The sequence below is a fragment of the Lactuca virosa genome, chromosome 3 (assembly GCF_052849685.1).
Source record: "Lactuca virosa cultivar CGN04683 chromosome 3, Lactuca_virosa_CGN04683_v6, whole genome shotgun sequence".
NCBI lineage: Eukaryota > Viridiplantae > Streptophyta > Magnoliopsida > Asterales > Asteraceae > Lactuca > Lactuca virosa.
Window position 1 is genome coordinate 364,861,587 of NC_136428.1, and position 63,863 is coordinate 364,925,449.

The 63,863-nt window shown below is 38.3% G+C and overlaps 1 pseudogene; it reads left to right on the forward strand.

Annotated features, from left to right (window-relative positions):
* The first annotated feature begins 9,686 nt into the window (after positions 1–9,686).
* LOC145164918 (1-aminocyclopropane-1-carboxylate oxidase homolog 1 pseudogene) lies at positions 9,687–37,148 on the forward strand (annotated as a pseudogene).
* Positions 37,149–63,863: the final 26,715 nt, after the last annotated feature.

Consider the following 63,863-nt stretch of genomic DNA (forward strand, 5'->3'; position numbering starts at 1 on the left):
TGATTGTGTAAATCATTCATTCTTATATATGTGGGCTTGTGATCCAAGATTCCTTATGTTGGACTAAGTCCATGGGGTGACCCATGGATACTCCATGGAGGTTAAAATCCATGGAGCATAAGGAATGGGTAAAGTTATGAGTTACATGGTGTAACCCTAATAGCCACCATATAAAAGAATCCCATGGCTCAAGAAATCGTGCACTAATGTGTGAGTGTGAGGGCTAGACGATTTCAAGGAGTGTTCAAGTTTCTCTCAAGTTATTCCAAGTGTATTTGGTGTTGTGTGAACCATTTGAGGTGTCACACTTGGGGCACTAGGCACTCAAGCTTCATGAAGACATTCTACATCAAAGAGGTATGTATTCTATCTTGTTATATTTATTATTTTGTATGCTAGATTAGGATAATACCTTGGATGTTCATAATTGTATGTATAATACAGAAAACATAGATCCAAGGTATTTAGGGTTGCATGTACACTTAGGAGTGTTAGAATGCTCATAACCCAACACCATATACACGGACCACAAGATTTTGAAGTATTTGATGGATCAGCCCAACTTGAATATGCGCCAGAGAAGATGGTTGGATGTGGTGAAGGATTACGATTGTGAGATCCTATACCACCCGAGCAAAGCTAATGTTGTAGATGATGCTCTGAGCCGAAGGGCAGAGAGTGCCCCGATTCGAGACACTTGTATGCGATTGACGATGATGACTCCGATGTTGGACACCATTCGGGAGGCCCAAGCAGAGGCTGTGAGATCGGAGAACCGCAAGAGAGAGCGGGTGATCGGGCAGGTGTCTGAGTTCGTTAGCGATAGCCGAGGGCTAATGACCTTTCAAGGTCGGATTTGGGTGTCGTATGCAGGCGGGGCACATACCATTTTGATGGAGGAGGCGCATAGATCTAGGTTCTCGATCCATCCCGGAGCCACTAAGATGTATTTGGATTTGAAGAAAGACTATTGGTGGCCCTGTATGAAGAGGGATGTTGCGTGGTTCGTTGAGAGGTGTTTGACCTGTCGTCGGGTTAAGGCCGAGCACCAGCGTCCGGATGGCAAGTTGCAGCCACTTGAGGTTCCCCAGTGGAAGTGGGAGCAGATTTCCATGGATTTTATCACCAAATTGCCAAGGACGGCGAGGGGTGTCGATGCAATTTGGGTGATTGTTGATCGGCTGACGAAGAGCGCTCACTTCCTTGCTATCAATGAGAGCTCTTCCGTAGAGAGGTTGGCCGAGTTGTATGTGAGAGAGGTGGTATCGCGTCATGGAGTACCGATCTCGATTGTGTCAGATCGAGATGTACGTTTCACTTCCAGGTTCTGGAAGAAGTTCCATGAGGAGTTGGGTACGAGGTTGCATTTCAGTACCGCCTACCACCCACAGACTGACGGGCAGAGTGAGCGGACGATTCAGATGCTCGAGGACATGCTTCGAGCATGTGTGTTGGACTTCAGAGGAAGTTGGGACACGTACTTGTCGTTGGTTGAGTTTTCCTATAACAACAGCCACCATTCGAGTATTGGTATGCCTCCCTTCGAGTTGTTGTATGGTAGGAGATGTCGGACTCCCATTTGTTGGGGAGAGGTAAGACAGCGCGTGATGGGTAGCACTGAGATAGTGCTTCAGACGATTGAGCAGATACAGCAGGTCAGGCAGAGGTTGTTGACAGCTCAGAGTCGCCAGAAGAGTTATGCGGATAGGCGACGATCCGAGCTTGAGTTTCAGGTGGGAGACTTCGTACTCCTGAAGGTGTCTCCTTGGAAAGGAGTGATCTGATTCAGGAAGAGGGGCAAGCTGGGGCCCCGGTACATCGGTCCGTTCAGAGTGACTGCGAGGGTGGGCAGGGTAGCGTATCGTTTGCAGCTACCTGCGTAGTTGAGCCAGATTCATGATACCTTCCACGTGTCTCAGTTGAGGAAGTGTATAGCCGACGAGTCGGCGGTAGTGTCGCTGGAGGATGTTCAGGTGGATGCGAGATTGAATTACGTTGAGATACCGATCGCGATCCTAGATCGGAAGATCAAGGTTCTGAGGAACAAGGAGGTGCCCCTGTTTCAAGTCCAGTGGCAGCATAGGAGAAGTCCGAGCTGACTTGGGAGCCGGAGTTAGAGATGAGGGAGCAGCATCCAGAGTTGTTTGCTAAGCGAGAGTTCGAGGGCGAAGTCTGATTCTAGTGGGGGAGAATTGTAACATCCGGATTCCCAGGTATTCTACGTTATTCATTTATTTTGAGTTTTGAGGAGGGACTCGACGAGTTGACGCCTAGACTCGTCGAGTAGGATCGCGTTTTTGCTGACTGGATTAATGAAGGGACTCGACGAGTCGATGGGTGGACTCGACGAGTCCGCGCTGTGGACGAAAACCCTAAATCTCGGGGTCTGTGCCCTATTTAAAGGCCTTTATGGCCTTCATTTGCGGCCACTACTCCCCTGAGAAACCCTAGAGAGCAGAGAGAAGCTTGTAGTGCAAGAGGAAGTCTAATCCATCATTCTTGAGTGTGTTTTAGCAAAGGGAAGGAAGGATTTCGAGCTAGGCTGACTTGTGGGACTCAAATCTTCCATCATTTCGTTCAGAGCTGCTGTGAGAGGTAAGGATTCATGTCCATCTTCGTTTGAGTAATAGATTTCATGAATCTAGGGTTTCTTCTCTTCTCTTTCGGTAGAGATCTAGTGTGTATGATGTCCCCTTGTGACAATATTATCAGATCTGGACCTTGAGAGGTCCAGAGAGTCCCTATTCTCCAACTTTATGCAGTCCTTTATGAGTTTGGGGCTTAGGTTATCATATTAAGGGTTATTTTGGCATATAGAGGTGATAGTGTGATGCATGGACCTAAAGTTCGAACCTTTACGTGATTATCGTGTTTGGGAAGGTCAGATCTATAGGTTAGAGGAGCAGATCTGACCTTAGAAGGTCATTTCAGTGTTGCCATGGAAGGAACTCGTCGATTCCATTAGTGTACTCGACGAGTCGAGTCGGGGTTGCCCCGCGATTCGTGACAGGTGTAACCCGTCGAGTGGAGGGATGAATCGACGTGCCAAGTGAGACTAGAAGGATTCAGAAGACCCGCTTGGACTCGCTGAGTCGCCCATGTGCACTCGACGAGTCGGGTCAAAGTTTGACCGTTGACTTCAGTTCACCTTAGGGTTTTGGTCAAGCTGATTCAGGGGAATTCAAGGAGGGGTAGAATGGCCTTCTACCCAATATTTAGAGATGGGTCTAAGAGAGGGTATTAATCAGGAATGTTATTATGTTAATAGGAGGAGGCTAGGTCGGGTTATCGAGCATGAGAGGTTATCCGACATCGTACGAGGTGAGTCTTCTCACTATACTGTACCTAGAGTGGTACCTATGTGTGACCGGAAGGTCTTATATGCTATGAGATGTATGTGATGTATACTGTTATATGATATTGATGTGTTATGTATGCTAAGGACTGGAAGGTCATTATGATATGGACCGGAAGGTCAAGATGATATGGACCGGAAGGTCATTACGGGTAGGACCGGAAGGTCTACCAGAGTCGTGGGACGGAAGTCCTCTGAGACACAGTGACCGGAAGGTCTTATAGCCTTGAGTGGCGTATGTGCGTATGTGGTATTTGGAGAACTCACTAAGCATTTATGCTTACAGTTGTTGTGATATGTGTTTCAGGTACTAGCGAGGATCGCGGGAAGGCGCCGGCGTGATCCGTACACACTCATGGAGTTTATGTCTTGAGATTCTGGGATATGTTTTGATATGTTTTGATATGATAACATTGGATACATTATGTTTTGATATCTTCTTTTGAATAAAAGTATGTTTTGAAAATGAAAAATTGTTTTGGAAATTTACGTCGTTACAGTTACGAAAGTTGCAGGGACTAATTTCGACAATTCTGCTCACATCTTCAAATTTTCGAAAGTATACCCCAAAATTCGAATTTGGGTATGAGCTGCCAAAATGTCGAAATTTCAGGGGTCAAATACGAAAATTCTGCCCACTTGTTCAAAACATACGAAATTTTTCCTATTCATACGAAATTTTGGAAAAGATGTCAAATTGTCGAAATTTCAAGGGCCATTTACGAAACTTTGAGTTTCTTCCCCAATTCGTACGAATCCAACACCATATGAACGAAAATTCTGCTCTTCATCAAAACATACGAAACTTCAACTTCCCAATTTCCTTTCAACGTACAAAACTTTTTCTCTCTCCCATTCGTACGAAATCATTTCACCATTTTCTCTCTCCTCTTCGTTCAATCAGAGCACCAAATTAACGAAATTTTTCAGTCCATTTTAACGAAAACGAAGGCATTCGAAGCCTCTGAATCTCATCTGAATCATTCACATTTATCCACTGAATCGACATTTCGTTCCAGTTCTTCCCAAAATCATCTTTCGTTAGTCATCAAATACCAAATTTTCGACCTGTAACCATTCGACTGTAAACACGATTCTCATATGAACCAAATCGTGAGCTCAAATCGATCAGATAGCGAAGCCATTGACAACAAAACAAACCATCAAAGCGAACATCTTTGAGTTCGTGATTCTCAGCTCGTTCCCAAATTATCGATATCAAAACCAAAACCAAAACAAAGTTGACTTTGCGATTCCAAATCAATCTTCAATCGTTCACACCTCCGATTTCACAACCTTCGAAACACATTAATCAACATACACCTTCCCAAACGATCTTAAATCGACCCTTGATTCCTAAGATTCGAAATCAATCCTTTCAATTCGATTTTGACTTTTGCAGTTGACTTTCAGTTCTTCAGTCGACAAACAACAAATCGAAAACTTTTCAAAGCAAATTCAGATCAAACTCGCTATTTGAACAGTTCTTCATTGTTGTTCATAATGTTCTTGATCAAGATTTATAAAAGCTTAAAGTTAATTTCTGATTTCAATGTTTAGATACGAACAAATCCGATTTCATCACATATACATCATTTGAAATCGATATCTAAATATAGATTAACAATCAATAACAACTGATTATTAGAGATGAAAGAATGAAATCGGAACTCAAGAATAATCGACAAATGAACAATCTGTGAAAGAGCACCAACGAAAAACGGAAATAGACTTTAGATCAAATTTACAACTCATTTAAGCGTATCAAAAAAACGGGTGATCAACGAACAATACAACTTGAACCGATTTAATCGGATTGTTAGGCTCAATTCTTGATTTATGGGCTCAAATTTCCGATTAATGAACAGTGACGAATTCAACAATTGGGCTCACTCATGATGATGAACAGTAACAGAAAACTAGATATCCAATCTTAGACAATACGAATTTTGGGCTCAAGATACAAATTCAATTCACTTTTGGGCTTGATTTAGATTAGATTGATCAATAGGAAATTGATAATTGAAGCAAACAAATGAAAATAAGATTGAATTGGGCTCGATCAATGAAAAAATTATTGGATCACAACAAATGGGTTTTTCAAGAAAAAATTTGATCCAACGAGTCAAATGATCACAAATCAAAAACGCAACGCACGATTCAATGAAATTAAGAGAGATCATAGAGAGAGACTCACCAAAAATGCTCCAATTGTGACAAAAGTTGCCAAACCGATAATCGTTCTTCAAAAATCATGTTGATCTTGAAGACCCGCTCTGATACCAATTGTAGAGACTTAAGAACATGGTTTGGCATGCGGAATTAAAGATTGCACAATGAACATGGTGATTTGGGTGTTCAAGAGATGTATTGAATATGTATTGTGTTACAAAAAAGGACATAGATCTAGTCTACATAAATAACACACACTTACACACTCCACTTTTACACCTCTCAAGCACACCTCTACAAGTGGTATGAACCCACCTTATATAGAGGTGTTTACATGTCTCTCTCTCACTCTCTATCTCATGCCACAAGGCTAATGCACCATATGCAAGTGGGTTTTACAAAAGTAAAACATTACAAAGTCATTCATGGAAAACTTTGTACCCCAACAGTCTTTCATCATTAAAAATATATATGATAAACTATAATAGGTATAGTTTATGGTACATTAATACTACAAACATACTAAGGAAGGTTTCATTCATAATACAAAGAGGGTTTTCATTCACACTAACACGTAAACTCTTTGAATCAAATTTATGAGACATTACTTCATTGTACTCTTTAGAGTACTGGTTAAAGTCCTGTATTATAACTATAGTCTCTTTTAGGGAGAGCGTGATACTTGTGTATAGATCTATATTGGGACTAACAATCGCGCACCTAAGCTGCTTGCAACAGCTAGACCGGCAGGTCTGGGGTGACAAATGTCAAAACATTCCGACGCCCGAAGTACGTCGTAACAGGCTTACTATGTCAATTACACGGTTATAATAACTCACATAAGGAAACAACGACACATATAGTTTACGGGAATTCTTACATGCATAAGGGTTTTTTTTATTTAAAACTGCACTTACTATCATAAGTATGGAAAATACTTGTACATTTTGGTCTTTGAGTCTTAAGACTACAAATCATTTTATAAGGAAAATATTGGATTTTTCTTGAGCACACACTACATTTACAAAGAAAAGATTTTAACTCTACATACAAAAACTTATGCACTCACCAACTTAATTGTTGACACTCTTTCAAAATTACTTGTATTCTCAGGTAATCAATAAAAACAGGTAACTACCAGCTTTTGAGGATGGAACACTACGACGTCAGACAAAACATTTTATCATTATATTGTAATCGATTTTGAAACATGTAACTTACGAAACCATATAACTTTCTCGATTGTATTTATGATGGTTGTATTTACTTTGATCACTATTATACTCGTTGTTATGATACTATACATGAAGTCCTCTACCCCCGGACGTTTCCGCCATCCTTGGTTTTGGGGTGTGACAGTATACTATTTTCGAAATTCATATAAAACTAGGGTTAGCTTACATACCTTAATTTTTATATTGTAATAAATATGAATCCCTTGTAGATCTTGAAGCTTGAGAACTTAGTGTCATAAGTGTAACACCTCTAATGGCTCACAAACACACAATACAAGAGAATGATATGAGAGAGGAGGAGGTGAAATTTTCGGCTCTAGCTTCTTCCAAAGAGTGGCCGAAAATCATAGCCCTAAGGGTTATTTATATAGTGCACTAAGGATGTTATGGATTAACCCTAATTTCAAATATGGTAATTATCCACCTCCTTTAATCAACTATAATAAATAAAGATCCATTTTGCCACATGTCAATCTCTCATGAGTTCATTTAAAAGAAAAATTAAGTATGAAATTCTAAACATTTAAAATTTTGAATTTATAAGAAAATTAGAAAAATATTGAATTATTAAAATTAATGTGTTTTTTTATTTTCTAAATTTACACAAATAATTTAGATAAACAAAGGAAACTAATGAGGTTTTAATTTACAAATTTTAAAATTAAAAGAAAAGTCAATTAATGAAATTGATATGCATTTATTATAATTATTACATTTAAATATTATGTGGAATTTGCTAAAAAGAAAAAACCACAAAATACCATGTGGAAAAAATTTAATTGAAAATAACCACAAAATGACATGTGGCCAAATCAATGAGAGTGTGACATGTGGCAAAATGATTTTCATTTATTAGAGTAGATATTTATACATGCAAAGTGTTAAATGTAATAAATATGATAGTAATTGTAATTTATGTTTTTTTTTCCTTATTTCAAAATTTTATTTAAAAAAAATATTTAATGTTTACATGTTAATATTTAATTTTTTTAATCAACCCGTGTAATACACGGGTTTTACACCTAGTTATTCATATATGATAAGATACTCTAGAAACTCTAGAACAATCTTACATTTACCATCATAAAACCGTCCACCCTTCCCTAGGAAGGTTCTGGACCCGTTTGCTCAACTATTGAACAATTGCACTTTTAGTCCCTACACTATTAATTAATTCATTTAATCCCAAAATCAATTCCAAATTAATTTCTGATTAAATATTAACTAATAATATGATTACTGATTAATATATTATTTCCATAACATATTAATAAATCATTAATTCCAGTTTATCAATAAAATTAATAAACTTTTCATCTTCCCCAAGTAATCATACTCTCTAGTTGCACGTGTGAAGGCAGCCCAAAAGGACCATGCCACTATCAATTCAAGTACATATTTATTATAGTTATGAGCTTAGACACCTAATCCATCAGTTTTTGCACGTTGCAGGTCCAAAAATGGTGAATTACCCTCCCCTGTATGCGTACAAGGTAACAACGAAGAAGACAATAACTTTTCGGTTTGGGCAGTTTTGGTCCCTCAAGTTCCACATTTTTATGAGTTTAATCCTTAGCCAAACTTATCTTACAAATCTGATTTCCAAAAAAGTACCAATTGGACCCTGGACTTCTATAATCTTTTTTTTTAATAAGTATTATTGTTATTATTACTATTATTATTATTATTAAAATAACATGTTTTATTAGTTTATATTTATTTTATATATATATATATATATATATATATATTTAACAAACAAAAAAACTAATGATTACATGGAGTGTTATAACTGGTTGCTCATTTCCTTCATTTGGTTTTATAACACAATATTGACATGACATATTATATGTTAATTTTTTGGTGTGATAACTACACCCACTAATCTTAGGTAAATGGTGAGATCAATGGTGGATGAAGCCCATTAAGTGGAGTGCATGGACCCCACTTAGAATTGAGTCCCATCATATTTATTACCAATAAACTCTTCAAAAATGATATTTTTACTAAAAAAACCATCCTTAACACCAATTTCTACATAAAATTGTCCCAATTGACATTTCTTTTTACAAAAAATCCAAAACTTTTAGAATTTTATGTTTCTATATTTTTATTAAAATGGACCCATTGCATTTAGTTCTAGATCCGCCTGAGAGTACCTTTGAGAAGAATAAAACTTTTGGAGTGATGGAATGCTACACTTTCAATATCTTGAAATAACTTCTTGTTTATACATATTAAATAATAGGAAAATAATGTGTTTATTTATGATGAAGTGTTGAAATATTTTATACATTAAATTGTTTAAAAATTGCAATAATTTCTTTTTCGGCTAGTAATCATTTAAAATGAAAACATCTATTATTCTTTACAAAATTTATTTATTAAGTTTTAGTTAAGAAAGATAATTGAACAATAACATACTAATTTTATAAGATTAAATGGAAAACTAGCTTTGGTAACTTTTTGTAAGATAAAAAGAACAGCTTGCCATTCAATATATAATAATAATAATAATAATAATAAAATAATATACGTCGTCATATACCAAAGAATGGATTAGAAAAACATAAACGTAATCTCGAACTCCATTTTATGAACTCATCCAAAAATTGCAATATTTTCTTTTTTCGGCTAGTAATTGGTTTAAAATGAAAACTTCTATTAATGTTTACAATTTTTGTTAAGTAGGTTTTAGTAAAGAAAGACGCTTAAACGATTAACATACTAATTTCATTAGATTAAATGGAAAACTAATTTTTGTAATTCTTTTTTAAGATAAAAATAATAACTTAATAACTTACCCTTTGAATATATGAAAACAAAATCTCGACTACAAATCAGAATAAAACATAAACATAAACGCAATCTCGAACTCTATTTTATGAACTCGTATCATACATGCATCTCATATTCAAATCAGAATGAAACAAACATCGCTTCAGAATTATGATCGGAAATCAGAGCTCACAGCGTTCGATGAAACAAAATCCGGCGTCAAAGGGCTTGTAGACGCCGGAATCACCACCCTTCCTCGTATATTCATCGTACCTTCATGTGAAAGCCCAAACTCCGGCGAGCCACCTTCTCCGGAGCTAAATCTCCCGATCATCGATCTGTACGGAATTAACGAAGATCCAGTCCGGCGAAAGGAGGTGATCGAGCAAGTGAAGAATGCTTTGGGGAGTTGGGGGTTTTTCCAGATGGTGAATCATGGAATCCCTGATAGCATGTTGGAGGAGATGAAGAAAGGTGTTTTAGGGTTTTTTGAACAGGATAATGAGGTGAAGAAGGAGTGGTACAGAAGAAGGGATGGCAGTGGGAAGCCTAAGTTCCTTTACAACAGTAATTTCGACTTGTACTCTGCATCTGTGACAAATTGGAGAGACACTTTTTATTGCCCCATGGCTCCGAATCCTCCTCAGCCACATGAACTGCCTTCTGCTTGCAGGTTTGCTTCCATCTTCATCTCTCTAAAACGAGTAAAAAGTGTTGTTTGTTTTTATTTTCGAGTAATAAAGTGTTTTTCAGAAAACTATATATACTTGAGAAGATTATGTAAGGTTATGAAAACACTGTATGACTATTGCATGAGACAAGTCTTATTTTAATTCTTCTAGAGTAAATTACACGAATGGCGTTAGCATTAATTTGTCTGTTTTCACCGTTTAAACCTCTCACGTGCCTTGCACACAAGGGTAGTTTTGTCCTTCCCAACTAAACTCTCTGAAGCGATCATATACGAATTCCCCGTTATCCATTTTACCTTTCTCATTCGTTAGATGAATACCGACTACAAAACCCTATTATCAAGTACTTCAACATCTTTTTCTTCGGTACCTTCAACTAACGTTTCTGTTGCATGGCTCTCTAAGGGAGGAGGGAGTCATTCCTTCCCAACCCACTAAACCACTGCCACATCACTTTTTCTCTTTTGTTTTTCTTCATCGGCGGTACCACTCCCGCTTCAACGAGTGGGTTGATTGGTTTCACTAACCCACTTCATCATCTCTCTCTACTTTCTCTTTCTTATTTTCTCTTGTACCATGTGTTTTAAAACTTGTACATTAGTTGTTTTGTATTTTTTTTTAATTGAGTGGATTGAGTGAGTTTAAAAAGATAGGATTTCCGTGTGTTGTGGATTCGAAAAGATGAAGAAAAATAAAAGAGAAAAATTGATGTGACAATGGGTTTGGTGGGTTGGGAGGGAACGACTCCCTCCTTCCTAACCCACTCAACATTCTTGTTAATGTTCAAGTGGAAGTCTTTCATGTTTGCAACTTTAGGTCAACTTTATCTAAGAGGTTTTCCTCATCGTTATTGTTACTATCATCTCCATGAAGTTCATTGTCAAAATTGTTTTCTATTTCAAGAAGGGTTTCATAAAAAAAACCCCTCCACTTTAAAAAAAAACCAACTGATCACCTTTATATCATTTCATCTAGTCAAGTTATAATCATTAGTTTTTTTTAGGGATGAGCAAAAGGACCGAACCGGACCCGACCCGGGAACCGGCTTCGGCCAAAATCAAGAACCGAACCGGCCCGGCGGTTCTACCGGTTCCCGGTTCCTATCGGTTCTTGTCGTGTCTTCAAATGTTGGAACCGGTCCTCGAAAAATAGCATCATACGGTTCTGGTTTTTGCCGGTTCTACCGGTTCCGGTTATATCGGTTCCGGTTCCTACCGGTTCCCGGTTCCAAAAATCCACAAAAATAACGTCCCGGTCCCGGCCCGACCGGTTCCATCGGGTTCCGGTTCCAGTTCCGGCCGGTTCCCCGGTCCATATGCTCATCCCTAGTTTTTTGTTTAGCCTTTTTTTTCTTTATTTTAATAGAAATTAGATTATAATTGTTATTATTTGTTATTATCCAAATGTGAGACCTATGTATTATATGAGTTAATTTAAAAAAATTAAATATAAATGTCAAAATATTTAAGAAAATTAAATTTATAAGAAAATAAAAAAATAATCAATTATTATAATGAAAATGTTTTTTATCTTTTAAATTTAAACAAATAATTTAAATAAAGAAATGAAACTAATGAGCTTTAATTTTAGGAATTTTGAAATTAAAAGGTAAGTTTATTAATGAAATTAATATTCATTTATTACTACATTTATTGTAATTATTATATTAAAATATTATGTGAAATTTAATAAAATAGAAAAATTCATAAAATGACATGTGGAAAAAAAATTAATTCAAAATAACCATAAAATGATACTTGGCAAATTGAACGAGAGTGTGACAAGTGGCAAAAAAAACTTTCATTTATTAGAGAGGATTTTATTTCATTTATTAATTTTTATATATTTGTTATTTAAAAATTTTCTGTTTTGATAAATTTATATAAATATATTATATAATATTCTTTTTGTTTATTTAACATTTTGTTCGAATGATTATTTTTTAATTTTTTGATATCTTGTTCGAATACATTTTCTTAATGTTTTTTTTTTTGACGTTTGTTAAAAATTTTATCGCCACTGTAATTGTAACACGTAATCTAATTCAAATATTTAACAATATAACACACATAAACAATTGGTAGTTCATCAGTGATCTAATATAACTTGATCATGGTTACAATCACTACTAAAATGGCTCATGTACATACTCATTGTCTTTCGTATGGTGTAGCTCATTCAGATGCATGATCATACTTGAAATAATTCAACATAGGGGTAATCGGAGGCATCGGGTACCCTTCCTTTAATGTAAGTTTTACCCGATGGCCACCATTGACAAATCCAATTGCAATATGCGTGTGTTGATTCTAGGGTGGCGGATATGACCGAAGCGGTAAGGATGAAAAAACTTTTGAAATTGATCAATGTATGGAAGTGATTTATTCTTGAAATGGGTACTATGTCGTATTGGTTCTTTGTAGCCAAAAACCTGTGGATCGAAAAATTTAGCTGCGTTTGAACAACTTCGTCTAAGTGGTTGTTGGGGAGGCTGATCAACGATGGTTTTATCGAACCGCTTATCCTTTAGAGAGGGGCGCCCACGATTAGACTTGTGAATAGCAGGTTCAAAAATTGGGGTTGTTGATGGTGAAAAAAACTCCTTAAACTTCTTATAAAGAGTGTGTTTTCCAGATTTTGACTGTTTTTGATATGTTTGATTAACCTTTTGGAGTTCGTCTGTAAAATCAATATCTTCATCTTTGATAAGAAAACATGGCAAGATCTCAAGTTTTCACCAAAATATATCAATCGAACTAAGTGGAATAAGTTGACTGTCACTAGAATATTGTAATTGCTCATGTGCACATGGTAACCCATAAAAATTACGCGCGTGGCAACCACAATTTCCAGAGAACAAGCAAACAAATTTAGATGCAAAAATAAATAAATAAGACTGTAATCACCCCCAACATTCTTAAAAAAAAAAAAAAAAACCTTTCACATCATGAAACATCCTAAAAATACTAGCAAAAAATTTCGTTTTCAAAATCATTTAACAAACATAAATATCATCGCCATAGTATAAAATCATGAAACATGTATCTCAAAATCTCATAAAAACTGTTATCATATCACAATCTCATGTAATAATATCAGAGTAAACTCCCAGGCTAAGAAAAACTGTGGTGTGTGCTATGCCATCATCCCGAGCTCTTCCCCTTGCTAGATGAACTACCTGAAACCAAAACTGAAACTGTAAGCACGAAGCTTAGTGAGCTCCCCCAAACTACCACATACCATACAATAACACATATAACAGATACTAGGCCTTGCCCACTGCATCGGGCCCCGCCCGGCATCGGACCGAAGTCCAGCATAAATTGGGACCCGCCCACTGCATCGGGCCCCGCCCGGCATCAGACCGAAGTCCGACATAAATTGGGCCCCGCCCACTGCATCGAGCCCCGTCCGACATCGGACCGAAGTTCGAAATAAACTAAACATAACATAAGCATAAACATATAACATAATCACATATACTGCATCGGGCTTACCCGACAACGGACCGAAGTCCGGAACATATAACACATAACATAAACATGCATGAATCACAAAGACATCAAGCATACATAGCTACTTCTCGGGACCACTCCGGCATCGGATCGAAGTCTGGAACTACTATCTTCTAAACGGGCCGGCATTGTGGCCGTAGACCCGTTCCTACTGGAAGGAAACTCACCTCTCAACTGACTGCTGAAAAACTCGTGCAAAGGTGACACCGTCTGCTGCTCCAACTACTCCCCGGCTATAATGACCAAATAAACATTTAGTCAAAACTGATAACTCTCCCATAGGTAAAATGACCATTTTACCCCTCTGATCTATTTTGGGCCATGACCTAGGCCCAATCCTTTCTAATCCTCACTAAGACCCATTAAGTCCCCAAATGGCCCAATTTTCTGAATTGGGCCCAACTCTTCAAATGGGCTTTCCTTCCAACCCCACAAATCCTTGGGCCCTTAACTGACTTCTAAAGGCCCATCACAGCCCATTACCACTATGTCCAAAACTTGGCCCAAACCAAAGCCCAATAACTAAAGTCCATTGACTGAGCGTACGCTGAACGTACTCTTCTGTACGTTGCGCGTACTGCTTGAATGGCTTGTACGTTGCGCGTACTGGCGTGTACGCCCAGCGTACTCTCCTGTTAAGCCATCCTTTCCAAAACGACTTAATCTCTTAAGACAGAACGTCCAAACTACAGATCTGAGTCCAATACTTCATCCTAGCCCATAAAGTCGATCACTTGGTGGCTTGCAAGCCACCAAATGAGCCCAACACTAAAAAGTGACAAAGAACCACCATGGAAGTGGCTAGATCTCTTGCATGGCTTCATAAAAGCCTCAAAGCTTGCAACTTTACAGCTATAGGAACATATTGAGTTTCAAGGGTGGCAACCCTAAGCTCAAAATCGAAGTTGCATGATCAAGATCCAATCTTTGGACCTAAAAAGGTCCAAATCTTCCCAAATCCTAGATCTATGATTCAAGAAGGAAAGATAGGAGCTTTATACCTCCCTTGAGTGCCCAAAGATGAACTTGTTCCAGATCCTTGAGCTCAAGATACTCAAGTGCTTCTTCCTTCAACCTTGCTTTACTTCTTCCAAACCCTTCTTCACCAAAATAAACTTCAAAAGGTCAAGCACACAAAGAAATGGAGTAAGGGGACGAACTAGGGTTTTCTGAGAGTGAGGGACAGGTGAGGAGGCCAAAGGGGTGGCTATAATGGGGTTTATATATGTCTTAAACCCTAAAAATTAGGGTTTGGCAGCTGTCCGCGTACGCTGGCCGTACCTCATGGTACGCTGCACGTACGCCCCCGAGTCTCGCGCATCCAATGTGGCTACTACGCTCCGCGTACGCCGGGCTACACCCCGCGTACGGCTTATGGGCTGCCCACTCCTAGGTCCAATCTTCTAAGGTCCATTCCAACAAGGGCCGTTGCCCAAACCTTAGTTCAAACCAACATTAATTTGCAATTAATCAATACCTCGAGAGACGGATGTTACAATTCACCCCCACTTGTATCAGACTTCGTCCTCGAAGTCTGCTGCTGCTGAATCTGAAAACAACTCCGGGTAGTGCTCCCTTATCTCCTCCTCGGACTCCCACGTCCACTCCGAACCCTTCTTGTGATGCCACTGAACCTTCACTAATTCGACTCTCTAATTTTCAGCTCCTTCGTCTTGCGATCCAGGATCGCCACTGGCTTCTCGATGTAGTTCAGGCTATCATCAACCTGAATGTCATCAATGGGTACCACTGCTAAATCATCCACTAAGCACTTCCGCAACTGAGAAACATGGAACGTGCTGTGGATCTGGATGAGCTCTGCTGGAAGGTCTAACTGATAGGCAACCCGACCCACTCGGGCCAAAACCCTAAATGGACCAATGAACATGGGGCCCAGCTTGCCCCGCTTCCGAAACTTGATAACACCCTTCCAGGGTGACACCTTCAGGGGGACCATATCGCCCACCTGAAACTCCAAGTCTGAACGCCGCTTTTCGGCGTAACTCTTCTGCCGACTCTGAGCAGTCTGAAGCCTGCTCCGGACTTGCTGAATCCGCTCCGTGGTCTTGAGTACTACCTCCATACTCCCCATGACTCTCTGACCGACCTCACCCCAACAAATTGGTGTCCTACACTTCCTCCCGTAGATCATCTCGAAGGGAGGTCGGTCTATACTGGAGTGATGGCTGTTGTTATACGAAAATTCCGCTAACGGAAGATACGTATCCCAACTGCCACCGAAGTCTAGCACACATGCCCGAAGCATGTCCTCGAGAGTCTGAATCGTCCTTTCGCTCTGTCCGTCCGTATGAGGGTGGAAAGCGGTGCTGAAATGGAGATGAGTACCCATCTCGTCGTGAAACCGCTTCCAAAACCTGGAAGAAAATCGGACATCTCGGTCTGACACCATCGAGACAGGCACTCCATGACGTGTCACTACCTCTCGCACATAAATCTCGGCCGAGATGCTCTCCTGGATTGGTATAAAATGGGCGCTCTTGGTCAACCGATCCACGATGACCCATATCGAATCAACCCAACGTGCGGTCCTGGGAAGCTTAGTAATGAAGTCCATCGTGATATCCTCCCATTTCCACACGGGAATGTCTAACGGCTGCATCTTGCCATGAGGTCTCTGGTGCTCTGCCTTAACCTTCCTACAGGCCAGGCACCTCTCCACGTACCAAGCTACGTCCCGCTTCATGCAGGGCCACCAGTAATCGGGTCGAAGATCCCTGTACATCTTCGTCGCCCCTGGATGGATGGAGAACCGAGACTTGTGGGCCTCATCCATCAACACCTGTCGTACTCCTCCCCAGTACAGTACCCAGACCCTCCCATGCAGGGTCAACAATCCTCGACTATCGTAATCAAACGAAGCCACTCGGCCAACTATCCTCTCGCATTCTGGCGCTCCTCTTTCAGGCCCTCAACCTGCGCCTCCCTAATCTTCTCCAACAATGGAGTAACTACCGTCATCCTCAGGCAGATATCTCGAATCGTGTCCACTACCACCTTGCGGCTCAGGGTGTCGGGCACTACGTTGGCCTTGCCCGGGTGGTAAAGGATCTCACAATCGTAATCTTGCACCACATCTAACCACCGACGCTGCCTCATGTTCAGATTCGGCTGATCCATGAGGTACCTCAAACTCATATGGTCCGTGTAAATGGTACACCGGACCCCATAAAGATAATGCCGCCAAATCTTGAGTGCGAACACCACGGCCCCCAGCTCCAAATCATGTGTCGGATAATTAGCCTCGTGAGGCTTCAGCTGTCTCGAAGAGTAAGCTATCACATGACCTCGCTGCATCAACACTGCTCCCATACCTGTGATCGAAGCGTCACAGTAGACTACAAAGTCATCTACTCCCTCTGGCAGGGTGAGAATCGGCGTCTCGCACAGTCGCTGCCTAAGCATCTCAAAGGTTGTCTGCTGCTCAGGAGCCCAACGGAACACCACCGACTTCTTGGTCAGTCGGGTCAGCGGAACTGCTATCTTGGAGAAATCCTGGATGAATCTCCTGTAGTACCCTGCCAATCCCAGGAAGCTCCGAATCTCGGATGGAGACCTCGGGACCTCCCACTGCATCACGGCCTCAATCTTGGCCGGGTCTACTAATATACCCTTCTGGTTGACAAGGTGCCCCAGAAACTGCACCTCGCACAACCAGAAATCACACTTGGAGAACTTTGCGAAAAGTCTCTCCCTCCTCAAGGTCTCAAGCACCTCCCTCAGGTGTTCCTCGTGCTGCTCCTCAGTCTTGGAATAAACCAAGATATCATCAATGAATACTATCACAGACTGATCCAGCATCGGTCTGCACACGCGGTTCATGAGATCCATGAACGCGGCTGGAGCATTGGTGAGCCCAAACGACATCACCACAAACTCGTAATGACCATAGCGGGTCCTAAAAGCGGCCTTCTGGACGTCATCATCTCTGACCCGCATCTGGTGATATCCGGACCGTAGATCAATCTTGGAAAACCAAGATGCTCCCTGAAGCTGGTCGAACAAATCGTCTATCCTCGGAAGTGGGTAACGGTTCTTCACCGTTACCTTATTCAGCTCCTGGTAATCGATGCACATACGGTGTGACCCGTCCTTCTTCTTCACAAACACGATCGGGGCTCCCCATGGTGAACTGCTCGGCCTGATAAAACCCTTGTCTAGCAGCTCCTGCAGCTGCGTAGACAACTCCTGCATCTCGGGAAGAGCCAATCGATATGGTGCCTTGGCTATCGGAGCCGCACCAGGAACCAGGTCAATCCGGAACTCAACCTGTCTCTCCGAAGGTATCCCAGGCAAATCCTCCGGGAATACGTCCGGGTACTCTCGCACTACTGGTACATCATCAACCGTTGCCTTACCCTTATCTCGGGTGTCCATGACGTAAGCAACATATCCCGTGCAACCCTGCTGAAAGTAATGTCTCACTCTCGCTGCCGAGCAGAGAATCGGTCCGCGTTATGGTCTCTCACCCTAAATCACTAACTCTCCCCCACTAGGAGTGAGAACCCTCACTAGCTGCAGCTCGCAATCAATCATCGCCCCATTGGGGCTCAACCAATCTATACCCACTATAACCTTATTCCCTCGTAGGGGAATAGGAACCAAGTCCACCGAAAACTGCTCATCAAATAACCGAAGTGTACATCCTCTATGAACTCTTGCGACCCTGACGATCCTATCATCTGCTATCTCAACATCTAGTGGACAATCCAGCTCCCCCGGAGGTCTGCTAACTCGCTTGCTAAGTGCAAGTGACACAAACGATCGGCTAGCCCCGGAATCAAACAACGCCATAGCTGAAATGTCGTTCACTAGGAACGACCCTATAAACAACACATAAACATGAGTAATAATTAAAAGTAATAAAGAGAAGATGGAGAAAAATACATACCAGCAACCACATCAGGAGTCGGTCGTGCCTCCTCTGCTGTCAACTGGAAGGCTCTGCTCTTCGCCACTGGCGCCTTAACACGACCCTGGCGGCCGTCGGTAATCCTCAAAGTAGCAGGGGAGGGTGTCGACACCTTCCCTGCTGCTGCTAAACTCGGACACTGGGACCTCTTATGGCCCCTCTGATTGCACTGAAAGCAAATCAGATCGGATGTTGTGGTGATAGTGGTAGTATATGTACAATCCCTACTCATATGCCATGTCCGACCGCACTTGAAGTAGTCGGAACTCCCCGCCTTGCACACACCATCGTGCAACCTGCCACACTTGCCACACCGACTGTGGCTCTGCTGTCCCCTAGACCTGTGATTAGACACCTTGGGCTTCTTGCCTGAACCTGTTGCGCCAGACGCCACCTCTGGCTTCCTCTTCCTCTCCATCTCTAGGTCAATCTCCCTCTCACGAGCCCTCGCAATCATGTCCTCCAGTGTCTTGCAGCTGGAGCGGCTCACAAACTGGCGGATATCACTCCGCAACATCTCATGATATCGGGCCTTCTTCATCTCCTTGTCTGCCACATACTGCGAAACGAGAAGGGCCCTCTCCCTAAACTTGGCGGTAATCTCCGCCACAGTCTCTGTCGTCTATTGGAGGTCCTGAAACTCCCTAGCAAGCTGTTGCACCTCAATGACAGGTGCAAACTCGGCCCTGAACCTAGTCGTGAAATCACTCCAGGTCATCGCGTCCAACACAATGTCGTCTCCAATGGCTCTCTCGACCTCCTCCCACCAATCTCGTGCCCTGTCCTTCAGAAGACAGGATGCTAGTCTGACCTTGTCCCCCTCGGGAAATCTGCTAGTGCGGAACGCGTTGGCGACATCCGCTAACCATCTGGTACTCGTAATGGGGTCCCGAGCCCCATGGTAGTCGGGAGCTCCACAAGCTCTGAACTCCCTGAAAGTCAATGTGCACGATCCCATCATGTCCTCTATCTCAGTACGGAACGCGCTCAGCTTCTCATCCAGAAGCTCTAAGATACCCTCCTTAACCGACCCGAAAATCACAGGAGTCTGGTCTAGTATGCTGCGTGTGGCCTCCGAGGAGATAAACTCACTGGTCTGCTCATCTAACTGCCCGGCTCCAGAGCCTGAGCCTGATCCCTCTCCTGCACCTGAGCTACCCACTGCTGGTCTAGAGCGCAAAAGCACCATTCTGAAACACATCATAACAAACATCAGAATACTAATATAACTGGAGGGATCACATATACTACAAGTTTCCTGGTCTTATCTCAGTCTTCCTTGATTCGAGTACGGATCCTCTGTTTTCAGTAGTACGGGCCCATACTACCTTCCACATATATCCGTACTTTCCTCAAGAACTGCCTCGACTCCACCAAGTCCCTTCTACCACTACTACTGCTGACTTCATACTAACTCTTCCTAGGCTTGCCCTAGGGTAATCACCAACCCACTCTCCGCCATCAGCTGTATTAGAAGTTCCTGCTTTCTTTCCCTAACTAGCTCGCGAATACTATTGCATATTACTCAGACTAGATAATTCTTCAAATGAGAGATCCTACTCTACAACGGTTGGACTTAGACAAGAGCTGCGAAATAGAGCTAGACTTAACCTTCTGAAATTATTTATTCCTTGCAATATGCAACGTAACATATTCGTTTACTACTTAGTAAAAGATAACTAAGACTCCCAAAATCACAAAGCAAGCAGCATTCGAGCATTGAGTACACATAATCAAGCATCTACTACTCTGGCTATCATACTGACTAATATGTACTAGCATGTAGTTCTCACAAAGCTGAACACATATAACAGGCACATAAGCCATCCTTCCTAGATCCTTAGTCCTAATCTAGCATGTTGTTCTAATAAAGCTGATAATCATTGATGGGTTTTGAGCACTACAACATTCCTATGGTGTACATGCAAACCCTAAAGCTTTGGATCTAGTTTGTCTAATGAACATGCAATAATCATCCAAAGCCATAAACCCTAGATCTAGCATGTGATAATCGATATTAACATATGAAAAGGGTTTAGATCTTACCTTTGATTTTTATGTAGGAATAACAATCTATTCCTTCTTGTAATTTACTTCTGAAAGCTTAGTGTCAAAAATGTCACACCTCTAATGGATCACAAACACCAAGAGCAAGAGGATGACTTAGGAGAAGAGAAGGAGGCACCAAAATTCGTCTAGAAACCCTAAGGAATCAGTTAGCCACGTTTTTGGTGCCCTAGGGGTCCTTAAATATGTGAGGCTATTAGGGTTTTGAACTAGGAAACCCTAATTTGACTGCTTCGGCCCTAAGCAGCCCATGGACTCCCTCTTTAGAGGCCTTGGACGAATTCTTATGGGTTTCCCCATAGATTTCGTCCACTCCATCCTCTATGAAGTCCATTAGCCCAATATCCAACTATCACACAATTGACAGTTCTAGTCCCATTTATTTAATTAATGTCTTTTAGCCACTAAATTAATTCTCATTAATTCTTGACTATTATTAATTAAATAATATGATTTCTCTCTTAATATATTATTCATATAATATATTAATAAATCATAATTATTCTCTTTTTTCCATAAATCATCCTATCAAGTTGCTTTGTTGAAGGCAACCCAAAAGGACCTTACTCGCAATTGGGTCAAGTACATACCAAAATAGTTATGGGCTTAGACACTAATCCAACAGTCTCCCACTTCGATAAGTCTAATAACTATTCTGCGTATGACGTCAGATCCTGATTAGCAATCGTAGCTTTCAAAAGCCGTTGTCAACTCTGATCTTATCAGATACGCGTCCTTTATATAAGTGATCATATATTCCTCCATTCTAGATATCGTATAGACGTGAGACATGGATTGAAATCATTCTCTCAGTCTATGTGTTGTTTCCCGATTTCCGATTTACGACGACTGACTAATTGAACAAATCAAATCAGTCCTGGCCCGGCTGAGCACTTTCGTTTGTCATCACTAAATCATCGAGGGGCCCACAGATATCGCTTTTATCCCACTTTGGGTAAAAGGAACGGATAAACTTCGACTCAATGCTCGCTTGTACTCACTCACCGAATCACACACAACAATACGTTTTATGACACCAAGTTACTGGTGCGTTTACATATTATCAATGTGTAACCGACTCGCAAGATACAACTCACACATCTCGGTTTCAAGAACATAAGATATTATCGTCTCACCAATCACTCGTGATAAAATCCGTGAAGCGATCCAAGTGAGCGTGGGTTTAATCCAATGCTCAAATCATATTCACAAGCACTCATGAACGTTGTAGCAAACCTTTGCTATGTCTAATACACTTTAGACAATCTACAAACCAATTCATGGCAATCTTCTTTCATACCTACTTCTAAAGTATGAACGACTGTGGACGGTTTGAATAATCTTATTATTCAGGAAGTCAAAACATGCAAAGTGAAACACAAGAATAATATTAATACTATATGGCCTCAAACCTTTGAGTATAAATAAAACACTTTTATTTAATCACCATATTGATTACTCATTATTTGTTGTTTCGGGTAATCAACTCATTACTTGAATTATAACAACAATTGTCCCATGCTCTTAGCATGCACACTATGTTTTCCTATGGTCCTTACTTTGTGAAATAGTATAATTGAATAACATTTTCAATCACACTCATTTCATAATTCCTAATCCTTACCATAAGTTTAAGAATACCAAATTCTAGCCACTTATAGAATATGTTAGATTCTAACATTTTATGCACTGATCCTTTCGTAATGTCGCAGCACCAAGGTCACAAAGACTATTGCCAATGAAATTACAAAGTCCTCTATTGGAGATTGTTGCAAGACAATTCCATAGACACGAAGTCTCACATTCAAAGTACATTCCTTTGAACATCTTTCTTGCATAAAAGTTTTCTAATCTAGACATATAGATTCTTAACGTCCAACTCCCAATATGGAAACACTTCTATATTTTCCATATGACAACTCATTATTAATAGATTCATATCTAATAATAATAATGTCAGTATGGTCCATTTGATACTATACTTCCAACTGCTCATAAGCGACCAATCCTTGGCAAACCTTAGATTGTCCTCTTGACAGTTGTTTAATTAATTTAGTCATGTCAGGTTCTAGTCCTTTTTCCCTCTTAATGCTCTAGGCATTTGGAAAATTTTAGAACGGTCGAATATTACAGCATATGCAATCGATCCTATACCCGAAGCGTATGGGATTCGATTCATAATGAAAAACGTGATACTTTACCAGTTTCTTGCTATAATATTGTCATAATACTTCTATTTGTCGTGTTCTCAAAATTCGAACTATGAAGAGGGATGCCGTAATCATAATCAACATTTGAGAATGCAAATAATAAATATATCCTTGACTAAATTCAATTAAACTTTCTCGATCTAAGCTTTTAGATTTGGAAACGAAATACAACATTCTCTCCCTTAATTATGGCAAAAACAACTTTTCAACCCCTGCAACTTTGCAAAGTGAAACTTTTGTTTTTCTATAATTAATATTTCCAACTTGCAATACTTAAAATAATAATAATCATGCTCCCACTAACATGATGATTATATCCATTTCAGCATAACATTTATACTCCCACTAGCTTTGACACGTATTCAGAAAACATTTGGACTTCTAAAAGACAATACTTATTGACTTCCAAAGTTCATATTTCCAATACGATGTGCTTCGATAAGCCTTTATCTAAGCTTCTCAAACTCACACACCTTTCCTTATACAGCTCACATGTGTGTCTAAACTAATTCAGAACTTATATTACTAAGTCCCAAATGTTCAGACTAATTGCCAAATCTCACAATTCGAACTATGAAGAGGGATGCCGTAATCATAATCGAATTCGAGAATGCAATTTACATAATCGCTATCTCCTTAAAATCTCTCTTAGTGAAAGCGTTTCCTCACAATCATTTTCATGAAGGAGAAAAACCTTATGACACTTAGATTTTATGGTGCATGTGTTCTATCCATGTGATTTTGTCATAACCACAATCATAAGATAATGTTTGTGACAAATCCAAACTCTTATGGATAGAACTAGTTCATTCTTAATTTCTTGCCATCAAGGGTCCCACCATTGCTTCCAAGTTATCTAGCAACTCACCTATGCCAGTCAATGTACTTTCATCGAACAAGGTGCTTGCCTTATGCAGTCTATTGAGAACTCGTAGAACTCATATGCATAATCACTCAACAGGATTGGCATAGAAATAGAATTTTGTCAACACGATAGGTTACAAACCTCAAGTCGTGTGCTAGTGTTTAATAGGTTTACTTCTTGATTTGTTCTTGAAACTTTTCAGGATCTTTAGACTCCCACTGACCTCTTGACATATTAGCTTCTCTTATCAAGAAACATTTCTTGACAAAACAAATATCCAAGAGTTAGTGTGTGTCTATATCAAGACAAAACTACGTGCAATTTGGTACTAGTTGCTCTATGTCTTATTCAAGACATCACAACTTACCAAAATATGCAAATGTAAGAACATTCCTACTTAAGATTATGTCACTCAAGTCACAATCTTGGAGTTTGACTCTAAGACTTGATTTTGGAACGAGGTACGATTCATCTTATTGTCTTAACCATTTTGACAATTCTCGACTCCTCTTCTTAGCCATACTAGTGCACTAAAATGTCCTTAGAGGATGAATTGTAATATGGTTCTTAAGACGATCATAAACATGATACAAAAGTACTCTCCTTTCTTCTTAGATTGGAGAAACTTTTATCTTTCTTGCCTAATTGATTCTTCTTATTCGTTCTGCCATTCATTGAAACTTTTCAATGATTCAGAATCATACTTAATCTTTTAAGTATAATCATATTTACTAATCTTTTAGCAAATCATGACGAACATTTTATCGTTCTTTGTGGTGGACTTGACTAGTGCACAACATTGTGTACCAGATCTCATTATCCTTCACTTGACTCACATACTTATGTGAACAAGGAATTAGTCTTAATTTTCCATATACGAAGGTTCTCATTTGTCACACAATACCAGTTGCATGATTCCAAGTTTCTGTCCAATTGAAACTTGGGCGATGAGAATCTTTCCTCATTTGGTAATTTTCTGTCATTACCACAAATAACATAACTAAGAATCGAATCCATTCACAATATTTCTAACAATAGAACCATTCAAACACCAATTTTCATAAAATCCATCGCAAGGAAACATAAATAAGATAAATCAAAATTTATTTTATTGCGGAAAAATATTGTCCTTACAATGCGATTACTAATGAAAACTATGTAAATATTACTTAGCAATCTATCCTAACTCTAAAGTAGTAGCTTAAATATCTGATCCTTGAATCATGCGATCGAAATCCATTTCTTCGCGATCAGACTCAACTTGCTCCTTCCTTTAAGCTTCCTTTCCTTTCTTCGATCCTTCAAAACATCGAAATGTAATCTTATCACATCATGTATTAAGAATCTCCAAATAGGAACTTAATAGAGTTAGATAATGGATTTTACCTGAACCAGAGTCATACATCTTGACTCTCCCATCTCTTAGATCTCTCAGGTAGTCAGGGCAGCTTCGTAACCAATGCCCCTTCTTTTGGCAATAGAAACCTATGGACTCTCTGGAATGGCACACGAGACTATCTCAGACTCAGCCTTTCTCTTGCGTAGAGAAAACTTTTCTGGACTTCCAATGTTACCATTGCCCATAGAGGGTTGGGATATTGATTTACCAGACAAATTTGCTGACCAGTGCGCCAAATCATTTCTGATTCAGCAACAATAAACAAATAAGTCAAATCAATAAGGGTCATGTCGTGGTCCATCATATAGTACTCTCTGACGAACTTACCATATGATTCAGGAAGTGACTGAAGAACCAAGTCAACAACCAACTTCCTTTAAACATCGACACCCAACAATCCCAATCTATTAATATGTAACCTTTTATCCAACATGAGCACATATAGACTTTCCATTTTCGTGTCTTTTGCCAATATGGCTTGAGTGACCTTGAACTTTTCAAGTCTTCGAACATGTGGGCCAGGGAGAATTATTGGAGGAGGTGGAGGAAATGAAGCATGATTTCCATTTCCACAATACAATCGTGGAACATCATCTTCACGTGGAAAACTTTTTCCAACGGATTTAGGAAGACCATAGTTGTCAGACTTTGACATCTATAAAACGGGAGAAAATTCAAGTTAGTTGATTGAGTCCTTAATAAAACACCCAAATGAGATATTAAGTCTAGGATCCAACACAATATTCTACAATTTGGAAGAGGGATGCCGTAATCCAAATTGCAGAACATTTGAAGGTAGGTAAATGACGATTTACCAATTTCCACCATGAAAAACGAAAATTGAAGGTTTAAGTTTTAAATGAATTGAAACTCCTAGATCTTTTGAGATTCATTGAACTTTTCAATGTCATGTTTAATCTCGATTATGCCCTTCATTTGTGACTGGGATACCGAGGATCACAAATAAGGTGTGAATAACCATGCGAATGTACATGGTGCCCTTAATGTTACAGTCACCTAATCGACGTGTCGGTTAACCACACACGCTCCATCGATCTATGACAAACATCGAGTCACCCTTTGCTACCAATGCCAAACCCAACTTAGTGTGTCGGTTAACCACACACGCTCCACTAATTGTCTCGACAAGGGTACAAAGTGTAATTCCATGGAATTGCATCGATTTCACTTTTTCCTAAAGTAACTAAGATTGGGAATTTTGTAAAAACATTTAGTTACTTTATTCATTATACTTTTAATGAGGATAGGGTTTGCCCTATCCTACCCGTTCGGCTAACAACCCTCCACCAATCAAGGAAGCGGTGGGTGAAAGTGGACACCCATTAAACGGCCATTTTATAGGCCATAACCATATACCCTCCTTATAGATTGACGTCGTGAATGAGGCCTACTAACGGTAAGACTAGCAGTTCAAGTTATACATATATAATATTAGACTTTTAATGTTATATATAGTATAGGGTGTAATTTACACTTTTAAAATATTAGGTGGTTTAATTTTATAAATTACACTTTTAATTAAATTAAATATAAACCATATCATTATGGATTTATTAACTCTCTTTTAATTATACCTTTAATTAACTTAATAAAACCATGAGGATGTAATTTGAACTTTTTCAAAACTAGGGTTTTAGAATTTAAAATTTCAAAAAATCAAACTTTTAATCAAAAATTTAAATTCCAAAACTTGAGGGCAAGTTTTGAAACATTTCAAAACATTCGGGTTTAGAATTTAAATATTTCAAAATTAAACTTTTAATCAAAAAAATTTTAATTCCAAAACTTGAGGGCAAGTTTTGAAACTTTTCAAAACTATCAAGATCAAATTACAAATAATTAAAATTAATCAAATAATTGGTAATTATCTAAATTAGACCTAATTTAATTTCTTACTAGATAATTCAAAAACAAAATTACAAATAATTAATATTTATCTTATAAAACAAGTAATTATCTTAATTTTGACAATTATCTATTATTTTGGTAAGGATAATCACCAAATATTGATAAAATTCGGATTTTATTAATGAAAAACGTTTTTGGTAATTATCCCACAACAAAATAGGTCAAAATCCCGAAATATCTCGAATCTGATACTCCGACTCGTCGAGCCAACATTGGACTCGTCGAGTTGCCTATGAACTCGGCGAGTTCACTTGTGGACTCGACGAGTCCAGCCTCCAGATCCAAGAAATTTCGATTTTTAGCTTTGGATAATCATCTATAGCATCAAATACATTAAACAAACAGCCTAGGCTCTGATACCACTGATGGGTTTTGAGCACTACAACATTCCTATGGTGTACATGCAAACCCTAAAGCTTTGGATCTAGTTTGTCTAATGAACATGCAATAATCATCCAAAGCCATAAACCGTAGATCTAGCATGTGATAATCGATATTAACATATGAAAAGGGTTTAGATCTTACCTTTGATTGTTATGTAGTAATAACAATCTATTCCTTCTTGTAATTTACTTCTGAAAGCTTAGTGTCACAAATGTCACACCTCTAATGGCTCACAAACACCAAGAGCAAGAGGATGACTTAGGAGAAGAGAAGGAGGCACCAAAATTTGTCTAAAAACCCTAAGGAATCAGTTAGCCACGTTTTTGGTGCCCTGTGGGTCCTTAAATATGTGAGGCTATTAGGGTTTTGAACTAGGAAACCCTAATTTGACTGCTTAGGCCCTAAGCAGCCCATAGACTCCCTCTTTAGAGGCCTTGGACGAATTCTTATGGGTTTCCCCATAGATTTCGTCCACTCCATCCTCTATGGAGTCCATTAGCCCAATATCCAACTATCACACAATTGACAGTTCTAGTCCCCTATATTTAATTAATGTCTTTTAGCCACAAAATTAATTCTCATTAATTCTTGACTATTATTAATTAAATAATATGATTTCTCTCTTAATATATTATTCATATAATATATTAATAAATCATAATTATTCTCATTTTTCCCTAAATCATCCTATCAAGTTGCTTTGGTGAAGGCAACCCAAAAGGACCATGCTCGCAATCGGGTCAAGTACATACCAAAATAGTTATGGGCTTAGACACTAATCCAACAATCATAACATAACATAAACTTGTATGGGTAATTTGGGAGTACTTACTTGAGCTCAGCTGATTGCATGCACCACACCCTTTTCTCTTTCAAAGTTCTTTTCTATTTTCAAAATCCTTTTTGTAAAAATGATTTCCTTTTGAAAATTTCATACCACTTCCTTAGTTTGAGTTCAAACACACCCAAAAGTGTGCCCGAATCCCTCAAACCAAGGCTCTGATACCAATTTGAAACATCCTAAAAATACTAGCCAAAAATTTCGTTTTCAAAATCATTTAACAAACATAAATATCATCGCCATAGTATAAAATCATGAAACATGTATCTCAAAATCTCATAAAAACTGTTATCATATCACAATCTCATGTAAAAATATCAGAGTAAACTCCCAGGCTAAGAAAAACTGTTGTGTGTGCCATGCCATCATCCCGAGCTCTTCCCCTTGCTAGCTGAAGTACCTGAAACCAAAACTGAAACTGTAAGCACGAAGCTTAGTGAGCTCCCCCAAACTACCACATACCATACAATAACACATATAACAGATACTGGGCATTGCCCACTGCATCGGGCCCCGCCCGACATCGGACCGAAGTCCGGCATAAATTGGGCCCTGCCCACTACATCGGGCCCCGCCCGACAGCAGACCGAAGTTCGACATAAATTGGGCCCCACCCGGCATCGGACCGAAGTCCGGAATAAACTAAACATAACATAAGCATAAACATATAACATAATCACATATACTGCATCGGGCTTACCCGACATCGGACCGAAGTCCGGAGTATATAACACATAACATAAACATGCATGAATCACAAAGACATCAAGCATACATAGCTACTTCTCGGGACCACCCCGACATCGGACCGAAGTCCGAAACTACTATCATCTAAACGGGTCGACATTGTGGCCGTAGACCCGTTCCTATTGGAAGGAAACTCACCTCTCAACTGACTGCTGAAAAACTCGTGCAAAGGTGACACCGTCTGCTGCTCCAACTACTCCCCGACTATAATGACCAAATAAACATTTAGTCAAAACTGATAACTCTCCCATAGGTAAAATGACCATTTTACCCCTCTGATCTATTTTGGGCCATGACTTAGGCCCAATCCTTTCTAATCCTCACTAAGGCCCATTAAGTCCCCAAACGGCCCAATTTTCTGAATTGGGCCCAACTCTTCAAATGGGCTTTCCTTCCAAGCCCACAAATCCTTGGGCCCTTAACTGACTTCTAAAGGCCCATCACAACCCATTACCACTATGTCCAAAACTTGGCCCAAACCAAAGCCCAATAACAAAAGTCCATTGACTGAGCGTACGCTGAGCGTACTCTTCTGTACGCTGCGCGTACTGCTTGAATGGCTTGTACGCTACGCGTACTGGCGTGTACGCCCAACATACTCTCCTGTTAAGCCATCCTTTCCAAAACGACTTAATCTCTTAAGACAAAACGTCCAAACTACATATCTGAGTCCAATACTTCATCCTAGCCCATAAAGTCGATCACTTGGTGGCTTGCAAGCCACCAAATGAGCCCAACACTAAAAAGTGACAAAGAACCACCATGGGAGTGGCTAGATCTATTGCATGGCTTCATAAAAGCCTCAAAGCTTGCAACTTTACAGCTAAAGGAACACATTGAGCTTCAAGGGTGGCAACCCTAAGCTCAAAATCGAAGTTGCATGATCAAGATCCAATCTTTGGACCTAAAAAGGTCCAAATCTTCCCAAAATCTAGATCTATGATTCAAGAAGGAAATATAGGAGCTTTATACCTCCTTAAGTGCCCAAAGGTGAACTTGTTCCAGAACCTTGAGCTCAAGATACTCAAGTGCTTCTTCCTTCAATTTTGCTTTACTTCTTCCAAACCCTTCTTCACCAAAATAAACTTCAAAAGGTCAAGCACACAAAGAAATGGAGTAAGGGGACGAACTAGGATTTTCTGAGAGTGAGGGACAGGTGAGGAGGCCAAAGGGGTGGCTATAATGGGGTTTATATATGTCTTAAACCCAAAAAATTAGGGTTTGACATCTGTTCGCGTACGCTGGGCGTACCTCATGGTACGCTGCGCGTACGCCCCCGAGTCCCGAGCATCTATAGTGGCTACTACGCCCCGTGTACGCCGGGTTACGCCCCGCGTACGCCGGGTTACGCCCCTCGTACAGCTTATGGGCTGCCCACTCCTAGGTCTAATCTTCTAGGGTCCATTCCAACAAGGGTCGTTGCCCAAAGCTTAGTCCAAACCAACATTAATTTGCATAATTAATCAATACCTCGAGATACGGATGTTACACATCACAGTTGAAGTCATGTTCGTATCGTAAAACAAATTGTTCGTTTAATAGGTAAACTTTCAATCCGTATCTGATACAAAAAACTGATAAAAACTTGTTCGAATTTAATCGAACTCTAATAGCCTAAAACCAATTTTATATTTATGTATATAAACTCATGATAAATAAAGCTAAAAATGGTTATCAAATAAACTCTTTTTTCTTGTTAAGTCTGAAAAATATAAAGATTTTACATTAAATCGAATTAGAATAAACAGTAAATAACGTTAGAAAAAAAATACTAAATTAATTATATAAAAACCGTCTTACATTTTCTATTAAAAGTAAGATAGAATAAATAGTAATGAAAAATAATATATATATATATATATATATATATATATATATATATATATATATATATATATATATATATATATATATAAAACAAAAAACTTTTAAAAAAACCCTAAAATTCATAAAAATGCATAAAAAAATACTTAGAGATCAAAAATCTTTGTTTTTTTGACTTTATATATACAAAAATGGCTACTTTTTCATTAAATTTGCTAAAAAAAATTTGAAAAAAATACAAAAAAAAAATAAAAAATCGATTTTTTATTTTTTTTCCAGTGAATTTGTAAAAGAACCTGCGATTTTTTGGTAAAAAAAGTCAAAAAAAAAAAAAAAAAGATTTGTGATCTCTAAGTATTTTTTTATGCATTTTTATGATTTTTAGGGTTTTTTGTTTTCCATATAACACTTTTATATATATATATATATATATATATATATATATATATATATATATATATAAAATACGGAGATAGAGGAAAAGGAGGAGAGAGAAAAATATTTTTTATTTTGTAGAAAACTATGCATTAGAAAACTCCCATTGGTTTTTTTAGCATGACCCTTCAAGAATCCGTGTAACACTTATGTGTATATATTATTGCCTAACTATTTATGGGTCTTCGTCCAATAGTGAGTGTAACACCGTCATGCCAATTCAAATTTAATTTTTTTGAACATTTTGGAGGCTATTCAATTTCAACTATTGTACATTAGATTGGGTGCAGGACATTAAGTATGTATGCAAGTCGGTTTTCCCATGCTCAGTATATACCGATATTCGTTTATGTTTAGAAATAAATGTACCGAAATGTCGAACATCTGGGTCACAACCCAAGGAAACATCCCAAAATCCAAATCGTTAAATGATTTAAGAAAATGATAACATAGTAGATTATCTTCACCTACATACCAAGGGGTGGAACACAAACAATGTAAGTGGGGGCCGGAATTAAAAGTTCAAAACAAAAGCATATAAAAAAAATTAAAAGAAAAATAAATGGTTCAACATCAAAGTTTAAAAAAAAAACTAATTACGAATATTATTAAATCGCATTTCAAAGTGGAATTTGTTAATTATGTTTGTATGATGATATATACTACAAAACGAATTTAACTAACAATTAATAAATAATAAAATAAAATAACAATAAAATATATATTCTCAAAAACAAGTAACCTTTTATATAAAGTAACTAGTTGTGAGACTCATATGGGTTAACTTTATATATATATATATATATATATATATATATATATATATATATATAAATGTTAAATTCGAGAACTTTGAATTTATAAAAAAATAAGAAAAATAATAAATTATTATAATGGAAATGTTTTTTTATCTTTTTAATTTAAACAAATAATTTAGATAAATAGAATAAAAAAATGAGCTTTAATTTTGAGAATTTGAAAATTAAAAGGTAAGTTAATTAATAAAATTGGTATCAATTTATTACTACATTTATTGTAATTATTATATTAAAATATTATGTGTAATTTAATAAAATAGAAAAACTCATAAAAATGACTTGTGGAAAAAAAATCAATTCAAAATAACCATAAAATTACATTTGACAAATTTAATGAAAATGTGACAAGTGGCAAAAAGACATTCATTTATTAGAGAGGATATTACTCGCACATAGTATGATATTGAACCTAAATGAATAACATATTATAGCTTTAATTATTTCTATTATAAATAGGTTTTTAGGGTTTTTATTGTTTTTATATATTTCTAATAAGGCTATAGGGAGTGGTAGCATGTCTAACACATGCTAAACATATTGCCACATCATAATTTTACCTTCCACATAAGTTTTTATCTTAAAAACATATACACTTGGATTTTAGGGGAAAAAAGCTGAAAAAGAAGCAATTAAAATACTTGATTTAAAAAAAAAGGACCAATCATAGCCCTTATTCTCTTCTCCTTTTTCTCTTTCCTGTTGTCAAGCTACTAGCGAGCATGGAAGAGGCGAGGGGCTTAGCGCCTGGAAAAGGAATGATGGCGAGGTCATGGCGAGGGGGCTAGCGAGCCACTCTCTGCAGCCTAACAATGTAAAAACAAGGAGTAACAAATTAAAACTAAAATGTTATGAATTAATATGTAAGACTTGTCAGCCTTTTAGAGTCTAGCCGGTATATCATATTGTGATAGAAAGAAAGAAAGAGAAAGTAAGAGATAAAGAGAGAAAAAAGTTATCAGTAGTAGATATTGCTCCTGTGGAGAGGAGATCGGAGTGGGAGAGGTGGATATTGGTAGCCAACAGAGAAAAGTATCGGGAAACTGAGAAGCGAGAGGCGGCAACGGAGAAGCGAGAGTCTGGCGACGGAGAAGTGACAGTCTGTCGAGTAGCGACGGAGACCGATGGAAAAGATGCAGTTGGGCGTCGGTGTTATTTTCGGTGAAATGTGGACGTTTTCATCTTTCTGGCAAAGAACTTTCTTGGGTCTTATTGGTTTTTAAACTTAAATCTTCAGATAAGAATACATTTAATTAGGTCTGTAATACCATGCAGTTTCTTTTGATTTTATAAATACTATAAGTTTTTATTTATTTATTTAATAAGAAATTTTTGAATGTTTGTTTCAGATTATTGGTTAATTGCATTTTTAAGCTACATTACATGTAAAAGCAAGCTCAAAAGCAAAGGGGTGTGGGGGTGGGCTAATTAAGAAATTGACTAAACGTTAGACTTTTTATATATAAAACTATATATATAAAAGTGTTAGAAACTTGAAAATCGGGGAGACCATTGACTCCTTGTAGCCCCTCTTAGGATCCACCACTCTACATACCCAAGTTCATCCATCATGTTGTCAATGTCATGAGCCGAGAATGTATCGGCAGTATGGTCTATCTAGAAAGGACAAAAGCACCCCTGCATGCAAGACATGTGAGGGGTTTAAATGGTGAAAAAGGATGAAATGTTAACATGAGATCAAACATGTAATATGATTAAAACTTGAGGACTGATAAGTTAAAAAAAAAAAAGTTAAAGATGAGTCTTGAGTCATGTAGATTACGTTAAACCAGGTCATTCGTGCAATTTACTCAATTATTTTATTAAAAGACGTTTTTTTGGTTAAATAAAAATAAGGTCATAAGGTCAGGTCTTACCATGGACAAAATGTGTGAATTTATAAGTTGAATAGTAGTGTAATTTAGGGCTGGAATTGATAGGTACCAATTCATTTTTTTAACTAAACCGTGTACTGTATCAATTATAGTTTGTACAAAAAAGTTCTACAACTACCGTACCAAGTATAATTAGTAACAATTTGTTTGACTACCAATAAGTTTGGTTGGTACATGTTGGTAATCGTATATACCAACATGTATGGGGGTTTTGTGAGTGACAATATTCGTGTACTTGATAATTGTGAAACTTTAATGGGGGGTTTTGTGAATAGGAGTTTTCTAATGAATGAGATTGAAAATTAATTCCAAAATGATTTTATTTATTTCTATCATCGGTTTATAAATTAAAACGGTGGAGGAATATTAAACACGTCAATATAAGTTTAAAACTTTAAACTTTACTAATTCACTAAATGTTAATATCAAAGCTTGTAAATCATAAGCACCAAACATACTAAAATTTTAAATATACGTTTTATATATATATATATATATATATATATATATATATATATATATATATATATATATATATATATATATATATATATATATATATATATATATATATTGAATTAGTTGGTATGGTACTGCCAACTAGGGGTGAACATTGTGCGGTTCGGTGTGGTTTTCGGACCAAACCGCAACCGCAAGTTGCTGTTATTTATAGTGAAAAACCGAAAATTGCGGTTTTGTTTCGGTGCGGTTTTGCGGTTACTCTTGCGGTTTTGCTGTTATTTCGGTGCGGTTTCGGTTTTTAACCGCAAAATGAGGTGGTGTGATTTTTTGGTTTTCGGTTTGGTTTTTGCTCACCCCTACCTACTTTACATAATTTACTATAATGCTAATTATATATATAAGTATAATTAAGGTCATTAGATGCCAAAAGCTTAAAATATTAAAACCATTGCTGAAATTGAGCGTTATGTTATGACTTACGATATAAAATTGTATAGTGAATCTGGGCTATTATCAAGCTGTGAGTTTAAAATTGAGACCATCGAAAGATAGGATGTTGGGTCGGTATGCTACAGGTTGTAGAAGAAAGGAGCAAAGCAACTAAGGAACCCATGCCAAGACTGTTAGATTATTATTGATTGGTTTATGCTTATTTAAATTTCGAGCATACATACATATTAGTACGGTTGGTGGGATGGAAATACATTCTCTCATTATTCTAATATTCTTACCATTTCTTTGCGGATTTAATTAGTAACTAAAATATTCTAAAATTTAGTTAATTCTAAATTCTTAGTTTTCTGGACATTCAAATTGGTTGGTAAACTTTATTTCAAAATAGTCTATATCTAAGATCATATTATGCCACTACGCTAACCAAATAAATTCAATATATATAATAAATAAATATTGCGGTTATTTCGGTTTTTTTTGGTGCGGTTATACGGATTAAAACCGAACCGCACCGAAATTTGCAGTTTTTTAAAAATTTAAAACTGCACCGTCGGTTTTATGTTCGGTTTCGGTTTTTCGGTTATTTTCCGGTTTTTCGGTTTTCGATTCGGTTTTTGCTCACCCTACTGTCAACCAAACATATTGGTTAACGATATTCTTGGTTCGGTTGGTAACATGTTGGTTTTCTGTGATACATATTTGCCAGCATTAAGTGTATATGTGTAAGATGTTCTATGAAAAAGTTATATGAATTTCCTTTTAACTCTATTAAATTACAAAAAGAGAGTATATTCGTACGTAGCTATGGATAAAAGAAGGGTAACAAAAATACATAAATTGTCAAATTGTTATACCCATATAGTCATTATTTTCGTTAAACTGTAATCAAAGTGACTATCATAAATTTTACAAAAAAAAGGCATTTTGAATTTTATATATATATATATATATATATATATATATATATATATATATAATAAGAAAACCCTTACATTTTGGGTTTTTTTTTTCTGAAAAACCACCAATAGTTTTAATTTTTTTTTGGATAATTTTCTTTTCATTTAAGTTTTTATTAATCTATTAGAAATAGAATTAGAATGGTTAGCCGTTTACAAATGCTTATTTTTTGACTAATTGGGCTGTTTTTGAATGGATAATGGGCCATTTTGGAGTGTTCTGCAGACTTGACTTTTATCTTATGGGACTAGATCACTAGAATGTGTCCATGTAAGTGTATGTGTCTACAGATCAAATACTTAGTTAAAAGAAAAATTGGGAAAAAATATATAATGATTTTTCAGGTAAAGTACTGAAAATTAAGTCTTTTGAAAAATTCTCAAAATGACACCGAATATGATTCATGTTAGAAGGTTTTTCTAAAAAAATTAATGTTATAGAGATATTTTGATGGAATACTCAAAACAAGTAATGAATTCATGTTAGATGGTTTTTCTAAAATGATTTTTTAGGTAAAATACTGAAAATATAAGAGCCTTTCCAAAAATTCTTAAAATGACATCAAATATGATTAATGTTAGATGGTTTTTCTAAAAAAATTAATGTTCTTGTAGAGATATTTTGATGGAGTACTCAAAACAAGTAATGGAACTCGGAATTCATTTATTAAAATTAATATCTGAAGCTCTTCAGCTCAACGTAGATCACCTCATCAAATTGGGTTGCGCTAAAGGACTCGTAGTTCTCGGACATTTCTACCCTCCATGCCCGCAACCTGAGTTAGCAATCGGCACCAACACGCATAACGACAATACTTTCATCACAATTCTTCTACAAGACCAAATTGGGGGACTTCAAGTCCTACATCAAAACCATTGGATCGATATTCCACCTAACCCTAAAGCTCTTGTAGTAAACGTTGGAGATCTTTTACAGTTAATTTCAAACGATAAGTTTTTTAGTGCACAACATAGAGTTTTGGCAAATAAAATTGGCCCAAGAGTGTCAGTAGCATCGTTCTTTACGGCTGGAAGCCTTGAGACATCGATGGTGTGTGAGCCGATTAAAGAGTTGATTTCTGAAGAGAATCCTGCGAAATATAGAAGCATAACGGTGAAAGAATATCATGAGCATTTTAACTTGAAGGGACTTGATGGCACTTCGGCTCTTTTGCGTTTCAAAATCTAGATATGTTTATTCAGTTATATTTTAATGTCAAGTAATGTTTTATTCTATAAATATGACATATGATTAAAAAAAATTATAAATTATTCAGTTATATTTTAATGTCAAGTAATGTTTTATTCTAGATATGTTTATTTAGTTATATTTTATATGTTAAGAAAAAAAGCCCTACGTAGTTATTTTTATTCAGTCATATTTTAATGTCAAGCAATGTTTTATTCTATAAATATGACATATTATTAAAAAAATTATAAATTATACGATAGGATTTTATAAAATATTTAATATAGACAAACGATAAATTAATTTTTAAAAAAAACTTATAAAATATTAACCATTGGAAGGAGATGCTCTAATTTTAATCCATACTACCGATAAAATGTGATCATATTGACCTAACTTTTGAATATTTTTTAATTCGTAAAGGGTGAACCATATTATCAAGTATTTGCCAATTTGACCGCAGTTTCCAAAATTTTCTATTTTGGTATCAGAGACATAGAAATTTGGTTTTTTTATTTGTATTAAATATTTTTTAAAAAGTGTTCTCTTTGTCTTTACACTCTGCTCCCGAATTCGCTAAAAGAAAAAAAAAATGAGATGGTCTTCATTTCCGTTGTCTTCAATTCCTCCCAATTTATGATGATAGTTTAGAAAGACAATTAGTATAGATCTTCTATTTTGGTATTAGAAACATAGAAGTTTGGTTTTTTTCTTATTTGCATTAAAAAATTTTAAAAGTTCTCTCTTCGTCTCTTACAATATGCTCTTGAATTCACTAAAAGAAAAAAAAAAGATGGTCTTCCTTTCCATTCTCTTCAATTCCTCCCGATTTAAGATGATAGCTTATAAAAATTAATATAGATCTTTATTTCCTTTCTCTTCTCTTCTTTACAATAACTAAACTCAAGAGCAATGATTTTTAATAATTCTTTTGTTTCCTTTCCTTCCTTTCCTTAAATGAAACTATGGAGCAATATCTTAAATCCAAAATGTAAATGATAACTTTTATGCTTGGTGTTCTAATGCCCAAAACAAAATCTCAATTAAAAATTTGTAAGTCCCTAAAACGCTAAGATGTATCAATCGGATTCACTTGATGGTGCGGAATCTCAATCAAGTGAATGATGCAAGACGAAATATAGAATAAGAACACAACGATTAATCTTCAATGCACACTATTATTGAATAGTCGGGTACATAAGATTCTTGATTACACTTGGTTCTCTCTTGTTTCTCTCAAAATCACGTTCTAAGCATATGGCAACTCCCAAAACGTCTCACACTCTTTACAAGGCTCAAATGACACTATTTATACCTAGACCTAATAACAAAGCCCAAGCCCAAAACCCAAACAAAACAACATTAAGCCTAACCGAAATCACATGTGATTTCAGTCCAAACAACACCAAAACATGGTGTTTTCGGTTCGGTGGGTATCGACAGTAGTGACCAGTACTGGGAGTGGTTGGAGTAATGGATACCATGAAGGATATGTCTTTCACAGTGGTAGAGGAGGTGGTTTGTGGTGGAACGTTGCCTTGGGAAGGCCAGAAAACGCGCAAGGACAAAGGGGGTGAACCCCTAGGATTTCAGCGTAAGTACTCGGGGAGTACTGGAAGGATTGTCAGTTGAGAGAGTTGTGTGCTCAGGATTGGCGGGATTTGAGTGCACTTGAGGATTGATAACTACGAGGACTAGTTTTATTCTTGGTAACCGGGCGGAAGGTCCATGAGAGTGGTCGGCCGGAGTTATAGTCATCAGGCAGGGGTGATGTGAACGGATTGCAGGACAGTTGGCCGTAGCGGACTTCGAGGACGAAGTCTAGTTTAAGTGGGGGAGAGTTGTAACACCCAGAATCAGAAAGACCAAGAAAAGAAAGGAAAAGCTCTAAGTCATGAGTCAACTCGTCGAGTCCAGGGAGGAACTCGACGAGTCGGAGCGGGATCCGGGGTATAGAGTAAGTGACCGACTCGGCGAGTTGGCTAGTGGACTCGGCGAGTTGGCTAGTGGACTCGGCGAGTCTGGTCTGGGCGAGAAAAACCCTAATCTCGGGGGTTATGCCCTATTTAAAGAACATTACATCCCTTCCCCAGCCTCTTTACTCCCCTTTTGAGATCCAGAAACCCTAAATCGTGAGTGAGAGCCCTTGGAAGCAATTTAGAGCCTAGATAAGTGATTTTGGTGGAAAGGGGCTTGAAGATCAAGAGGCTTGCTGCAAAGGAGTGGTGTAGATCCGGGATCTACTTCAGTTGAAGCATATATTGGAGGTAATAAGCTGTTGCTTTGGCTTTATTGCAAATAGATCTATCTTATGTTTGAGATTTGGGGCATTTTGGGCATGATTGAAATCTATGTCAAGTTAGAGGCCTAGATCTGAGGTTGCTACCTCAGATCTAGACTTGTGATGGTCCAGAAGGTCATAAAGTTTATGTCAATAAGTTATTGGTGAAGCCCCTTTGCCTTAAACCCTAGCCCTAGAGTGTTTTGGGCCTTTAGCTCCTTGGTTTCACGTAAAGTTTGCAACTTTACGTGGGGGATAGACTGTAGAAGAGTGGATCTATGGATTGGAGCCCCTGCATGGCTCAAAAAGCCACTGTATGGATTGAGAACTGGAGAGACTCGGCGAGTCACATGGGTGTACTCGACGAGTTGTATGAATATGTGCATGGGCTCGGCGAGTTGGAAGAACAACTCGGCGAGTCTGTTGAAGATTTCCTAGGACTCGGCGAGTCTGTTCTTGGACTCGACGAGTCAGGTCGCAGAACCCCCAACCTCTTCTGGTTAAGACACAGATCAGTGAGTTGAGCGGTGACTCAGTGAGTTGGACAGGATGGGACTTAGAGATCGTTGAACTCGACGAATCCTAGGGTGACTCGGCGAGTTGGGTCGTATTTTGAGAGCTTCTGAGTTTAAGGACTCGGCGAGTCTTCGGGTTGACTCAACGAGTCGAGTCAACTGGAAGGTTGACTTTGACCAGGACTTTGACTTTAACCAGAGTTGACTTAGTTTGACTTCTAGAGTTCAGTTTGGAACTAAGTGTTATATTGATAATAGTAGCTCGGGGAGCTAGTGGAGCAGCGGTTCAGAGAGTTGTCGGACAGCAGCCAGAGGGTTATCAGCAAAGTTCAGCAGTGCAGGTGAGTTTCCCTTTGTGTGAATGGGTCTACGGCCACAATGCCGACCCATGTAGTTATGAGTAGGAAGACCCGGGGGTTAGCCCTAGGCACAGTATGCTAGTATGACATTCGGGACTAAGGTCCAATGTTAGCGGGCGGGTGCCTAAGGAATGGTTTGTATGATAGTTATACTTGTTGTCTGTGTGATACATGTATGTGCCTGGTAGGGAGGTGAATGTGGGCGAGGTCCCGTATCTCACCAATAGCAGAGTGTGGACGGTGTTCCATACCTCATTAGCAGCAGAGCAGGGGCGAGGCCCAAGTTAGGAAAAGAGTGAGTGTGGGCTGGGCCCGTATCTCACTATCAGTAGGAGCGTGGATGGGGTTCCATGATTCATCAGTAGCAGGACGGGGGCGAGGCCCAAGATAGGCGAGGCCTTAGTACAGTAAACCAGTAGAGTATGTTAGTTATGTGTTGTGATATGATTGTATGCTAGTATATGTTAGCGGGCGGGGCCCGGAGACAGGCAGGGCCTAAGGAAAATAGATCTGTACGCCGAGCGGGGCTCGAAGCCAGGCGGGGCCTGGTGACGGACGAGGTCCGATAGCGGGCGAGGCCCAATGCAGCGGGCGGGAGCCCAGTATGTGGTTATGTGCTCAGTGTTATATATGGCATGTATGGATCAGTAGATATGTATGGATCAGTAGATATGTATGGTATGCGGTAGGTTGGGGAACTCACTAAGCTCCGTGCTTACGGTTTTCAGTTTTGGTTTCAGGTATTCAGTTTTCAGAAGAGGAGCTCGGGAGGGTTGCAGTGTACACACCATGACAAGTTAGCCTGGGATGTTTACTCTGATAATTAAACAAGTGTTTTGGAAATGAAACTATGATTTGTCATATAAACCCTTTTAGTATGTTTGAATGACTTAATGCTATGAATCAGTAATGTTTTTAAAAGAAATTTTTGGACTCGAAATTTGGGATGTTACAGATATTGTTGTCCACTTAAATTCAACAGCGAGATCTAAAGACAACCCTTTAGTTAATTCAATTTTTAAGTGCACTAGAACGTGTTCCCCAGTTCACGAAATACCTTAGCAATCAAGGAATTCCAAAGAGCTCTTTACTTTAGGTGAGTGCTCAATTATTTGAGAGAGAAGATAGATATAGAGATGCATATGTTGTATCCCAGGTCAGATCTCTTCCAATCACGCAGAGGGGCAACATATGGCTAACATAGATAGAGAGTTAGAGAGATAGAAAGGTGCATATGTTGTGTCCCAGGTCGGATCTTCCGATCATGCAGAGGGGACAACATATGACTGACATAGATAGATAGAAAGAAGCATAGATATAAATGTATAGAAATAGAGGTGCATATGTTGCGTCCCAGGTCGAATCTTCCAATCACGCAAAGGGGGCAACATATGACTGACAGAGAGGATAAGAAAGTAAAACAATTTCACACCAACCTACTTTATCAGAACCCCCCAGTCACCCTATCAGCACCAGAATTAAGGATATTTGTCCGTACATCGAAGAAATGTTGAGCCACAGTTCTAGATAATAAGTAACTTTAAACGAAGAAATGTTGAGCCACAGTTCTAGATAATTAAGGATATTTGTCCGTACATCGAAGAAATGTTGAGCCACAGTTCCAGTCACCATTGCATGAATGTGACCTCGAAGGATTTCTTTTGGAGAATTTCCCTCTTGGCACGTTCTGCCAACCATGTTGGTAGTAAGGAACATATAAACGATATGGGCAATTTCTGGCAATGTGACCGGGAGTCCCACAGTTAAAGCAAGTCTGTCTTTTCATATAGATGAGATTGTGACTTGGTCCTTGTCCAAAAGAATTTTGTTTCCAGGGACTTCCACAAGCACAAGCACAAGAACATTTAACAGATTGTTTAACAGACTTTTGTGGCTTGGGTTTTTCCACAGTGGGAGTATCAGCATCACTGATTTTGAATCATTATCAGCAGAACTAGAATCATTTTTGTTCTACTCATGCTCATCTTGAACTAGGACCTTATCTGCACATGAGGTAGAAACATTAGTATCATTCACCTCAATATTCTCAGTTGGGTTAGATTGTTCAGTCTTAACTGAAGCTGTTACCGGGGGCTGGCCATACTGAGCAGGTATCTCTACCTCATTGGTTTCAAGGGGTGGTGTGACATCCCCATTTTCACGGCCAGAAAAGACCGTTTTTGTTTATGCTTTATAAAAATCAGAGTACCTCTTTTAATAAAAATGTTGCAGAATTTGTTCCCAGAAAAACATGATAAATACGTTATCAAAGCATTTCCGAAGAAATGTGTTTTTATCCATTTTAAAACATTTAGGATATCATCGTCAATACATAAACATAATCATAAACAGAACTTACATTCATTTACACTAGTGATCTACATCTCTTTTAAATCCCTCAGTGTAAAGTAACTTCATATCGACACCTGTGATACAAATAAGCTTGAGTGGGTCAGGTTGGGAAACCTGGTGAGTACATAGGGTTTTCAACCCACAATAATATAATTATTATGTTAAACATCAAACAATCAACCCAATTACCCATCCCCATTATCTTCTTTACTCTTAAGGATCTACCGATTCAGCTATTCCTCGTTCATTCATTCCTAAGGAGTATCCTAAGGAATCGGCACTAAGTCTGCATAGTCGCCAGGGTTTATCTCGTTTATTGACATTATCATTTTCGAGAGTCCACTCGTAATACCTGTCAATGGGTTTTTAGAGTACACCAGGTGAACACATCGTTCACAACACCTACAGGTTGCGAGCCTGCTAGTGTTCCACTAGACTGTCTAGAATAGTCCATGGTTGTCATCCATACTCTGCTAGATGACGGGTCCATCACTTGGTTCATCGTTTGGCTCATCGTTTTGGCTCATCGTTTTGGCTCATCACTTTGGCTCATCGCTTAGGTCATCGCTTCGCACCATATTTTATCACTCATATATCATCGCTCATCATTCATCTCATCTTTCATCGCTCATCATTTATCTCATCTTTCATCGCTCATCATTTATCTCACCTCTAATCTACCCATGTTTTACCTAACATATTTTGTAGATATAAAATACATATACAGTTTAGATCATTTAAAACATGTATAAAACGTTTCATCCAACATAGACAACAAGTATTCAGACAGTATACACACATAACGCGTAATTTATATAAAATACTTCATATCTATGTGTAAGATGAAAGTAACTATGCACTCACCTGGTAAGGCGGTGACTCGGTACTCGGACAGTGCTTCGTTACTCTTAAAACAATTTTCCTTTGACAAAACCTAATATCATTACCACTAGAGTTTAGTCTAATATTCACCGAGACTAATTAATAGTCTAGCTATTATTACTATTATATAAGCGTTAAACAATACTCTTCACCCACTATGTACAGACAGGGGCCAGACATGGAACATCGGAGGGCAGGATCATTTTGGCATATAACACTTCTGAATCCAGCAACCCAAGCGGCCCTCCAAACCAGATTCCCCGTACCGCGAGTGGTTAAAAAGATATTATAACGACACTTATATAACCCATAATAATAGCCCAAATAATTATTATAAGGTCCTAATAACATTACTATATTTAAATAAAAGCTATATTAAATATAGTATAGACGTAGCTCGCTTACAGCGGGTTTTTATTAAAAATTGGGCTTCGCTGGAGCAGCGTTTCCGAGCCGAAAGCTTTTCTTCTCGGAGCCGTCGGACGCTCCGTGGCTTCCTTCTCGTGCTAGGGAGGTTCCCTAGACTTGGGAGGGGTTTAGGGAGCCTAGAGAGAAGTTAGAGAGAGAAAGAAAGGCTTATGGTGTGAAGAAAATATGAAGAGTTCACCATTTATTTATAGGGATTTTATAGTAAAGTAGCCCCTAAGTTTCGTCTGTATCTTTCGCGTACGAGCTCCGTTTTCTACGTTATTTATATCCACGTGTTGGTATTTACGAGTACTACAACTTTCATTTAGACCCCGTCGGCTAATTCTCCTTCTATATCAGATTTACAAAAACTGTATCGTATTTATCGCGCATGAAGAGTAGCGACTAAGCTTCGTCCATATCTTTCGCATACGAGCTCCGTTTCTGACATTATTTATATCCACGCATTGGTATTTACGAGTACTACATCTTTCATTTAGACCCCGTTGGCTAATTCTCATTCTATCTCGGATTTACAAAACTGTATCGAATTCGCCGCGCTCGAAAAGTAGAGACTAAGCTTCGTCCATAACTTTGGCATACGAGCTCCGTTTTTTGACGTTATTTATATCCACGCGTAGGTAAAAATAAAATCTACAACTTTCCTTTTTACTCCGTCGGCTAATTCACGACCGATCTTAAATTTAACAGTAGGAGGAGATTATACTGTTAAATGTCTACGTAAAGTTCATAACTTCTACATACGGACACCGTTTTCGTCTGTCTTTTTACCATTGAGTTCCTATTAATGAGATCTTCAACTCTCATTTAGGTTGCGTAGGCCGAAAACCGCTCGAACTAAAATTCGAGTTTCGGGCCGTGCACTACTATGCCAAATCTTATAAAATTCATAACTTCCTCATACGAAGTTAGATTTGGGTGTTCTTTTTTTGTATGTTCTCGGTTTAACGTATACTACAAATTTTTTTTAGATCACTAAGGCTAAAAAGTATTTAACCGTAAATTCACTATTAAGTCTCCTGGTGCAGTGCCGGTTTTGCCGTAAAACTTCGACGGACCATAACTTCTTCGTTATAACTCGGATTTCAGCGTTCTTTATATGTACGGAACCCTTGTAACATATACTACAACTTGGTTAAGATTAATCCTTCTAAATAATCTTCCATCAAAAACTCATTTTTGATGCTCATCGTCTCTAAATTGACTAGCCCAGATCTGCGGGCGTTACAGGTGGGGTATAGTTGTCATTGAAGGGAGGTGAAACATTGTGATACCCTAGACCCTTATTCTTATTATCTTTAAATTTTAATTGTTTTCCAATCATGGACTCAACTTTCTTACTTGACACGTCAAACTTTTTAAAATTAAAGTATGCATTTTCAAACTTATTTTTCAATGTGTTAAGCTCGTCAGTGAAGCTAGCAAGCTGTCTCTTAACATAGTTATAGTTCTCACATTTGTTACTATATTCTTCTTGAAGTTTTCTAAAGTCTCTTATCTTGGCCTCTAGTTGTTCTTTTAGAGGTTTTTGGGCCTTTCTGAGAGTATATCCTTCATACCTAAGTTCCTCATTGTCTCTACATAATATATCAATTTGATCATGAAGAAGTTTAACAGTATCCGTATAATTTTGAGAACAAGAAACTTCACTTACTTTGGGGATTGAAGAACTCATATTCACCAAAAAGAATAACTTACCAAAATTAGAACTGATTTAGAAACCAAGAAAAAAATGCCCTTTGACTTGAAACCTGGAAAGTCAAACATGAAAGTCAAAAGTCAAACTTGAAAACTTGAAAGTCAAACTTAAAAAGTCAAACTTGAAAGTCAAACGTGAAAACTTGAAAGTCAAAAGTCAAATTGGAAAGTCAAAGATGAATGTCAAAAAAAAATTGTCCAAAAAGAATAACCTTGACCGAAAACAAAAGTTTCTAGGTCGAAAACAAAATTTCAAGACCAAAAACGAGAGTATTTGACAAAAAACGAGGGTATTTGACCGAATACGTGGATTTTTGACCAAATACGAAGCTTTAGAACAAAAACGAAGTTTCTAGACCGAAAATTAGCCAAAATATTGAAAATCCGAAATTAGCACCGAAATTGCGAGGCTTCTCAACCCTAACCGAGAAGGCTCGCACCGAAATCTCTCAGACCGAATACGTTGACCGAAATCCGAGGCCGAGAAGTCCGATCGAGAAGCGACACCGATGTCTTCAGACTGAAAGCTGCGAGACCGAGAACTTCTCACCGAGAACCTCACACCGAGAACCTGCGAGGCCGAGGACTCCGGACCGAGATCTTGCAAGGCCGACCGAAAACACTGCTGACTGCTGCTGGCCGCCGAGATCCTCCTAGGGCTTAACCGAGACAGAAGATCCCACCGAGATTTCGCAAAATTTGGCCAAAAATCACCCAAAATTTTCCAAAAACACGGGATTTTCAAATCTTTAATGCCAAACTTGATCAAAACTCCAAAAATATGAAGAACACGAAGAACAAACAGCAAAAATTTGTCCAAAACAATTCAAAAACACCCGGAAATCCAAGAAAAAATCCAAGAAACTCTTAATATATTGCCAATTCGATTGATACCGATTGTAAGTCCCTAAAACGCTAAGATGTATCAATCAGATTCACTTGATGGTGCGGAATCCCAATCAAGTGAATGATGCAAGACGAAATATAGAATAAGAACACAACGATTAATCTTCAAATGCACACTATTATTAAATAGTCGGGTACATAAGATTCTTGATTACACTTGGTTCTCTCTTGTCTCTCTCAAAATCTCGTTCTAAGCATATGGTAGCCCCCAAAACGTGCCAGACTCTTTACAAGGCTCAAATGACACTATTTATACCTAGACCTAATAACAAAGCCCAAGCCCAAAACCCAAACAAAACAACATTAAGCGTAACCGAAATCACAATCACATGTGATTTCGGCCCAAACAACACCAAAACATGGTGTTTTCGGTTCTATACCGAGAACTCTAATATCTTATGAAAAGCAAAGCATAAACCACAATTTATGACCTAACAAAATTGATAAGAAAATTATTTATGTCATATACCAAAGAGTGGATTAGAAAAACATACACACATCTCATATCCAAAAAAGAATAAACAAGAAGAGCATTACATTATCTGAAATCACAACGTTCAATGAAACCGAAACAACGTCAAAGGACTTGTGCACTGGGGAATCACCACCGTTCCTTATATATTAATCGTACATTCATTTGAAAATCTAAATCTCGGCAAACCACCGTTTCCATAGCTAAATCCCCCGACCATCAACCTGGAAGAAATCAAGGAAGATCAAATCATGCGAAAAAAGGTGACCAATCAAGTAAAGGATGCATAGGGGAGTTGGGTGTTTTTCTAGATGATGAATCATGGAATTCCAATTAACATGTTAGAGGAGATGAAAAACAAGGTTTTAGGGTTTTATAAAAAGGACAAAACCCTACTCCTCCTCAACAACATGAAATGCCTCTTCTTTCTAGGTTTGCTTCGATCATCATTTCTCTAAACATTGAAACTAAAACGAATTTTCTTTTAAAATTAATGTCGAGTTTTTCTAGCCATAAGTCTTATTTGTTTTTATTTTCATGTGATAAAGTCAATTAAAAATTTTATATATTTAAAAAGAGATTATGTAAGGTTATGAAAACAATGCGGAGTTGTTATTGTTTATTACACGTAAATTGTTAATTAACATAATTATTTTTTTTGTTAAATTTGTGAAATATAAAAAAAGGTTCTACATATAGATAATTTGTTTGTAGGACAGGCTAAATAAGTAAATAAAACAAAAGATGTTGTAGTAGTAATATTAGAATTAATTGATATTTTTACTTTAATTTGTTTATAACAATCTATTTGTTAATTATTATTTTGCTCTTAGTTAATTTTAAAGTTTCTGTTCCGCCCCTTGGAACTAATGAATGTGTTATGTTCCACCCATGTTGTTCTTCATCTTTTATGTCTTAAAGACATGAACCAATGCAATTTAGTTTTCTTCTAAGACCAACTCAAGTCCATGCAACGAAGATGCTCGTTGTCTAGCTGGGCATAGATCATAAATATGAACACCATCCCGTGTAGGGGTGAGTATTTGGACCCGTGGACAGGACTAGACTGGACCTTGACCCTTTTTTGGACCCCCGGGCCGGTTTTCGATTGTAGAATTGATCAAATTCTAAAAAAAGGTATCAGAAACGGATAAAATATTTAAAATACACTTATATCAAAACGTATCTTAATGAAACGTTATTTTTTATATACATTTGATCTATTTCTCGAATATAGAAAAATACATATTTTCTAACTAATTTACCAAGACACCAACAAAATGCAACTTTCAACTCAAATATATGATGTAGATTCCTATTATTATTATAATAAATTTATACGTAAGGATGTTTATGATATAGCAAGTAGACGGATATTTTTGAAAAATAAGAAGATAGACTATGGTAAATTACATTAATCGTCATTTGCGTATGTGTCTGTAACATTCCGATGATGCGGTATTTCCAATTTAAATCCTAAGTATGAAGATTTATTGTATTTTAGCCATTGTGTATGAGAAATGTTGTAAAATGGCCCATAGTGGCATTTTTGTAATTTTTGGCCCGAGGTCACGTACGCTGGGCGTACCTAGTGTATGGGGGTATACGTGCATAATTTTTAGGGTTTGGACCCTATTTAAACATGCTTAAGTCCCCAACCTACCTTATTTCATCGGCCTCAAACCTACCTTTATCCCCAAACGAAACCTAATCAAATTTTGAGCACTCTTGAGCTTTGTGTGGGTGTTTTGGTTACTTTGAAGGAGAGAGGAAGTAGAGAATGTCATCTTGGAGGAGTGGGACTCTTTGGATCCAGAATAGCATAATTTGGAGGTAAAAAGCTTTGAACTTGATGAATCTATGCTTAGATCTAAGTTAGCCATGAAGTTTGTGTCATTTTTGTCCCATTAGTTTGGTATTTTAAGTATGAGTTACTCCAACAATCTAAGTTGTTCTTTCAGACGTTTTGAGGTGTTTAGAAGCATAAAAATGTGGCCTTGATCATTATTTCTCATCCATGCATGAGTTACAAGGTCTTAATGGGTTAAGTAGTTAAGGTTTTTAGTGTTAAGCACTTAATGGCCATGCAAGACCATCAAGTTGGAAACTTTATGGTCAAAGACAACATTTGGGGCTTGGATCTGTAATTTGGACGTAAGGGATTAAGTATTAACCACTTAATGAGTTGGCAAGGCATCCAGCTGCGTACACTAGGCGTACAGGGTGGTACGTCGCGCTTATGCGGTCAAGTCCCTGTATTTTGGTCAACGTTCGAGTACGCCCCGCGTTCAGCTAGGAACGCCCTGCGTACGAGGTTGGGTTGACTCAGCTGGGTTGACTTGGTTGGTTTGTTAAGATTGACCAATTTTGACCAAAGGGTATTTTGGGTAATTTGATATTAATATTAAGTTGGGCAATATTTTGAATAATAAATGTCGGTTAGAGCTGGTTTTTGGAGCAGAGATTTATTCAAATTTTGTTCGGACTGAGAGGTGAGTTTTTCTCACTGTACTCATGGGTCGAAGCCACCAATGCCGGCCCACTAGATTATGTATCCTGGTTATAGGATGGTGTTTATGCTAGTATATGACTGATTGGTAGATATGTATGATTATCTGTATTTGTTGGTTCTGTGTTTATGTTTTACCTGTTCATATGTCGATATATTGTGGTTGGGTTGAGGTGGTCCTGCTTTGTGCTGAATGCCAAGATACCCGAGGCGGTCCGGATACGTTGTAGGCCCTGCGAGGTGGTCCAATCATGTCAAAGGTCCGAAGAGTGGTTTGGATAGGTTGTAGGCCTTGCTAGGCGGTCCGGACATGTCGAAGGCTCATAGAGCGGTCCAGATAGGCTGTAGGCCCTGCGAGGCGGTCTAGTCAGGCTAAAGGCTCATATTTGTATGCTTTTTTTGTTATGTTGTGTGATGGTACTTTGGGGGAACTACTAAGCTTTGGCTTACAGTTTAGTTTATTGTTTCAGATACTTCTGAGCATCGTGGGAAAGCGAAGTCCTGATCGTGCACATCTTCCTATTTTCATGATAACAATTTTTAGGACACTCTGATATGACTTTACTTTTGAAACAATTGTTCTTTTTGTAAACGATGATGGTTTATGTTTATTTTTAAAAGTTCAAAACTTTTATGATTTTTGGGATGTTACAAGTTGGTATCAGAGCCTTGGTTTGAAAGAATTAGATGAACATTCGTGTGAATCCAGACTCAAACTAGGGAACTGTAAAAATTTTTAAAATGGTTTTCATAATTGTTTTCAAAAGTAACCAAGGAAGGATGTGATGTGTACGATCAACCGGAGCAAGAAAGTATACCCCAAGTTACCCACACTGTTATTTGATATGTTATTTATGATAGAACAACATGTTAGTGATAGGCTAGGGATCTTCAGGAATTGCATAATAGGATTGCCTGATATATGATGCATGATATCCTAGGGTTACTTCTTGTATGGAATTGACATCATTACTATAGTTTCATAGTGTATGCATCATAATTGTACATAACTAAGATTTTATAGCCTGAGAATGTTTGGTTTTGCCTTATTTCCTGTTCTTGTATGATGAAGGGCTTAGGGTTGAATTAAGTATTCGACTGTCTATAGGATCCAATGTTATGTATGATTAGCATACGCGACTGCTGCAGGGTTGGTGGAAGTTTCATGGATGAGTTATGTATGAGCAGCCGACCAGTTGGGGAATGTTTAGCCATTCTCTAGGAAGCGTGAAAATAGGATGTATGCGTATCCTAGTAGATGTAATTATGTTTGGCGGGTGTGCTGATCCTTGAGACAAATATAGATAGGTGTGGAAAGGTAGTATGGGCTTGTACTACTGAAAGCACAGGACCCGTACGCATAGCAAGGAAGTCACAAATCCCAAGTGTTGGTCTGGTCTCGTAACTTTAGTAATTTGTATTGTGGCTTTTCTGATGAGATTTGGTTTAATTTCAGAATGGTGGAGACGAGAGGATCAGGATCTGGGGCTGGTGGCCAAGATAGGTTGGGTTTGATTGATGATCAGAGTCAGGAGATCATCGCCACTGAGGTGGCTGCTACTGTCCAGAGGTCTATTCCAGAGACGTTTAGGTCTATTAATACTGCTATGATTGAGTTGTTTGACGATCGCTATGCTGCTCTTACTGAGGCTGTTGCTGCTGCAGCCACAACTATCATTGCTATTGCGGGGATCCGAGGGGAGAGAGCTTTCCACTATCGGGACATTGATAATACGAAGCCCCTGGTGTTCAATGGATTTTAGGACCCGATCGTTGCGATGAGGTGGTCGTCCGATGTTGAGGGGTGTTTCTTTACATGCTCCTGCCCTGCTGAAAAGAAGGTCAAGTGCGCCCTAAACCTTCCTTGGTCAGGGGCGAAGGATTGGTGTAGATTAGTGATTGGCTCGTACACTACCGAGCAGAGGGCTGCTGTGACTTGGGAGCAGTTCTCTAATACGTTTCACATGAGGTATGTTCCGTTGGTTGAGAGGGAGTGACTGGCTCAGGAGTATCTGGATCTGCGATAGGGGACTGAGACGGTGGATGAGATCACCAAGATGTTTACACAGAGGTCTCTTTTCTATCCTGAGTTTATTGCTTTTGATCAAGCTCAATGACCCGATACTTGAGCTTGCTCGAGACGAAAATCCACCAGTTCGTGTACACTCAGCGCTATGGTACACGTGTGGAGCTTCAGGAGGCCGCGAGGAGGCGGGAGATTGACATGGAGCTCCTGGCAAGGGAGCAGAGGCAGGCTCTAGTGTAGATGCATCCTACGACGAAGCGGTTTAAGCCCGCTGATTCAAGATCTGGAGAACAGAGGGGCCACACTTGTGGCAAGTGCGACAAGGTTCATGATGTTGTGTTTAGGTCTTCTTTTGGGTGCCACAAATGTGGCAAGGAGGGGAATTATGCTAAATATTGTCGTCAGCAGGCCCTAGTACTAAGCACCAGGATTTGTTATCAATGTGATCAGTTTGGGCATATTGAGGCCAACTGCCCCTTGCTCACTTTGGGGTCGGTACAGGCTCCGACACCGGCTACTTTGAGGATCACTGATGGACGCCAGGGTAGGACGGACTCCCGAGGGCTTGAGGTCGTGCTTTCCAGCTCATTGTAGAGGAGTCCAGGGCGGTGCCGCACATCATTACTGGTATGTTTCCATTTATTATTCTATCTGTTATTTTATTGTATGCTTATGTTCATGATTCTGCTAGGAACCTTCTAAGTGAACTCCTTTCCTGCTCTTGTGCTTTTTTACTCGGGTGCGACTCGATCCTTTGTATCTCAATATTTTAGTAGGGGTTTTGATATGAGGCCTGGAGAGTTAACGTGTCCATTGCAGGTTTCTATCGCCAACAAACATGAGATATCTGCATCAAACATTATTAGGGTTGTATTATGGAGATTTTTGGGGTGTCTTATTCGATTGATATGACACCTATTCCCATGGGAATGTATATGTAATTGTAGGGATGGACTGGCTGAGTAGATTCGGGGATATGATCGATTGTGAGGGCCAGCGACTAGTATTTCGAACCCTAAGTGGGGGAGAACTGGTTATTATTGAGAGAGTCGACGTTAGTCATCGTCTGGGAGGGGGTCCTAGAATGAGACTCCGATGGTCTAGTCAGTAAGTGTACAGGAGAATTAGGGTTTTATGTTAGACAGATAGATATATAGATAAATAGATATATAGATAGATAGAGAGAGAGATAGATAGATAGAGAGAGAGAGAGAGAGAGAGTTGTAATGCCCTGTCCCAAATCGTTACCCATTTGGGTGTGGGTGACGTAATTTAGATGATTCGGGTGTTTGGATTAGGTTTTGGAGCAAAGGGGTATTTTGGTAAAGTAACAACGTGGGATTTATGGAATTGGATTCTTGTTTGGGAAATTTTATGGCAGGTATGAGTTGATAAAAGCGTAGAGCTTCTCGTTACATTTTCGTGGATATAAGGATCGTCGGAATCGGATTTATAACAAAGAACTTATGTCCTTCGGAGTATTTTAGGGTTTAAAAGGAAACCCTAGTACGCAGAACGTACATAGGGAGTATGTAGGGTGTACTGGTGCGAAGTGTAGTACATTGGGCGTACACTTGTGTACGCTTAGCGTACCAAGTAGGAAGGATCACGGAGCCTCGGCTTCGTACGTTAGGCGTACGAGGAGTAAGCTGGGCATACGAGGGGTGTAAGAAACCCAAATTTTAAGTGTGTATACCCTATTTAGGCATCTTAAGTCTTTAGGGTTTGCCTCTTTACCAACCCTCAAAACTCTTAAAACGCTAAATCGACCCTTAGCCTCCATTAATGTGCATTTGAGCTCTTGAGGAGAATTTGGTGTGGTTTTGCTCATTTTGAAGAGATTGAAGAAGGATGAAGGTTCATAGCTTGGTGGGGAACTTAGAGATCCAGAATCATTCATCACTTTGCAAGCTCCTAGAGGTATCAAGTTCAAATTTTGACTTTTTAAAGCTTAGATCTATTATTGTCTTGATTTTCATGCTTTTGGGTCTCTTTTTAGGTTGATTGATGTGTTAAGATGTTTGAAGGACTTATTATTTTAGATCCGAGTTGTTATGAGGTTCTTAAGCATAAAGGTGCAAGCTTTATGAGGTTTAAGGTCACATACATGCGTTAAGTTACCTAATAAGTCCTTTTGAGCTTTAATAGCTTCATTTAGTCGTGCATGAATGTAATGTTAGCAACTTTACGTGATTATCCAGCTCAAAGAAGTCAGATATATGTTTTGGATCAATGCCTTATCGGATTAAGGAAGAAAAATGAGATTGGGCTGAATAGAGGAGTACGTTGGGTGTACAAGCATGTATGCGCAACGTACAAGCCCTTAAGCCAGTACGCTTAGCGCACAAGTTGAGTACGCCCCACATACTCAGCAGGATAGGATTTCGATGTTTGGGCTTCGTTTTGGGCTATCCTTTGGGCTTAGATGTTTTGAGCCCTGTTGGGCCATCAGTTTTGGATTGATAATTATTTTGAAAGGGCCACTATGGGATTTGGGCCCAATTTGGAAAATTGGGCCATATTTGGGCCTTATTTGGGATTTTGGATTGTTGAATTGGGCCTTGGCTTTGGGAAAAGTTATGAAAAGGGTAAAAAGGTCTTTTACCCTAATTTGGACACTTAGCGTGGGTCGGATCCAATTATTGATGGATGATTAACTTGTGATTGATAGGGCAAGGATTCTTGCGGGGCAGCAACCATAGATTCTTTCTGTGAGATTCGACAATGCGAGGTGAGTTTCCTCACTGAGTTTAGCGGGTCGAAGGCACCAATGCCGACCCATGGTTTATATGTTAGGACGCTAGATATCTGGATGACTCTTGCATGTGTTATGTGATGGTATGTTTACCGGGCAAGACCCGATGCCAGGCGGGGCCTGATAAGTATATTGTATGCTAGTTATCGATATGTGTTTTTGTGACATCCACCTAAAATGGATTCGGGTCAACCCAACCCAATTGGAAATTTAATAAACCCTACTCAAGATTACTTGACGCTAATAGGATCAAAACCCACACACTACGATATAAATTGATGTTAATAGCAACATAGTATAGTACAACGTTATAACTATAATCAAATTAAATTTTGATACCATATTAAAATCAAATCAAAGTATAATGCTCTAATTAAATTAAAAGAATCAAACTTGAATGATATAATTAAACTTCAAATCAAAGTAGATTGTTATAATCAAATAATAACCTATCTTTTATAAAACCCCATTTTTATAAACTTTCCATTACATTTTATAAAACTCTATTTTTATAAACTTTACTTTAAATTTTATAAAACTCTTATATTAATTATATAAAAGATGCTTGTGTTAGTGGGAAATTATGAAGACCACCAAAAGCAAAAAGATTATTCCCATGGTCTCCCACTCACACCTCCCATCCACTTTCCTTTCCTTTTTCTCCCAACATATTATTCTCTTCACCACTTAAACCTTCTCTATTCTTTCTCTCACTCTCAATCTCGAAATTCATCCAAGAGATACTCATATTCCAGCCAAGAACAATCTATTATACTCAAATCTTCATCCCTCTTGAAGCATTCATCAAGGTATGTTGTTAAAAGTTTCAAATTCATACAAGAAACAAATTAAATCCACCAAAATATCTAAAACTCATTTTATGCATAAACCTGATTTTTCTCAGAATACCATCAATAAAATAAGAAGTTCTGGAAATTTTCAGAAAATAACTTATTTTTAATGAATTATTATAATTATTGCAATAAAGTAGGGCAATAATTCACATAAAATACTTGTTGCATTCAATAAATTCTGAGAACATTCTGGGATGACCTATATATTGATTAAACATGATATATGAAGTTTCATGCATTTATATTACTGTTTACTATTATTTATGATTTTATTGATTAATTAATAATGAAATATATAAAAAATACTTCCCATAGTCACAAATATCTGAAACTTATACACTGGGCTCTATATCATGTTATAAAACTATGGTTAATTTTACAGAATTTTTGGGAATAATTTACTATTTTTCCCGAATTTTGTGTTGTTTAATCATTAAAATATTAAATAAATACTAAAACAGTTCAGAAAAATATAAAAATTTTACAGTAATTCATATTCTATGAAATAATGATTTCCTAATAATTTCATAATTTTTCAATACTGTTTACTATTTAAAACCATTTTCCTAAGTATTTAAGCATGTAAAAATGCATTTTAATGATTATTTCATATAAATAATTGTTAAATTCTGTAAATAATTATAATTGGGCAAGTTATTATTTTAATAAGAAATTATTAAAATCTGGCCTAAATTGAAAATATAAATTAATTATGCAAAGTAATTAATTCAATTTAAAATTCATTTAACAAATAAATACCTTAATATTATAATCCAAATGAATTATTGTTAATTCATCTAATATAAGAATATGTGTCTAATTATTTGTATTAATACTCCATTCTCGTTTAGCAGTTCCTAAACCAAAACTATTAATTATATTAGGTTCTACGCCATTTTGACCCGAACCGTCTATCGTACGACACACGCATTTCGTTTTGGGACTAAAGTGAGTAATCTACCCCATATTTTATAATTTTCAATACTTTTGGGGTGTATCATGTGGTTCTAATATGTTCCAACTTCATTTTATTGTTTTATCACAATTGAGATATTGTTGGGACATTTATACGTGAGTCATTAATTGTATAACTATTGTTGTTTACGCTACATGTACTTGTAGTGCATTATCATTTTTAGTCTAATCTCCATGACTATGCCCGTATTCTTGAGGTACGTTATGGACAATAATAGCGCTATTGGGTTGACCACCCCGCCTTGGGACGCTAAGGTGATTGATCGCACGTGGTTGAGTGTGTTTGATGATTAGATGCTCCATCCTATATATATTTATATATATATATATATATATATATATATATATACATATGTATATATAGGGTGAGGACTTATTGTTGTTGTTATCATTTGTTAATCAATTTTTGATTTATAAACCGTTATCTCAAATACAATTGTTTGTCGACTTCAAAAGAAAACAAATTTCAAATTATAAATGTCTCAACTTCACAACTTTCTCTACTAAAATTAGATTACTCACCAACTCTCGTAGTTGACCTGTTTTTACCCATGATGCAGATTTGAAGAATGAAGATTGATGAAAAATAGGTTATGCCTTAGAAATCCACAAGACAATTTAAATTTGATGTAATAAATGTTGTTCGTATTTGGATTTGTATTTGTATGTTGTGGATCTTGTTTGCATACTTAGTACTTAATTGAATTTAATCATATTGTAACATAGTTGTCATGAGACTTTGAACAATATATCACGCCTTGATCGATTCCGACAAGGATCGGGGTGTGACAGATTGGTATCGGAGCCCTTGACTATAGGGAATTAGGTTAATTGCCTTGACCTAGTCTATAGCCTCTAGGGTCCTCTCGTATGCTAGTTTATAAAATGCACACACAACTGTATGCAATTCGCACTTAGAAAATTCTAGGAATACCTTTGTGTGTTAATTGCTCCCTTATGTGCATACGTATTACTCCTGACACTTATATGTGTGCATACACTTGTGAATATTCTCCTCTTTCTCTGAAAATCATACACATATTCAAGTAGTTTTGTATATACATATATATTCCTTAGAGCTCATAGGAAATTCAAAGCCATCCACTCTAGTTGGGTAGGATCATAGTAATGGACGCGTAGTAACTGGAAGGGGGAGGTGCCGGTAGCCCGAAAGTCCTGACTAGGTAAGCATTCGTATACATCCCAATCAACCGAGGGACCAGTTTGCTTACCTGGGGACCAAAGGCGAGAGTTCCCAAACCTATAGGCCAAAGCGCGTCATTCACATTACTTTTGAGCCATCAAAATACCCGACCTTATCAAACGTATCCGAAAGGATACACTCCAAAATGGCCAACTCATTGGACTATTAAGTTCCCTAATGGGCCTAGAAGTGGGAACGACATGTGAAAACTTAGTTTTGTGGGGGCCCACGCAAGTGCTACATGTTTCACATTTAGTAACCATGGAAAGCCCAAAAGGTGCCCAACACTCCTAACCATGGCCCAACAAGTGTTTTAAAATTATTTTACCCAACAATGTCTAAAAACTTTATTTCCATAATCAATTTACAAATAACTCACAAGTCCATATGCGTGTTTCTCGTAGATGGCATTACGACCCCCATACGCTGCTCGCAACAACCGAAGGCTAGCTGCCCTTATCGCCAAGGAGGTAGCAAACGTCATCCTAACAATTGCAACCCAACTTCATTCTCTTCAGCCACAAGCTCCAGCAACCACTCCTCATTGCTCGTTCAAGCACTTTCGTGACTGCAATCCGCCTTACTTCAAAGGCATCGATGGTGCCACCGCACTCCTCACGTGGATTGAAGAAATGGAGAGTACTTTCATCCATAGCGAGTGTCCTGAGGACCTGATGGTCCGTCATGCTACAGGGTGCCTCCTAGGTCATGCTCTCACATGGTGGAACCTAGAAAAATGGGCAAAGGGAGAGGCTGTTGCCTTGGGAATGACCTGGTCAAAACTAAAAGAACGCATGATGGAGAAGTTCTGCCCTGACAGCGAATTGCAAACTCTCGAGGATGAATTCTGGAATCTGAAACAGGAGGGAGGCGACAACGCGACCTACACCAATAGATTCCATGATCTCTCGAGACTCCTACCTCACATGGTTCAACCTATGAAAACTGCAATACGCCGCTACATCAAAGGGTTACCACGCCAGATCCGTGATTCGGTGACCAGCAGCAGGCCATCTACCCTAGAATCCGCCATTGAAATTGCAGGTCAACTCAACGAGGACAATATGAACGATGGTGTCCTCCCACGCAAGGGTTCAAAGATGTCAACTGAAAAGCCGACCCCTGAGACCCCCCTAATTGTCAAGTCCGAGTCCTCCCACCGACATGACAAAAAGAAGCGGAAAAGTCATCACCACAACCATGTTGTTATTACCCCTGCTACTCCTATCACCCAAGTCACCCCACAAGCCCAACCGAATAAAAAGCCGTATACCGGACCTCACCCCCTATGTAACCACTGTAACTATCACCATATGACCACCAGTCCGTGTCGCCTCTGTATGAATTGTGGTCGCTATGGCCACTTGGCGGACACATGTCGTGCACCAAAAACTCAGCGACCACTCTATCTACCCTCAAATCAGCAAACACAAACCCGGTATCCAACTGGAACATGCTTCAACTGTGGTGACCCCACCCATTTCAGAAACGCGTGTCCTAGGCTAGTCAATATCATCCACCCAAGCCCAGGCAAATCCAACAATGCAGGTTCCAGCTCCCAAAGGCCGAGCCTTTGTCATTACCGCAACCCAAGCAAAGACCGATAACAAGGTCGTAAATGGTACGTTTCTCATAAATAACTGCTACGCGTCAGTACTTTTTGATTCAGGTGTCGATAAAAGTTTTGTGTCTTTGGAATTTGAGCCCATACTTCACACACCTCGCACGATTCTTGATGAATACTTTACCGTAGAAGTCGCCGATGGAAAATACGTTTCACTCAATGTAATCATCCAAGATTGCACTTTCGATTTTTGCGGTCATAAATTTTCTGTCAATTTAGTTCCTATGGAACTTGGTAGCTTCGACATCATCGTAGGAATGGATTAGCTATCCCAAAACCATGCTGAAATAGTATGTTACGATAAGTTCATTCGTATTCCTCTCGCCGACGGTCAAAGTCTTCGTATTTATGGCGAGACTCATTCGAAAAAGCTTAGTCTTATGTCATGTACTCAAGCTCGATCATATCTACGAAAAGAATATATAGCTTTCTTAGCCCATGTGGTGGAAACAAAGGTCAAAGAAAAGAAGATCGAAGATATTCCGATAGTACGAGACTTTCCCGACATCTTTCCTGATGATGTATCTGGACTCCCTCCAGTACGTGAGCTAGAGTTCCGCATCGAACTTGTTCCTGAGGCTACTCCCATAGCCAAGTCTCCATATCGGTTGGCTCCAGCCGAGATGCAAGAATTGGCAAGTCAGCTCCAAGAATTAACCGATAAGGGATTTATCCGCCCTAGTACTTCACCCTGGGGAGCCCCGGTTCTCTTCATCAAAAAGAAAGATGGTTCGTTTCGTATGTGTATCAATTATCGGGAGTTAAATAAATTAACCATCAAGAACCGATATCCGTTACCTCGGATCGACGACCTTTTTGATCAGCTTCAAGGAGCTTCATGCTTCTCAAAAATTGACCTTCGCTCGGGTTACCACCAACTTCGAGTACGGGAAGAAGACATCCCCAAAACCGCTTTCCGAACCCGCTATGGTCATTACGAGTTCACTGTTATGCCTTTCGGCCTAACAAATGCCCCTGCCGTATTCATGGACTTGATGAATCGGGTATTTAAACCTTATCTCGACCGTTTTGTTATCGTCTTTATTGATGACATCCTCATTTACTCCAAGACAAAGGCAGAGCATGAAAGACACCTTCGCCTAACTCTCCAAACGTTGCAAGGAAATCGGCTCTACGCCAAATTTTCGAAATGCGAGTTTTGGTTAAATGAGGTACAATTCCTTGGTCATTATGTAAGTGACAAGGGTATTTTAGTCGATCCCGCAAAAGTTGAAGCAGTCCAGAATTGGAAAGCCCCACGTACCCCCAAGGAAATTCGGTCTTTCCTCGGTTTAGCCGGTTATTACCGGCGTTTCATTTCAAATTTCTCAAAGATTGCTTTACCGCTTACTTCTCTCACTTGCAAGGGTACACCATTTGATTGGGGACCCAAGCAGGAATACGCTTTCCAAACCCTTAAACAAAGTTTGTGTAACGCTCCGATTCTTACACTCCCTGAAGGATCCGAAGATTTCGTGGTATTCTGCGATGCCTCCAATCTCGGTCTAGGTTGTGTTTTGATGCAAAAGGGAAAGGTTATAGCTTACGCATCACGACAGCTCAAAATCCACGAAAGAAATTATACGACTCATGATTTGGAGCTCGGTGCCGTGGTTTTCGCTCTTAAAATTTGGAGGCATTACCTTTACGGCACTAAATGCGTAATTTTCACCGACCACAAGAGCTTGCAACATATTCTTAATCAAAAGGAACTCAATATGAGGCAAAGACGATGGGTCGAGCTCCTAAATGATTACGAGTGTGAAATACGCTATCATACGGGCAAGGCAAACGTCGTAGCCGACGCGTTAAGCCGAAAAGAACATGCCCATGCATTTCATCTAATATGTTCTCCTATCTTGTCCAATCTCAGCGACCGAATTCGAGGAGCCCAACACTCGGCAATTACCGAAAATGACATGCCCACGGGAATTGATGGGGAGTTGGAAACTAAATATGATGGTATTTTCTATTATCAAGATCGCATCTGGATCCCAGATCGTGACAATCTTCGTATATTCCTGATGGAAGAAATCCATAAAACCCGATATTCCATTCATCCGGGCACTGACAAGATGTATCATGGCCTGAGAACCAATTATTGGTGGTCGGGAATGAAAAAGGATATTGCTTTATTCGTGGCCAAATGTCTTACATGTTCCAGGGTCAAAGTAGAACATCAACGACCCTCTGGACTATTGGTCCAACCAGAAATCCCCAGGTGGAAATGGGAAGCGATCGCCATGGATTTCGTAACCAAACTTCCCCGTACCACAAAAGGACACGACATCATTTGGATAATCATTGACCGTTTGACCAAATCCGCTCATTTCCTTCCCATCCGTGAAAATTTCAAAGTCGAAAAACTTGCTCGGATTTACATCAACGAGATAGTTAGTCGGCATGGCATTCCTCTCAGCATCATTTCAGATCGTGATGGGAGATTTCTCTCTCGGTTTTTGCAATCACTTCAAACAGCCATGGGAACCCGCCTCGATCTCAGTACCGCCTATCATCCTCAGACCGATGGTCAATCTGAGAGGACTATTCAAACACTCGAAGATATGTTGAGGGCGTGTGTCTTGGATTTCGGAGGAAACTGGGACTCTCATTTACCGTTGGTGGAATTCTCCTATAATAACAGTTATCATTCTAGCATCAAGATGCCACCATTTGAGGCATTGTATGGCCGTAAATGCCGATCTCCTATTTGTTGGCATGAAATTGGTGAGTCCCACGTGATTCGCGCAACAGTGGATTCTCCAATCGTTGGTCCTGAGCTTATCCAGGAAACAACCGACAAAATCACTCAGATTCGCGATAACCTTCTCGCAGCTCGTAGCCGACAAAAGAGTTATGCCGACAAGCGATGCAAACCGCTTGAATTTACCCTGGGTGACATGGTCATGTTAAAAGTGTCCCCATGGAAAGGTGTGGTTCGATTTGGACGCAAGGGTAAATTGGCACCACGCTACGTAGGCCCGTTTAAGATCATAAAAAGGATCGGACCAGTAGCCTACGAGTTGGATCTACCAACAGAGCTTAAGAAAGTTCACCCAGTATTTCATATAGCCAACCTCAAGAAGTGTTTAGCAGACGAGAACCTTCATGTTCCTCTCGAGGATATCCAAATCGACGAGACAATGCAATTTACCGAGAAACCCTTGGAAATTGCCGACCGAAAGGAAAAGCAACTCAAAAGAAGTCGCATTCCCCTGGTTAAGGTCAGGTGGCAGTCGGCACGTGGACCTGAGTATACATGGGAGCGTGAGGATCATATGCGTACCAAATACCCACAACTTTTCTCTTAAGGTACTCTCTTCTTAAATTTCGGGACGAAATTTCCTAAAGTAGGGGAGACTGTGACATCCGCCTAAAATGGATTCGGGTCAACCCAACCCAATTGGAAATTTAATAAACCCTACTCAAGATTACTTGACGCTAATAGGATCAAAACCCACACACTACGATATAAATTGATGTTAATAGCAACATAGTATAGTACAACGTTATAACTATAATCAAATTAAATTTTGATACAATATTAAAATCAAATCAAAGTATAATGCTCTAATTAAATTAAAAGAATCAAACTTGAATGATATAATTAAACTTCAAATCAAAGTAGATTGTTATAATCAAATAATAACCTATCTTTTATAAAACCCCATTTTTATAAACTTTCCATTACATTTTATAAAACTCTATTTTTATAAACTTTACTTTAAATTTTATAAAACTCTTATATTAATTATATAAAAGATGCTTGTGTTAGTGGGAAATTATGAAGACCACCAAAAGCAAAAAGATTATTCCCATGGTCTCCCACTCACACCTCCCATCCACTTTCCTTTCCTTTTTCTCCCAACATATTATTCTCTTCACCACTTAAACCTTCTCTATTCTTTCTCTCACTCTCAATCTCGAAATTCATCCAAGAGATACTCATATTCCAGCCAAGAACAATCTATTATACTCAAATCTTCATCCCTCTTGAAGCATTCATCAAGGTATGTTGTTAAAAGTTTCAAATTCATACAAGAAACAAATTAAATCCACCAAAATATCTAAAACTCATTTTATGCATAAACCTGATTTTTCTCAGAATACCATCAATAAAATAAGAAGTTCTGGAAATTTTCAGAAAATAACTTATTTTTATTGAATTATTATAATTATTGCAATAAAGTAGGGCAATAATTCACATAAAATACTTGTTGCATTCAATAAATTCTGAGAACATTCTGGGATGACCTATATATTGATTAAACATGATATATGAAGTTTCATGCATTTATATTACTGTTTACTATTATTTATGATTTTATTGATTAATTAATAATGAAATATATAAAAAATACTTCCCATAGTCACAAATATCTGAAACTTATACACTGGGCTCTATATCATGTTATAAAACTATGGTTAATTTTACAGAATTTTTGGGAATAATTTACTATTTTTCCCGAATTTTGTGTTGTTTAATCATTAAAATATTAAATAAATACTAAAACAGTTCAGAAAAATATAAAAATTTTACAGTAATTCATATTCTATGAAATAATGATTTCCTAATAATTTCATAATTTTTCAATACTGTTTACTATTTAAAACCATTTTCCTAAGTATTTAAGCATGTAAAAATGCATTTTAATGATTATTTCATATAAATAATTGTTAAATTCTGTAAATAATTATAATTGGGCAAGTTATTATTTTAATAAGAAATTATTAAAATCTGGCCTAAATTGAAAATATAAATTAATTATGCAAAGTAATTAATTCAATTTAAAATTCATTTAACAAATAAATACCTTAATATTATAATCCAAATGAATTATTGTTAATTCATCTAATATAAGAATATGTGTCTA